Source organism: Aphelocoma coerulescens, chromosome 1, assembly GCF_041296385.1.
Source record: "Aphelocoma coerulescens isolate FSJ_1873_10779 chromosome 1, UR_Acoe_1.0, whole genome shotgun sequence".
Taxonomy (NCBI): Eukaryota; Metazoa; Chordata; class Aves; order Passeriformes; family Corvidae; genus Aphelocoma; species Aphelocoma coerulescens.
In genome coordinates, this window is record NC_091013.1 from 47,752,099 (window position 1) to 47,824,187 (window position 72,089).

The window sequence follows — 72,089 nt, forward strand, 5'->3', positions numbered from 1 at the left end:
CTCTTCTCTGCTTAGAAGAAATAGTTTAAAAGTTAGGGCTCAAATAACAGTATTATGGCATACATTGCAGAGGGAAATGTCATATACAAGCTTTGTGACATGCAGTGAAGAAAAAAAACATTTATTCTAGCTCACTAATTAAATTTGGATCATTAGTTCAATAAAACTGGAGAGACTGCATCAGAGAATAGACTGAGAATCTATGAATTTCATTAGGCTTTTTTGCTTGAATGTACAGGGCTGAAGGAGGGATTTGTCGGTTTTTCTTTTTTCAGTAAAAGTAGATCTAATGATTCAAGAATAACAGTAAAGGACAATAGAACCAGATTTCTAAACTGTATCAAAAAGAAGGGCAAAACCATGAAAAAACTAAGTGTTTTATTTTTTGTAATCATCATTTTGATTCCTAAGAATTCTGTTTCCAAAAACAGAAAAAAGAAGTAAACTTTCAGAAAGAATACTGTGTTATAACACTGACCAGCACCACTTTTTCAGATTAAGCCTGAGGTATTTGGATCAAAATAACATTTATCAGAAGCTAGAAAGTCTGGCCTGACTGACTTTCATTTACATTCAGATGTAAATCTAAAGAGTATTTTGAAATCCTCAATATTAACATTTTATATTACTGTTTTACTATACCAACAATTTTGGTTTTAACAATGGCAATGCTAAAAGCATTTCTCTAAGAAACTATGGCAAGAAGGGGATAAAGCTACACTATAGCTAAGAAAGAAGGGATTGTGGATGATATTGCAGGCTGCAGATCAGGGAAATACAAACAGCAACAACATGAGACAGTTCAGAATTTAGACCTTAATTGATAAATTCATTCAAATAAGTGAGGATAAAGTGTTGATATTTGTGGAGTTTTTGATATGGATGTTATATCAAGTATCAAGTTCAATATTTTATCTGGAAAAATATATTTTATCAGCAGATTTCTGCAAAATTGTCAAAGCGGTGTTAAATGCTATATGGGTAGATTCTTAATGAAAAACTATTCAACATCTAAATAACTATTCCACGGTGTTAATTAGAACAAATATTGAACTTTTATGACACTTCTGTCAGCTTTCAATGCTTTGATTTCAGATCAGCATATTTTTTTTCCCACTTTAAGCCAGTATCTTTCATGTTTATGTGGTAAAATTCTGAGAACAGATATGACACTTCAGTAAATTAATTAAATGGCTTAACTGGTTTTCAGGTCACAGGTGAAAATTAATTTCATCTTTACTATACTTGTTGGAGAGGATGAAAGTTTGGTAAGAAAGTTTCACAGATATGTAGGCTTGGCAGAAAGATCTCTGAATGTAGAAACTGAGGATGAGATAGAAATGAAAGCAAGTTTTGATACAGAGTAAAAGATGTTTTGCTGAAACACTGATCGCTGAGTAACTGAGAACGCAAAGGTTGGAGATGAGTTGGAAGGAGATTTTTATGAATAGGACAAAGGTATGTGACTACAAACAAAGACATGTTTTTCACCAAGTAAATAAGTCTCAAGAAGAGCATAAGTAAATAGAAAACATGTCTTTACCAAAAAGAGAGATATGGCAGGCAAACAAGAAATGTCAATGTAGCAAGAAGAAAAGAAGTCTGAGAATTTTCCATTGTAAGCTTAAATTGTAACTTACTTACTCTTGTGATTGGATAATAATGACTATAATATGGTGATGGTAGTAATTATGATAGGCTATAGGCAAATGTAAAGGTATTGTGTATGGTGCTTATTGGTTGTTATATATTAAGATACTCTGCAAAGAAAAGTATAAAATGCTTTGTAACTTGAACAGAAGGCAGCTTCAGGTACGCCTACAGCTGGAGCTGGCAGCTGTAGGGCTGGCTCTGGAGACCCACTCCCTGAAATGCTGTAACTTCACCTATGCAATAATCAGCTTTCAAGAGAGCCGCCTGAAGTCCAGACATCCTTCGTGAAACCTTCTCCTATATATACTATTTCCTCTTTTCACAAAAAACTGCACCGTCAGAAATCTGTTCAAGGACGGACATAATTTGTTGTTCAGGAAATACATAGAAATGGACTGTCAGAGACATAGTAAGTCATGCTGTGAAGTTGTTCTGGGAAGACACTTACAGTCTTTATGTCTGATCCTCTTCAAACTTTGTTGGTATGCACTTTCAGAAGCAGTTCATTCAAGTATCAAAACATATATCCGTGTAGATTCCTAAAGATAATTAGAGCTAAGTGAAGATAAAGAGATTTCAGTAGTTCTATGTTATGGAATGTCACAGAGAATTAAAAAGGGAACCAACTAAACAAAAAAAACCCAACAAAACAAAAACAAAAAACAAAAACAAACAAAAAACAAAACAAAACAAAAAAACCAAACACAACAAAGCCGACAGAAATCTGACTGATTTTGGTATATAACAAACAGTATGGAAAAATCACTACTGGAATTATATTCAAGCAACTGAACTCGGCACACTCAGAAATAATCCTTATTTAAAAGGCAATGAAAAATATTTTACTTAAATAATTTTTGTAGGCCAAATAAACAATTTTGCACTTAAAAATATTAGAAAAAGTATGCAGTGGGGGATCACAAAGTACGAAGAAGGGTGAGAAATCAGATTTCCCCCCCCAGATCAGACTTACTCTGGTAGAAAAAGTAATATCAGTTTCAAAAGTGACTGGAAAAAAAACAAAAATGTGTGTACAATCAGGTAGCAAATAGCTCCTACAAAAAGTTGATTTCACTCACTGATTCATTTGCAATGCTGACCTCTTTTTATTTTTTTGGTTTGGGTTTTTTCAGTAGTTTAGTCATTAACCGGATTTCAGCACTTGGTGCTGTTAGCTAGAAACAGTATAACTTGGCTAATTTTCTGGGGTTTGTGATTTTTCTGCAGGCTTGAAACTCTTCAGCAGACTGCCTAATGCACAGAAACCTTTCAAGAAACAAAATGGGTCTATTATGGAATTGTATCAAATAGCTGCTTGCAGTTTCACTTGGTGTGGACATGAAGGCTTAAGCAACACCACTGGATTGATTGAATCTTGCTTTGAAGTAAGAAGTTCATTTGAACCTAAAGCTCAAAAAAAACATCATGGAGTACAAGACCAAGGTGAACAAAACAAATGAGTAGGAATTATATAAAAATTCTTCATATCAAACTGGAATTTATGTCTCTGTTTATAACTTATTTTCAATCATCTTCTCAGTAAATTATTATTTATTTTCAATTATTGTAAAACAATCATAAATTCATAATTATTTTCTATCATTCCTCAGGTGTACTGAAAATATTTTAAAGGAAATTTTTGCAATGATGCACCACAAATAAGGGATTACCTGGAAGTTAGAGGTATCTTATTCAATTATCAGATGGAAATTGTTAGAGGAAAATATGGATATTGTTAGAGGAAAATATACTCTGGCCAAGATGAGGCTGCCACAGCTCTGGGTTTAACCAGCAAGAAGACTGACACAAGCACAAGCCCACAGAGCACATATATCACAGAATGAGAGATGCACAGAGTATGCTGAGTCAGCAGGGACCCACAAGCATCGAATCCAACTCCTTGCCCTGCACAAGCCCATCTTTAAAACATATACACCACATGCCAGGTACATGGATAACAGGTAGACCCTCAGAGCACTCACACGAACCCCTCGCTGTTCCCAACAGGCAAACCCCCCTCTGCTCTCACCCTTAGAGGTACCCAGAATGGTTTGTCTGGGACTCCCACGGGGATGGAGCTGAGAGTACCCTGGCAGAACATTATTTGGTGCATCACTCAGGGCATTGTCTCTCTGAACTCCTCTGTGGGTGTCTACATGACCATGTAGCATATAACCTAAAATGTTGATTCAAAGGTGACTCGACTAATCTTCCTTGCAGAAGAATAAGAATCTCACAAATCAATGTGAAAGGTCAAATTTAGGAGAGTGTATTAGGATTCCGTGTTAAATTTTCTTTAGATAAACACACATTTATTTTCATGAGAGTCTTTGGTCTAAGAGGTTAATCAAATGTGATGGAAAATTACTCATATGATGACATAAAATTCTTCAGGTCTATCCTGAGCTAAGTATCACTTGAAGAGATCAGAATTAAAAAAAGGATTGAATTTTTCTCACAACACTTCTTTTTCATGAGGCTTTATTCTGACTAAATACTGCTTATTTTTCTATACTTATCTCCTTATATATATATTTAGTTTCATTTTGATGAAATAAAATTTAACACTGACAAAATCCTTCATTAAAAATTGTAGTCTATACAATATCAAAACTTTTCACTGAACAGTTATGAGATTCTGTTACTAATGGTATTGCAATAGAAATTTCATTTTAAATGAAGAAAGAGATACATTTCATTGAAGGAATCTTTCCTACAAATCAGTTACTACAGGGTTTCTGTTTTTACAGCTCATTAAAATTTGCTGAAATCATTTCCCGGACTTTTGCCTAAACAGTTTCTTAGGAATTACACACCTGGAAATTTCTTTTTTCTTATAACATATACAAACCAATGAAAAGCCATTAGCATTGAAAATTTTTATTATAATGTGTTATCTTCTACTGCATGTCACCTACAGTTCAATAGACGCCTAACATTTAATTGTTATATTTGAAACATATTTGCACCTGTTTATATTCTCCACATGAGTATTTCACACTCTTTATGTGAATGGGCAAGATATTACAGCTTTATGCCTTTAAAATTTGTGGAGTTTGGGGGCTTCCAATATTTTAATTGAAGCATTTTCCTTGGAGAATGTACAAACTCAGAAATAAAACATTTTGCTGAGAGTTTGTAAGAATCCCTAAAGTTTAAGATTATCCATATCACTTCATTTGTACATTTACACAGCAAACCTTTTAATTTATAAAACCAATAACATCTATCAGAGGAGTTATTTACATAATGGTTATTTCACAAACTTGCTTATTAATGATAAATTATTTTCATTCTCTTTTTGCAATGAAACACTGATTGGCTTTTACTTCCAGGACATACACCCAAGTTTGTTTCTATATGTCTGATTTATCTTTATACTGTGTAGCTCCTTCTCTGTTCTATACCTTTTTTTGTCATCTGTGCTCTCTGTCCTGGTTTTGGCTGGGATAGTTAGTTTTATTCTTGGTAGATGGTACAGTCCTGTGTTTTAGATTTATTGTAAGAATAGTGCTGATAGCACAACAATGTTTTAGCTATTGCTAAGTAGTGCTTACTCTAAGTCAAGGACTTTCCAGGTTCCCATGCTCTGCCAGTGAGCAGGTGCACAAGAAGCCAGGGGGAAGCACTTGAAGTGACAAGAAGTCAGTTCTTGGTGAGCAATTTTAAGGTGCATCACTTAATGTTCCCGGTTTTATTCCTCTCTCTCTCTCTCTCTCTCTCTCTCTCGCATGATTATTATTATTGATGTTTTTATGATTATTGCATTTTACTTTATTTCAGCTATTAAGCTGTTCTTATCTCCAAACACAAGTTTTTACTTTTTTTCTGGTTCTCTTTCCCATCCCACAGGAGGAGTCAGGGAGTGAGTGAGCAGGACTGTGGTATTTAGTTGCTGTCCGGGCTTAAACCACAACACTTACAAGTCAAATAACAAGCTAAACATAACCTATTAGTGGCAGCACATATATTTAATTTTGAAAGAAGATTTTTCTGTTTCTTGTATAGAAAAAAATTTATCTATGGAAAACTCAACTTTTTGTTAAATAAAATTGGTCTAATAAAGCTATTGCCTCTCTGTGAGAACTTAATCTGGTAAGTCAAACCTGCAGCAATGTTATTTTATCAAGAAAAGAAACTTGCAGTATGAAAGTCACAAAACTATAGAGGTCATATGTAAGAAGCCTAAAAATTCATAGACATAAGATGATTTAGCTACATCTATGCATCACGACTGTTTGCAGATTTGCAAGTACAATACTTTGCATCATTTACCAGTCTGTTATAAACCCCTGACATTATATCAATTTCTCTATCTTGAAGAAAATTCCTCTCAGTACAGCTTTGGGTTTTGCAGACTTTTTAGACCCTAAAACATCCTGTAAACATGATTGGGATAGAATACTGCATAGAGAAGGTAGACGATCAATTTGGGTTTGGATTGACTTTTCTAAATAACATGAAACTACAAAAAATTCAATATTATAAGAAGAATGTATGTCATAAAACAACTATGCAGATTACTCAGTCTGCATTTTCTAAAGCCACTTTTACATAAGTACATCTTCAAAACCAGTCAAAATATTACCCATTTTGTGAAAATCAGACACATTTGGGGAACCAGGTGCTCAATTAAAGGTCTCTCTCTTCATTAAAATAGCATTTCAGCATAGTTAGCTAAGGCTGGCAGAAGTCACATGGGAGAACACATTTCCATGTGGAAGAAACTCTGAAATAACTCTGAAATTAGCATGTTCTGACAATCCAATTTAAAAAGTTGCAGGTTGTAATCATGACATTAGACATAAGGAATCTTAGATTAAAAAAGAACAGATTTTAAAAGTCAAATCTGAAGTATTAAATAATTTAATTATGCTAAGTATCCAAAATCTAAAAAGACAGAAAAAAAAAGATAGTTTTTTTAACCCATAGGGTGGCAGAATATAAAACCTGTCTGCCAAAAGAGATGTTGAACTAGAAATGCTGCATAGGAGCACACAAAAGGCAAGACTAGGGAAGTTTCTGTCCCTTTGTTCTTGGCCCTGGTGAGGTTTCCTCTTGAATACTGTATTTAGTTTTGGGCCCCTCGCTACAAGACATAGACATATTGGAGCAAGTCCAGAGAAGGGCAACAGAGCTGGTGAAGGGTCTGGAGAACAAGTCTGATGAGAAGCAGCTGAGGGAGCTGGGGGTATGTGCCAGTTTGGACAAATTTGGAGGAAAATATCCTCTGATAGAAGGCAGGTTACAAACAACCTTCCCCCACCAGATTCGGGAAAAAAAGAAATTTTTCTCAGAGGAAAGTGAAAGAGATCAAAACTATTTATTTAACAAACACAGAGGAGAAGGATAATAATGCTAAATAAGAAAACCTCTCGCTGTGGAGAGAAACCTGGGAAAATTTCAGAGTCCTTCCGTAGTCTCTTTCCCCCTACTTGGAGCTGGGTCGTGGTGGGCCCATCTCCAGGGCCTTGATGGAGAGCTCTCCCAATGTGTTCTGATGTTGACACAGTCCAGAAGAGAAGGAAAAAAACCCCAAAGTTCCAGGAAAACAAAGTTCAACTCTCCATCTCTCTCTGGAGAAAAAGAGCCAAAAAACTGTCTGAAAAGCAAGAAGGGTACTTCCCCTGCTCCTCTCACTGCCGCAGGATGCAGAGGAGTGTGTATCTGTGTCCTTTGAGAAGTTTGCTAAGTTTTTTTCTCCTCTCCCCCCCTCTCAGGCTCACTTTAAAGGCACAGAAAGGCACAAAAATAATTTCTGGGCATGGAGCAGCAATAGGGGATACACATCATAAAGACAGGGTGTTTAGCCTGGAGAAAAGGAGGCTCAGGGGAGACCTTATTCCCCCTACAGCTGCCTGAAATGAGGTTGTAATGAGGTGAGGGTTGGTCTCTTTTCCAAGGTAGCAACTGACGGAACAAGAAGAAATGGCCTCAAGTTGCACCAGGGGAGGTTTAGATTGATATTAGGAAAAAAAATTCTTCACTAAAAACATAGTCAAGCATTGACCAGGCTGACCAGGGAAGTGGTAGACTCAGTGTACCTGGAGTTGTTTGAAACGTGTAGCTGCAGCACTCAGGGACATGATTTTTTGGTGGATATGGCAGTGTTGGGTTAGCAGTTGGACTTGATGATCTTATACGTCTTTTCCAACCTAAATTATTCTATGGTCCTATGAAGAGAAAACAATGTTCCATGAATTGAGATACATGAAAATAAATCAAGAGCTGCAAGAGTTTTTTTTTAGTAAGAGTTTGATAAAGTGCAGTCATGGTAATTTTCTTTCAATGCTACAAGCAGTCAATGCATTCTTAGATGAAGTTGAGAATTGTCTTCCTTAACTATAATAGTATTAAATTCTTTCCGAATAATACATGGGTTTATAGTGTCTAGAGATAAAGCTAAAAATAATCTATGATTTATGATTGTAGTTTAATCCAGCAGGCACCTAAACACCACACAGATGTTTGCTTACACCCCTCCCCTTGTGGGATGGGAGAGAGAATTGGACAAAAAGTAAAATTCACGGATTGAAATAAAGGTGGTTTAATGGGATAGAAAAGGAAAAACCATAGTAATAATAATAGAATAAGAGTATTAAAAGCTACTGAAAAATACATTTAGTGCTGGTAGCTCAGTGTGCAGCTGCTGTGCAAGCTGCAGGTTGAGCTCTGGGTGCTGGAGTCTGAGATGAGACCATGAGCTGGCGCCAACACTTTGCACTATAAAGAGCATGAGGACTTGTGGAGGTGAGCACTCAGAGGCAGACACAGCAGAAGCCGAGGACTCAGTTGGAAGACCCCAGACTTTTCTACACACAGACTGTGAGGGTATAAAAGCCCAGGGAGTCCTTTGTTTGGGGTCTCTCCTCCAAGGCACCAGCTCAAGCTCTTATTCTGTCTTTGAATGATGGTTAAATTATTTTAAGGATCCAGATGTCTGAGATTCTGTTCTGTGAAACCTGGGTTCGAGCTGGTAAGAAGAACCCAGAAACTGCATGTGGTACATATAGGGAGTTAAGTAGGGCACCTCTCAGCTCACTGAATCCATTCCCTGTGAAGGATCTTCGACCCTAGCTCAGGTGGTGCCAGTGTGATCGCTGCAATGACTCCTGTAGGGTCAGACAGGAAAGTTTCCCTAACAGGGATATACAACACAATTGCTCACCACCAGCTGACTGATGCCCAGACAGTGTCTGAGCAACATCCCCTAGCCAATCTTGCCCCCAGTCTATATTCTGAGCATGATGCCTTATAGTGCATGGCCAGATTGAGCCTTCTGTCTGTGTCCCCTCCCAACTTCTTGTGCACCTCTTTTCCCTCCAGTATCCTCACTGACTAGGAGAGCACAAGAGACAGAAGAGACACTTAGTGGAAGCATTGCTCAGCAACCACTAAACATCAGTGTATGTTCCACATTATTCTCATCCTCAATCAAAAATACAGCACTATTCCTGCTACTCAGTAGAAAATTAACTCTATCCCAGCTGATACCAGGAAAACAGTATATTTCATCTCTATTAAACTATCTATGATCTCAACCCATGAAATTTCTCACTTTTTACTGTTACAATTCTCTCCCTGATCCCACTGTGGGACAGTAAGCCATGTGGGGCTGAACTACCTACCAGGGTTAAATCATAGTGACTGTGTACCCCACTCTGGTTCACAGTACTCTATGAGACATCCTGAAAATTTACAGGCTCCATGCTCTCAGGTACTCCCACCCCTCTGCACTGACTAGTGAAGAACTTTTGAAAGGACAGCACTGCTACTCCCAACCAGGTACCAAACTGCTTGATGATATCTGCTCTCTTCCTGTGCTGAATGGATAAGAAGAGGCAGCACCTTTCAGAAATCGTAAGAGGTTTCAGACTTTCACACCAGAAGATCTTGTCCAGATTAGCAAACTGTGAATGACATGACTACATCTCCAAAAGTGGAAGAAAATTTTCCTCAAGGGCTGTTGACAAATTACAAATAATGGTGGTGATTTGAATGGATCTATTTATTATTTTTGTCATCTACAAAATTAATTTTAGTATCAGACTCTGTGACCTTGACCCACAGATGACTCCAGTGGAAGTGAAATAATCAGGTTAATTTATTTTTGTCTTAGTTCATGTCCTAAGTACATATTTTAAATTACAATCTGCTAGATGAGTCAGTAAAGTAAAAGTTAATTAATTTCTTACAATATCTAATCAAAATCCCCCTAGAGCAAAAATGCAAACACCTAAGATCTTTCCTCAAATTACAGCAAATCCAGTATGTATCAGATCAACATGTAAAGATTCCCTAGAAACCTTCTGCTTCCAATCTGCACATTTTCCTCTTTTTAGTTTTCCTTTTTTTTCTGCACCAAAATGAGCATAAATTATGCTAACAGGGATTACTGTGTGTAGAACATGTAATGTAAAATACTTGAAGGCTTTCTAGACCTGCCAGTATAAATACTACCATTATAAATTTATTTCCCTTTTTGGTTTCAGGTCTTAAAGTGAAATGTTACCTGAGGATGTCCATGTAGGAAAACCTGTACATTCTTTCATCTCCCATATGTCTGGGGAAACAAAAATAATGTGAAAAGAGATCTGCTGAAAGAAATATAGTCACATATGTTTGATACTGGCATCCTTTGAGGGAACTTGTATAAAAAGGTTTTCAGAAACTGATGTAGTCATAGTTATTGGCTACATTAATATGTTAATTAGTAAATCTGTAGAGGTTTTCCTGAAAAGGCAGTTTTCTTTGGTAAAATCTGTTAGAATACAATATTTCTTAAAATACATCAAGATCATTAATAAAACCAAAAATACATCTATGAAACACTGTCTTTGTACTAGGAAAACCAGGAGTTGTATGCTACTTCCTCTGAGGCTGGGTAACTCTTTGACTCTTATGCCATAATTTCTATCCTGTGAATCCTGATACAATTTTTGTGATTAACATATTGGAGAATGAGATCGAATCTCTAAACTGAAAAGCTGATGCAGAACTACTGAAAAGTGCTGGAAGTTTGAGATTGCACATAAATAAACCTAGCTAAATTACAGAACAGGACTCCACTTGAAGTACCTGTGTCTATAGACAGGAGTCATTGTCCTGACAGAACTTTATTTAAACTTCATTGCAAAACATTCAGCTGACCAAAGAATCACAGTAAGCACTATTTAGTACTCAATCTATATTCCAAAAGACTTCCTATGTCTTGTATTTTTTAAAAGCATACAGACAAATACTGGCATATTATATAAGACTAGAAAGCAGAAGAACAGAGCAGCTTTTTTCCTCCATTCTTCTTCACATTTCTCCTATATCTTTGATACTTCAGAACTGGTATGTTCAAAAATATTTTGCCTACAAAGGAAAATAAACTGTGAGATTTCTAAACTGCTCTCAGTGGGGGACATTTCAAGCTTCTTTTTCTTCTTATTTGGAATAAAAATAAATTTTTCAATCACAAAACTTCCTAAGAAATTATTTTATCACAAATATTTTTGATGTGGGGAGGGGGAGGATAAGAATATTACTTGTAGAAACACATAAATATTGTACAGAAGAGAAAGGAAACAGTTCCCAGTATAATGCATACTTTAAAGACAGCCTGCTGCAGAGAGGATATAATAAAATAACACATTGTTTCTTCCATGTTTGTTCGGTCCATTTTTTTCACTCACTGCATATAACAAAAGTCTATTTTCCTTTCTTCATCCATGAATTTACATAAAAATACTTTTCTCCCGTTTTTCTTTTCACTGGTCCTTCCAATTTTTTTTTTTCTTTCCAATTCTCAAACTCCTTATCCATAGCAAGAGCTGATTATAGACATTCTTATATTATTAAGTATATACATATATATATATATAAAACAAGAGAGAGAGTGAGAGATTTGTATGTATGCATCTATTCAGATACAATTGCAGAATTTTAAAAACCTTTATTAGTCTGACAGATTTAAAGCCTTAACAGTAAGCTAAAAATCCCTAAAATAGTTTTATAGAATCATAAACATTTTCATTTATTTGTATTTTATTAGCCTAAAAGTTATTTTACAGTCTTTGCTGAAGAACCAGAATCATAAACCAGAATCATAATATTCTTCCTAATTTCAGTCTGTACCCTACACGTTCTTACTCCCAATTTTAAGATATCAAGAGCTTTCAGGATCACAATGTAAATATTCATCAGGATGAGCGAGAAGAACCTGGAGTTCATTCCTACTACTTAAGGTTTCACCTTTTAAGGATGACATAGATTGTTTATCTCTAAGAACTAACTGAAAAAACACATTGATTTATATGACAGAACAATTATGGTATTTATAAATCCGAATCTCTAACCAGAATTTATAAGTATTTATACAGTTTACATTTATTAATTGATAGAACTGAAGAAATATTTATAACATATGTAACACAGAGGTGTAATGACCTGAGGTAGTTCCTGTGACTGGCAAAGTCTTACAATAACTGATATTAGAAAGGAAAGAAAGTAAAGTAAGATTTTATGTTGCATTTTACTGGATTTGGTGTGTAAATACAAAAGGAGAAAGATAATTGCCTACAATCAAAAAAACCTGATTAAATTGTAGTTTTAATTCTGGCCACAGGAAGATTAGTATGTATTTCAGGTATCCTTGCAGGATCTGGGTCTTGGGGCTGGAAAGTCATGGTCAAATCTTAATGTGTCTTGAAAGAAAATCCAAGGCAACATGACATCCCATCAAATACAATGTGTAGTAAGCCATACTCACGCAAAACCTTGTAATTAGCCCACCTATACCACTTCTGCATTTTTGATATTTTTGATGTACCTGACTTGCATGATTTGCATAGAATTTTTGACCCAGCTGGAAACATATTGTCAAAGCTGCTGCAACATCAGTACCAACACTGACCACAAGACTTGCACCTGGACGTCCCAATGAGCATTAGTTGGGAAAAGAAATTATGTGCAACCATTGTGAAGGTAGCAGAAAAAATGGAGAAAAAAGCAACATCACTGCAGAATTTGTATAAAAGCAAAAAATAAATCATCATTACATTTCAAAATGCTGATTTTTTTGCTCAGTATAACTTACACCTAAACACTACAGAGCGTATCACATAAATTAGACTATCACCTTGGATATGCACCACTGTATATCTGGTACATTTATTTGCAAGATCATTCAGATGTTTTATGTTTATTAGCAGTCATCAAGCCATATCAGTCCCCCACACTAAAAGCCCCATCTTCTCTCAGTGATGTCTACTGGTCATGCAGGGAAATTTAAAGCTAGAGGGTTCACTTTCTGGAGACAACTAAAAATACTCTGAAACCTCAGAAAGCATTTCTGTTCAGACAAACCAAGGTAGAACTAAAGCAGAGTGCTCAAAAAAAAAAAAAAATCAGTTAAGAAGCAAACAACTGTCTCTGCTTTTGCCTTAAAAGGTGCAAAGAGGGAAAGAGAACAGGAGCCTACATAACTCTGTGCCCACAAGATGGAGAGCTTAATTACCAAGCAGCTTTTTAAATTACCTTTAAATAATAGCAAGTAAAGTAAGAACAGCAAACCTCACATACAGGAAGATATAGTTCCAAATTACTAATATTAATATAATGATGAACTGAATATTATGTTTTAAAAGCCTGATCCTGTCTTTTCTGCCTTTTGATACCCTTAGCAGGTACTTCTTTTCCTACATAGCTGTTCAGGAGCTACATCTTTAGTGGGCTTGCTGCTAGGGATGCCATTCAGCGCCTGCCTTATGCAGGAATGCAGTGTCATACACTGGCTCTTTTTGTGGTGCCAGTGATAACATTAGTCAGTGAAACAGACTGTGGGATAATTTTCCTGATGTTAAGAGAAACAGGCTTATGAAAATTTCCTGAATATATGCCGTATCTCTTGACTGTCTATTGAAACAACAATTGTTTTACAAAATTCTTACTATTAAGATTTTTCTTCATTACCTTAGTTGACTGTGAAAAAAATAACCACCCATTCAAGTCCACTGTCATATGATTCATGCCCTAGAGAGTTCATGACTATTGACTGTTTGTAAGCTGCCTCCAGTTGCTTTCCAGATATCCTTTGTAACCATCATCTCCTCTTTTTTAGCATTTTTGGTATGCTGCAAGGTACTGAAGTTGCTGTATCTCAGTTGGTGTACATATAATTACTCAGAAGAATGGAGGTGGGGAGAGAGAGGTAATATGGCAATGGACAAAGAGACAAATCAGAGTTGGTCACTCATTTGGAGAAAGGTCTGTAACCACCTTACTCTTCCTTTTGTGTATGTTTTTGTGCATGAACAGAAGCAGATTTGCAGTTCATGAAGGTCAAAGTTGCTTGCTATCTCAATATCTCCTCATTGGAAACAAAAGAGGACACCCACCTATGCTTGCAATGACTGAGTTTTTCTAGAGAAGTTACTGTGATCCAGCAGCTACTTAGATATTGTATTGTAATTCTGTTTGTATTCTCACAGGCTGGAGAAATTAGAGACTCAAAAAACCATATTTATTAGACTTGGAGAGACTGCAGACTCCTCATTCATTCCAACTATATGAGTTGCAATTTTGTGCCATGAGAATTTCTGCCTCAGTAGAGCAAGAAGTGCAAAAGTTCTAACATCAGGCTGGCTTCTCCTTTCATGAGAAGTATCCTAGAGATATTCCATTTGCCCTTTTAAGAATTCCACAGCCTGCCCTCTCTTCCAAGTAGGTTAGTCACCACTTTCCCTCTATAATAAAACTGTAATGACACGTATTTCACATCAGTGTTGTGATACTGCTTCATTTTACGAAGACACAGACTTATGCAAACACTCTTGTTACCATAAATTATGTCACCTCTGTTGTCTTCTAGATACTCTATGCATCAACATCTGTTCTATTGTCACACATTTCATTTGCAGTAGTGTCTTGTGTAGTAGTGTCCTGCAGTAGTGTCCTTCCTCCTTTAGTGACTACCTGTATTTACTTGCATTTTATGTGCGTTCATTTCAGAGCTGTAAGTTGTTCTTTTCACAGGAACAAAAGCTGTAAAGTACCCCATGAGTCAGCACAAAGAGGCTTAACTAGGCTGCTGTTCTCTGAAATTTTTCTTGGTATTCCACAGTGAATCATCCATATAGTCATTAAAATACTTTTCTTCTGTTTTACAGAGAAATTCATTTCAAAGAACAGTATTTTTTTTCAGCTTTCCAGAATGTAGCCTTCTTATGCGTCATCTTTCTTTTGATGGTCTTGTCTAGACAATATGGTCTAATTAAGAGTGCAAAATAAACTGAGCTTCCCCAACACAATTTTTGCAAAAACTGATGTCTGATAACTTGTACCAGTTCAAAGCAATTTTTTTTAACTTCAGTATTAACCTGTAATTCCCTAAAAGTCACATTAATTTTTTTGCAATAATTGCACATAACAGCAACTCTCTGTTTTAATGCTGCCTAAATTAATGTCCTCATTAATTTGAAATATAGCATGACATTGTTTATTTAAGTGTCCGTAAAGTTCAAACTTATCCAATAAGATACATTCTTTGTCCTAGAAAAAATTAAATGCTATTTTAACTGCATCAAAACTTTGACATGTCATTTATAACTAATATTGTTAATATAAAAGACAAGAAAGAGGAAGATTTGTGGCTAGAAAAAGAAATTCAAGAAAAAGGCTTGGTTATGCAATAAAAAGGTTGTCTCCCTGCACACAGAGAAGTGCAGTGGTACAGGGCAGGCAAGGAAAGCCAAATAACATAGCTGGACAGACCAACACTGCCCTGGCCCAGAGGTGAACTGAGTTGAACTTGTGTGTCTGTGTGTCTGTCCATCTGTGCCTGATGCAACCGTGGAAGAGCAAAGATCCAGAAGCAGTGCATGGATGGACTGTGTGTGAGATCCCAGTTCTGGAGGGATCCAAGATGTGTGTGTCTGTGTCTGTTTGTGTGTTAGTGCATGGGTACAAGGGGGCCTGTACCAGAAACTGGAGTGGGGCTGCAGCACGGGGGCACAGTGCACATTCCAGCAACTGGGGAGACTGGGAAGCAGGAGCAACTACTGGGCAGAACAAGTGTCTGAGCTAGAGGGATCCATGTTGCACAGTCTATATATGCATATTTTCCACTCATAGGGAAGAAGTAAGAGGTTTTTTGTGCTGTGTTCATGTGAACTATCTGCATGCCTGTCTGTGATTGGTGTGATCAGCTGTGTACTTTTGTAGGTCTGTGTTGTATATGCTATTTCTTCTTATGTCCCTTGGGAATTCATGATCAGCCTTCTTCCTTGTTTGATATGGGCATGTGGAGTTGAAGTAATCTTTTCTTCACTGGGCTCCTGATTTGAGAGATCCTTAGTGAAAAAAAGTAGAAATTAAGATCCCAAATAATACAGGTTAAGTCTAGAGGTTTCATTTTAATATCTGTTTTATTTTTGGTGTTCTCAAAATGTTTCATTTCTAATTCTAAACGTTTTAGTTTGTTTTTCTTACAATTCCATTGAAGTTTGAAATTGTAATCAATGTAATTATTTTATTATTTTGTTTTATAAATTCAGAGATGTTTATTTTAAAGGAATCAAAACAGAGCTGCCAGAACAGTGTATGCAGAATACATAGCAGAAAACTATTCCAGGATAAGATGTACAGCCTTCTGTGCTGTAATATTTCACCAACTGCAAAAAGAAATTACTCAATGGCTCTAAAAAAATGCTGTTAAATTTTCATTTTTCCACTGGATGCCTTTTTGTTTCATTTCCTCTACAGAACTGAGAAAAATATCAGAGTTCAAGAATATCCTATGCAATGTTTTTAACACTTTTATGCACAAGACTTTTAAAAATGTAGCGTAAAGATGTTTACTCTGCTAAATGAAAAAAGGGGGAGAAGGGCATTTGAGTGATGAACTCCTTGCTTACTACTCGCTTCCTGCTCACTGCCTGCCTCTGCCTTGTGCTTTTTCAAAAATCATCTGTCCAAGACAATGGCCAAATGTGCTTCAGGGGCTTTTCACTGTAGGGATCACTTCTGAGAGATATTATAACTGAGGCTGTACCAAATGTGATTCTTTGCCTGTCCCAGGCACCTTAGCATTTTCAAACAATCTTTTATAAACTCAAGTCACACTCCAGTCTTGCAGGAGGTAACCTCAGTTTTGTTGTATGAGAATTGCCACTCTCATATATTGTAAAACAATCCCTCACTACCCTAGATACTTCAAAATGAGAGAATAAAAATCCCTACTCAAGAAACTTTGTGTCTTAGGTTTAGAAAGGCATTATATGGCTGTCAGCCAAGATTAAAGGCCAAGTGGGGGCATAACACTGTCCTATGATTTAAACTATGTCTGCTGTCCTATGATTTAAGCTGATTTCAGCATAAATGAGTTCTGCTTTTGTTTGGCACTCATGGACAATTTCCTGGAACAAATACATTTAACAATCCCGACCTAACTCTCCATGCTTATAAGGCTTCCACAAGTTTTATCTTCCATGATGTCATGATGGTACTGAGAGATAAGGGACAGAGAGTAAGCATGACACCTTTTGCAGGGGAAGTCTTGCTCTACAGCAGTTCATTATGCAAGAGGAACCTTACTGAGCTGCTACAATACTGTGCACCATCTATCTTCACTGAACAAACACCCCCAAGTAAAGTAACAAAAAGGATGCCACAGGTACAACTTCAGCATTTTTGCCCATATAGGTAATGAATCTCACATATTTAGGTGTGCACCCAAATATATTTTCCATGTTGGTTAGCTACTGTGACACTCCCTGAAGCTACATTAAATACCTAGCATTCCTCATACTCTTTTAACACTAATGAACCTTACAGAGTTGTTCCCAGACTGGTTTTGCTTATGACTATTTTTTCTTAATAAACTTTTATATTTGAATCCAACCAAAAACCTACTGAGTAGAATAATTTAATTTCTGCTGATTTAAAAGGAATATTAAAGTTCAGACAGGTATGCAATCAGGCGTTGAGGAAGTAATTTTTACTTAGGATGTTCCTCTCAGTCTGAAGCCCTCCTTCATCTTCTACTCCCTGTCTGGACCAAAATTTTTAATTGTACTATTAAGAAAAGCTGCTCTTTAATTTAGGTATTTTCCACTATGTTTGATTTTTTTTTTCTTTTTCATTTATGCTTATCATTTGGAAAACAGCCAAAAAATTAGAGTAGGCTGATTAAAAAATGGGTTTTGCACTCATTATCCTAGATGGATTCAAGACTAAAACAGATGATGTTTTATGGTATTACCCCATATCTCACTATGGCTTACATCCAAATAATACAATTTAAAAAAAATACAGAAATTGCAGAAGATATATTTTATCACATAGTACCCTAACAATGTAGTTTTCACTGGAAACAGAAAGATACAATCTTTAGCTCCCTTTCTCTTTTTTTTTTTTTTTTCCCTGGGTGTTGCACTTATAGAGAACATTTTAAAAGTTATGGATGTCAAATACACCTTATATGTATTTTAACACTTTAAATTCTGTCTTCTGTCTCCCTTCCACAATGTGATATTGGACTTAAGAATCAACCCATGTCAAGGTCAACCCAGAACACAGATACTGTGAAGAAAATTAACGCTACCTCAGACAAAGCCAATACAGGTAGGTTTTGATTAATGAGGATTCTTAATGTGGGAGGCTTAAATAATTGACAAATATGAGACTTAAGTCAGTTTTGCCTCCTTGGTATTTCCCTACAGGCCAGAGATGATACTCTTCGTTATGATTCCTGATTATACTGTCTGAACAGCAGGTAGCTGTTATCATACTCTGGTTAGGGAAATTAGGCACAAACACCTGTCATGTATAGTCCTTCTGAGCCTATATGGTTAGTTTTTGGTATGCCTTGATATGATATATAGTTATCTACCTACCTACCTACCTAAGAATATTTAATGAAAAATTTTGCAGATAATGTATTTCTTGTATTTTCTGGTTGAAGAAAAAGTCATTAATAAAAGTTTTGCAACAGTCTAAAATATATTTTTCTGAGACAGATGAAAATTATCTGAGAATATTTTGGGATCTACAAAATATTTCACTCAATCTGAAATGTAATAATTAATTTATTTACAGATAAGGAGCAGATTTTTTTTAGAATTCCTGAAGACTGGGAAGCTCAGGATGCAAAGCTTTTAACAGTTCTTTTGATGAGACCGTTTCAATATTTCCTCTTAATATATTTGTCCATTTTCAGTACTGAATTTGATCCAAACATGCATAGTTTCAGTTACCCTAATCTGCATTTAGAGGACAATATGCTGTTAATTTATTTGTAATCACTATCAGTATAGACTAGCCTATCAATAGAGATCAAATCAAGATAAGATAAAGAATCAGGTATCTTTATATAATCTTCAGAAAAAAAACCCCATTGAGGTTATTTATACCGAGGACTGAGATAACTAAAAAAGATCTAAAAAAATATTTTAACGAGAATGATTTCTATTTAACTTTCAAAGTTCAATGGATAAGCTACATAATATTTTCTCTAGATCTAATGTTGTTTTTTTATCTGATTCCATGAATATCTGCCAAAATGCAAGTGAGGTATTTTAGATTGCAGTTACACAAATGCAATTGTGATTGACTCATTAAACATAAAACTTTTAGTCTCATCTTAATATCTGATTGCACTTTAATATGGATCTTATGTAAATACCTCAACAGATCAGATTATTAAAAAGAAGTGTAGAATAACTTGATGTGTAAATGCATGAAGAGTTTTTAGAAGGTTATGAAGACCTTCACATGCAAAACTGCCCATTTTTGGTGAAAAACTTTTGTGGAATAAAGCTGACTACTGAAAATTTCTGTAAGGTCAGATTATATACACAGATATAATCTCTAGTGTGTGTAGTCCTTTCAAAAAGACATAAAGTCATTACAGACTTTGATTATCTCTTCCAGGCCTTTGCTAGTTGAAAATGGGATTTCTTTTCTTAGTTAGAGGCATCCAGAAAATTTAATGAGCAGTAGCCCAGGTGGGAATTTCCCCTTCCATTTTTTTTCTGTGTAAGTAAAACACATTTGTGCCTGCCATTTCTCTCCTGAAAAGCAGTCAGTTACAGGAGCCCAGAGTAGTCAAGTAGGCAGAACGACTTGACAGATTTTCCAATGGTTCCTTACAAAGATATTTAAATCTCTACCCTCCTATATTCATATCTTTCTTGCCCAAATCCCTCTTCTGTCTTTTGCTATTCATGACATCAATACTGATGAGTTTCTTCCTAAAGTTTGGTATTACAGAATCACTGAATGGGCAAGGTTGGAAGGTATCACAGTGGGTCATCTGGTCCAACCTCCCTGCTCAAGCAGGATCATCCTAGAGCACATTGAACAGGCTTCTGTTCAGACAGCTCTTGAACATCTTGCAGGAGTGAAACTCCGCAACGTCTCTGGGCAACCTGTTCCATTATGCAGTGACTCACAAAGAGAAAAAGATCTTCCTCAGATTCAGGTGGAACTTCCCATGTATCACTTTCTGTCCACTGCCTCTTGTCCTACTACTTGGAACCAGCAAGCAGATCTTTGCTTAATCATCTTGACACCCTTCCTTCAGATACTTTTAGACCTTGATGAGGTCCCCTCTCAGTCATCTCTACTTGAGACTGAACAGGTCCAGCTTCCTCAGCTGGGGATCTTTCGTAGCCCTCCACTGGACCTGCTCCAGGAGCTCCATATGTCTCTGGTACTGAGGAGCCCAAAAATGAACACAGAATTCCAGATGTGGCCTCACTAAGTCTGAGTCGAGGTGCAGGATCGGCTCCCTTGATGCACTGGCAATGTTTTTCCTAATGCAGCTCAGGATATCATCGTCCTTGAACACAAGGACAATGCTGGCTCATGGACAGCTTGTTACCCACCAGGACCTCCAGGTCCTTCCCCACAGAGCTCCTTTCCAGCATGCTGGCTCCCAGCCTGTGCTGGTGCATGGGGTTATTCCTCCCCAGGTTCAGGACCCTGCATTTGCCTCTGCTGAATTTCACACTGTTCTGTTTATCTCTCCAACTTGTTGAGGCCCTTCTGATGGGCTGCACACCCATCTGGGTATCAGCCACTCCTCCCAACTTCGTGTCATCAGTGAACTTGCTGAGAAGGCATTTAACCCCTTCATCCAAGTCATTGATTATTAAATTAAAAAATAATGGGCCCAGTATTGAACCTTGGGCGACGCCAGTAGTGACAGGCCTCCAACTACACACAGGGTCCTGTGCCACTGATTACAGCCCTTGGGATCTGCTGTTTAGCCGGTTATCAGTCTGCCTCACTATCCACTTATCAAGTCCACATTTCCTGAGTTTGCCTACGAGGAAGTTGTGAGAGATAGTGTCAAAAGAATTGCTGAAGTTGAGACCGACAATACCCACTGCTCTCCCTGCATCCATCCAGGTAGTTGTTTCATTATAGAAGGCAATCAGGTTGGTCAAGAAGGATTTACTTTAATTAAATCCATGCTGACTTCTCCTGATCACCTTCTTGACATCCTATTTATAGAGATGGCCTCCAAAATGAGGCCCTCTATCACCTTTCCAGGGATGGAGGTGAAGCTGACTTGCTGGTAGTGCCCTTTCTGAAGACCAGGGTGACATATGCTTTCTTCCTATCCTCAGGTATCTCTCCTAATTGCATTCCAGCACCTATGGATGAAAAAAACATTTCTGTCCTACCACCCACAGGTTTTTTTTTGTTGCCTACTGACAAACTGATGTTTTCTGCATTTTTTTTCAGTTTCATGTGTTAGAATTTCCATCAGTTAGATATACACACAGAGACACATATATATGTATTTATGTTTGTATATATACACACATATGAGATACTCCTTTGGCAGTCTTCAAAACAAACCTTTCATAATTTATCATTTTCTAGAAAAAAAAAAAAAATCAAACACCAAAACTTTGTTCTCTTGATAAAGATTGCAAACTTTGAATATTACTGTGGAACTGATTTTAGAGACAAATGTATGGAAATGAGATTTTTTGTGTGCGTTTGTTTTTTATGCTGTTTGTGTGTCATCCATTATCTTCCTTCTGAAGAACTGGAAGTAATTTATTCATAGAGCAAGAGGCAATTCTGAATATTGTTGGCTGGTGACATATGGTGATATAGAACATTTTCAAATGAAATGAGAGAGTCAGAAATCTGATGTTCATAAATAAAAATATTACATACAGAAAGCATATCCATAGAGTAGATATTGATGAAAAATAAGCAGCAGAATACATCTGTGAGGATAATTTGAGGGGGCAAAAATAATGATTCAACAAAATGGAACAATAATAGAAATACAATGACCAATAAAATTTTCTGAGTTGACAAACTGGAGAAAATCTTTGGGGAAGTCATAGAAAAAATAAAGAGGAAAAAGAGACATTAGAAAAAAACCAAAATTACAGCAATTTGTAAAGAGCTTAATCACTTGTAAGATTATCTATCTCTGTCCTCTGCTCCTACTCACCCTTGTTTTGAGCTCTCATCAACCAGCTTGATGCACCCTACTGTTTTTCTACTCATATATCAGAAACACTGCCCAATAATTCAATAACATAAAATTAACTGCTGTGTCTTTTTCATACTGTGATAACAGTGGACAAAACTCTTTCTTGTTTGAGTAGTTCTGAACATTTTCCAATCATAAAAGGCTTAAAACTTACTGAGATTAACTGCATGATCAATGTAAATGAAAAGTTAATTACAAGTCAGAAATCATGACCAAGTTTTATGCAGTGGAAACTGCTGGAAAAAAACAGGCACCAAATATTTGTTTAAATGTTAATGAAGTGTTTTGTTAAATAAAGTAATATCCCAAAACCCATGGCAGTAACTACTTTCTGACTTTTGGTAGGATCTTTCCCAAGGAAGAACTCTCCAGAATAGTTTTGATATGGTGCATTCTTCTTCTTATATTAATATTGATAAAATTTTCACTGCAAAAAGTGAGTAAAATTTCAGGAAGAAAAAGGAAGTTATAGGGGAATTTTGACATCTTCTGATTCCATACAGAAGTTACTGAACTGCACAGGACTGACTTCTAAAACACTACATCACTCTGGAGAGATCACCATTAAGATCTTCTTGAGAGCAGGAGGTGTAAGAGGACAGCTGGTAAGAAGTGTCCGGTCAGTGAAGACCCAACATGAAGGATGTTCTAGGAAACAGAAATCTGGACAAGCCCACACATCTTTATCCCAGATTTAGCCAGAAAGTTTCATTGAATAGCATGCTTTCATACAGCTTGACCAAGCACTTCAAACTTGATCAAGGATTTCAACTTCCAGCAGGACTGAAGAATTCTGTAGTTGCGGTTTGCCTATTCCAGAAAAAAATTCTACATCATGATCATGTAATCCCAGCTGTGGTGTTGGATGACACTGTGCAGGTCCCTGGAAGTTTGAGCACTTCCAAAAGATTCAGCTCAGTCCAAAAAGATTGGATATCAGTTGGCAAGTTCTTGAACTTGAAACATTTCTAAATTTACAGAAGAAGGCTCTGTGATGTTGCTGCAACCAGGTAGCTCCTCCTTACAGTTGGAGCATTTTTTCCCACTCACTGATCCCCTCCAGCCTTGTGTAGTTTTTTGGTGTGCAACCTGCCGCAGTTTCTTCCAGTTGTGGTCTATCCATCATAGGCAGTCATGGACTGCTTGCCAGGGTTCATAATGGAGAAGCAAGAAAGGATATTTTTACTCAGATCACGGTGCTTTCCACCACTGCTTGCCTTTCCCTTGACACCAAAAATCTGCCTTAAAACTCCAGCCTTAACATTACTGCTGTAAAAGCAGCAATGACAGCAATAACTGACAGCAATGCTAAGAAGAGTGGTTGAAATTCCCAGAAGAAAGTCACAGTCTTCCTGAGGCAGATGACAATTTAATAAAATCATGGAAAGATGAATGAGTAAGTATCTGTCTGGGTCAGCAGGACTGTGTGTGCTTCCAGTGTCTCTGATTAGATACTCTCTATACTTCCGTGTATAACGGAAGGATTACTAACAAGGCTAACAATTGCAGCTGGTTATTGATTTATTTAATAAAAGGCAGAGCTTTATCTGCTGTGTGACAAGGAGGGGAGCAGAGATTGAAGGTTTGTGTGCTTTGCTGCTTTCCTGGGCTAGGGACGATCATCAGGAAAGCAAGGGACTGTTTTTGTAATTACATCACTCATACAGACAGCAGAAAAGAAGCCCTTTAGTCCTCCAGACAGGGCTGGGACCCACATCGTCACTGAAGTGATGAATTTGAGCACTGGTAATTTATAAACCACATATACAGAGAGATGTTATTTTTTTTTTATCAATCTGTGGTTGAAGAAATAGAATCTTAATCTAAGCATTTTACTCTGCTTAGCCAGGTGTTTCAAAGTGTACTGAATAATGGACTTTATAGGGTTGACAGAAAATAAAAAACATAAAATGAAATGAAATGAATAAAATAATAAATAAAATAAATCTTTCTGTTAAATAATTTGTTCCATTTCTTCCCCTCCAGTTAATATTAGTCACTGCATGTTTAAGTAAAGACTAAAAATATATTGAATTGATTTAAAAAAAATTCATTTGGATTTTTTTTCATGAATTAATGAATGTATGCCACCAAGATGTTTTGCAATCAATTTAGAACTTTTGTTAAATCATTTTCTTTAGAAAAAATACAGAAAATGTATGTTACAAAGACATATATAAAATTGAATTTGATTATATAAAATCCTGTATGCTGTAATGTGCTAATTTGGTCAGAGAAAGGCAGAACAGACAGTAGAGTTTATCAAGGGAAAGATCATTTAGTCTACCAACACTTCTATTAATAGACAATTTGCTGTGCTTAAATAAGGAACAGAACCATTTTCAATTTCAAATTTTTCATTAAGAACATGGACTGAAATTTGCAAGTCAAGTTTATTTCTTTAATTGCTTCTCATAGAGCAAGCTTCTCACAATATGCAGGTGTAGTACAGACAGACTGTCGCTTGCTTAAATAGAATTTGTGATGTCATTCTGAGAAGGCTATGAATTTGTTCTGGAGGAGACTTACTCTACTAAATTCCCCAGTCAGAATACAAATTTAGAACAGTAATTTACAGATGACCACTTCAAGAATGAATATACATGAACAGAGTGGAAGTAATATTCTGGCATTGAATACAATTTTGTCTGATAATTGACTTTATTGTCTGTTTGAATAAAAAAGTTCAAACTCTCTTGTAAGGACAGAATAATCAATCCCATAACATTCTTGTTAATGATAATAAAACAGAATTCAAAATCTATGTCCATTAGTTTATCAGATTTTTTTTATCCCTTGCTGTTCTGTAAAATATTATAGATTCTCAGTGCCTATGATAAGATTATAGGTAGTGTTTTTCACTGACTTCTGTAGGATGCTTTCCATCCTGACAGGTTTGCTGTAAATCTTAAAAGGTATTGTTAAATAAGAAAAAAGAGAAAGAAGATTTTACTGTTTCTTTTTTTCTCTTCTCATTAAAGAGCTTTTATATCTATTGTGTATATTTCCACTTTTGCTGAGGGCCAATGGATATACAAAAACATATATATACTTTTCTAACATCTTGATCATGATTGGAAAATCAATATTTTACATTTGAAAATGTGATTTTTTTTCATATGAGGTGTATTTTTGAAAGCCTTATATACAGATATATAAAATATATCTAACCAAATATATATTTTTATTTAAAAATTGATTATTCTGTTTGTTTTCTGTCTTCCATAACCTTTGTTTTCGTTTTTTGCGTATCATTTAAACAGATAATGAAAGGAAAGCAATAGAATAATGGGGGATAAAAGCATAAAGAAAGGAAATTGTAACAAAAAATGTGCATGAGCTAAGGAAAATTAAGAGAAAGATAAATCTGACACAGGCTATAATCAAGTGAGAAAAAGAGAGACATGAAACAAAGGAGATGTATTCTTAGGTTTACATTCTGAGTCCTAGAAGAAAAAGAAAGCAAATCCATCGTTTAACTGAATAGTTCTAGAACTGGTTTTGTAATCTGATGGTTAATGGAAATCAGAATCAGTTTTTGAACTATATTACTGAAAAGAAAAGGTGGAAAGCGTAATGTCACTGCTCAATATTTACATAGATTGCCAGAAAGCATTTTTCTTTACTTGTCACATGCCACTGTGGGAGGTGATGCCTTTTGTAATTGGAAGAGTACAACATTTATGTGGCATTTTCTGCAGTCAATGACATGGTCTCCAGTAATGTATGCTGTACTTAATCATAAAAGACTGAATAAAACTTTCAGAGAGAAGATTTTCAGACATTATCAGATTTTAGGTAATGTGACTTTAATGGCAGCACAGTCAAAACAGCTAGGACACTTTCAATGAAAAGAGAAAATTATCTGTCCGTTATGAAATATTCCAAGACATCTGTGTTTTCCTTGTCTCACTTTGTTTCTGACAAAAGCAGACAGACACTTAAGCAGCATCTCACAATGCTGATCAGTGACTGGGTTCTTACCCACTTTGGATTTTATCAGTTTTCTATGGCTCTGTGGTACCCATATTGAGACAGGGGTGATGTTTTTCCAAAAAGAGCAGATGCAGACTCTTGCTGAGGCTTACCAAAGTGATCTAAGAAGAGCAAACACTTGCAATTTTCTTAAACAGCTGCTTGGAAATTTCCATCAGACAATTACTGTTTTGTGACTGTGGTGAGCTGACCACAACTGGCAGGTAATCCCTGACCCAATTGCTCAATCACTCTACCCCACTGGGATGGAAGACAGAACTGGAAGGGCAAAACTGAGAAAGTGCAAAGGTTGAGATAAAGACATTTTAATAAAGGGGAAAAACCATCCAGCACACCAACCCCTAACAAAAATCCCAAGTAGTGCTAATGCAATCACTCACCACCTCCCCCAAGCAGACTGACATCCAGCCAAGCCCTGAACAATGGCTATGTTGAAAAAACTCCCTTCTTGCAGTTTTTATTGCTGAGTATGATGCCATACGGTATGGAATATCCTTTTGGTCAGTTGGGATCAGCTGTCCCATCTGTGTCCCCTCACAGTCTTTTCTCACCCCAGGCCTACTCACTGGTGGGACAGACTGGGAAACAGTAAAGGTCTTGATGTTGCATAAGCACCACTCAGCAATAGCTAAAATATTGTGTTATCAATGATGTTTTGGTGACAAATCTAAAACACAGCCCCATATGAGCCACTATGAAGATAAATCCTGACCAACCCAGTGCAGTCATAAAATCCATAACCACAAAATGGAATACCTGAGGCCAAGGGTCAATGGTTGCACTTCTAACAAGAAGTTTACAATCAGCTAATTTAAAGCTGATCTAGTCAATAAATTTCCTCTAAAAAGGAATTTTCTGTTTGTTAAGTACACTCTTCAGGGGACTAAGCCAGCTACATTCTGACAGTTTGCACAGTGGAGAATGTCTAACAAAAAAGTGTAACTTAAGAAATTACACATATTAAAAATCATCAAACCATTGTAATGAAAATAGCTCAGTAAAATTATGGACAAATATATTTTGTAAAAAGAAATTAAACCCACCTTGTTTTAGGAATGTCTTTTTTATTCTAATGAATTTTCTTTTTCACTATTAGTGAAAAGGGTATTTTTTCCCCAAGTATTTAAGCTTATATTTCTTAACAAATAAAGGGAAATATTTATCAAAAAAATAAGGTGCATAACCTTATTTTTACATCTTATGCCTTATAAATTAATCACACACAAAAAAAATAATATTGGAAAGGACTGTATTTTCAACCCATGCTGATAATAAAGGAAAAAAAAAAAGTAAATACTCTGGCTATTAATGGAAAAACAACATTCCGAAATTGGAAAAATCTCCTTACCCAATGATTCTTTTGTTATAAATTTATGATGTTTATTTGGGTCACATCTTTAATACATGAAGTCTATGCTGTATTAGCTTTCTAATACACAGTTAGCTTTCTCACAGATATATTGGCATAAAATGGTAAAGTAGAACTCATCTAAAAAAAACCCAACAAAAACTTCACTCAGTGTAATTTGAAATTGGATTCTTTAACACTCTGTCCCATGGCCATAGAATTCTCTGCCCCATGGCCATAGAATCATAGCTACATGAAAGTTGGAAAAGGCCTCCGAGATCAAGTCCAACCACTAACCTACTACCACCATGTTCACCACTAAACTGTGTCCCTAAATGCTACATCCACATGGGTTTTTTTAACATTTCCAGGGATAGTGATACCACCACTTCCCTGGGAAAATTGTTCCAATGCCTGACCACCCTTTCAGTGAAGAATTTTTTCCTAATATCCAATCTAAACCTCCATGGGGAAAAGTTGAGACCATCTCCTCTTGTCCTGTCAGTTGTTACCTGACAGAAGAGATGGACTCCCACCTCACTACGACCTCTTTTCAGGTAGTTATTAGAGAGGGAAAAGGTCTCTCCTGAGCCTCCTTTTCTCCAGGCTAAACAACCCGAGCTCCTTCAGCCATTCCTCAAAAGAGCTGTGCTCCAGACCCTCTGACAGTCCACTCAACAAACTCACATCTATCCGATTAAACAGACATTGCTGAGGGAACCATTCCAACTCTTTTGTTTTATACTATGCTATTTTTTCTCTGGCTAGTACTTAGTCTGTGATTGTACTTACAACAGTGGTCATATAATCTCTCAATCTTTATGTTCCGAGGCTTTGCAAAAGAATAACTTTTACTTTCAAGACAGAAAATATTTTCCTTATTTTTCTAGTAACTTGATTTAATCCTATGGAGATAGTCCAGCTCATTAGCCAGGACTAAGCACATCAATATTTCTTTTTCTAATTTACAAGTTAAAAAATAGGCACATCTGTAATTTCTTAATAAATGCAGTCATTCATCAGAAATTTTGTTGGGTTTGAGCATATTTAAATCACCTTCATATTTCTATTTTTTTAATGCCTTGCTTCAAAATCCAAAAATATATACTTACCTGCTTTTAGACTGTATCTCCATCTTTTCTTTTGCAAAGAGGTTTGAAACTAAAGGTACAGATAAATGTGCTATCAAAACGTACCATCATTTGAAGGATCTCTTTGCACGTAGGTATAATTTGGAAAAGAATTATTGATTCAATACCAAATTTCTCTACCGCCACACCCCAAAATCCATTTCTCATTCCCATGTTCTTTTTATCAGTTAGCTTTTCTCCTGTCTCTAGCTTTCACAAATATATAGAGCTGAAGAGTTTTACATTTATACTAAAATGTTAGCCTAAGAGTGGTAAGCTGCACTGCCTGGGTGAACACCTCTATATTTAATTTTCCAGATGCTAAATTATTTTTTTGAGCAGTAACTCCTATAATCATTGCAGTCAATTTTTCTTATTTAGGATTTTCAGAACATCATAATAGCTGCTGGCTATAGGCAAACTGCACATACATGGAACAAGGACTCCTGTGCTTTAAGGCAAAGACTTCTGTCTAGTGCTCATGCAGAGCACAATACCCCAGAAGGCACATGGGAGGGAATTTGACTGCTGAAATGCAGTTTCAGAGAGTTTCCAGCTGTTGAGCTTCTGAGAACATACATTTTTGACATTCTTTCAGATGAGACAGCATGGTCTAATGGAGACAGACAGTTCTGTCTGTCTAATGCAGGGGGAGAAGATCCGGGATCATCTCTACATTTCCATCTCCTTTTGAAATGGCACATGACAATATGCAGTACACAATAGTTCACATTCACCTACAGACACACTGAGTTATGTTCCAGCAATCCTTATGCAATGCACACAAAGTCTTAAATACTCTCATAAGTATATGACCCTTAACAGGTATGATCAAAATGCTGTGTAATAAATAAATAAATAAATAATACCAATACCAATAATAATATCATATATATAAGATATCCTTCAGCATGAAAACTGAGCTCATTAGCATCCCCTGAGTTTCAGGAGTGATTAGTGCTTAAATTCAACACCCTGATCAACTCACAGCTTTTCCTTGATTTAGAGTATAAACAAAGCAGCTGGTTTTGGCTTTACAATAGCAAAATCAGATAGAGGGAGGGGGTTAATGTGCACTTTCCAGGTATTATGATAGGTAGCAAAATATTTGTTATAATGAAATCCATTATTCAGATAAAGATGTTCTTCAAAGAAGTGTATAATTGACCTTGGAAGTACAAGAATTTGATAAGAATTCCTGTGGTTTCAAGGCAAATATAGAAAAAGTTTTCTTAGAAGTATAAACAGAGGTTTTTAGAAACTGTTTGGACAATATCTGTACCTCCTTGTTGTCCTATAATATACTCTTTATTTTCATATGTGGTCTATGCTTTCTTTAGGTAGACAATGATCTCTGTGGGGTATCAGTGTACTGTGTACAATATGTCACAGATACTAACCATAAAAAGAGGGAAAAACTTATTTTCTTTATGATCCAAAAATTTAAAAAAGCTTCTATGTCTATACAGTAAATTAATTTTTTCATATAAATATTATCTGGTTTAATAAATGTAACTTTCTTTTTTGAGGGTCATCATAAGTTCCTGGACACTTCCTTCTTACTTGAAACAGGAACAGGTAATACTCTACCCTCAAAAGAAAATTTAGCTTCTGTTCCCAGTTCAGAAAGTTGTCAAAATAAATTCATATTTTTAAATTTAAGCTTCACTTTGATGTTTCCTGTACAGGCGCTACAGGAATTATGATGAAAGTCTTTTATTCTGGTGGTATTGGTACTCTTGAGTAGTAGATAGAGTGGAAAAAATAAGAGTTCATAAGATACTATTTCCAGTCCTTTGGAAGAAAGTTGGAAAAAAAACAAGCAAACAAAACAAATAAACAAACAAACAAACAAACAAAAACTCAGAAAAAATCCAACTCACAGCAACAATAAAATAGACAAACAAAACACCAAAAAACAACTAAAACAAAAATGGATTGTTGTTTAGGATGTCAATTTTGCTTAGAAATTAGGGGCGCTTTTAACTGCAATATTTCTGATATAAGCTTCCATAGAGTGAATATACTGAAATAAAAACCAGTCTTACCTTGGACAGCAGCTGTGGCACAGAATTTCCATTAGATCTTCACAAGGATAAAAAAATAATGAGACATAGTTATCAACGTCAACACTTTCATTCAAATATCATAGATTTTTTTTACAAAACAAAAATAAAAATCTAGCACACCATACTATTAGTTACTCTGATGTACTTTTCAGATTTTAATTTTAAAAGGGTTCTACAAAAAGCTGCTTCCTCATGCTAAGAAGCTACCCCTCACGATTTTCCTTTTTCGGAGGAATGAATCTCATGGTTTACACATGTGGCAATTTAACAGCAGTTAGTATTGCTGTATTTTATGTGTATTTTATAGCACAAATACAGAGATAATAATTTAACAAGATAATATAATAAAAAAGCAGTACTTGATCTTACTGTGAATATTTGAAATAGGATTTATAATTACAATTTCCTTTGGGAGATTAAAATATTAAAGCTATGCTAGTTGCACAGATTATTCTTATGACAGTACAATGCAAAAACATCTCAATGTTTATTTTATTTCCCAGCACATTTCATGTAAGATATCCAGAAGGGATGGGCAGATGCTGATGGCATCTGGCCCAAAACAGACAGAGACACTATCAGGATGTTCAGTCTTGGTGTTCTCCTGCTAGCTAGAGAAAGCACAGTGGATTACCCTGGCCCTGGAAGATGATTTGAAACATCTTGTATGGTCAGAGCCACAAGTTTGGGTTATTATTCTGATTTAGATTGCAGTGACCAGTTGTAAGACAGGAATGGTTAGCAGGGATCCCCAAGTATCCCTGGTCACCTGATTTGCATTATGTTGGTTTTGGCTAGGGTAGAGTTAATTTTCTTCACAGTGGCTGTACAGGGCTGTGTTTTGGATTTGTGCTGAACACAGGGCTGATAAAACAGGGATTTTTTTTTTTATTGCTGAGCAGGGCTTACACAGAGCCAAGGCCTTTTCTGCTTTTTGTGCTGCTATGCTGGCAATGAAGTGGGGGTACATGGGAGGTTGGGAGGTGACACAGCTGGGACAGGTGACTCAAAAGGGATATTCCATACCATATGACATCATGCTCAGAATATAAACTGGCATGAAAAAGGAAGATAAGGGGGATGTTTGGAGCGATGGTATTTGTCTTCCCAAGTTACCATTGCGTGTGATGGGGCCCTGCTGCTTTGCTTGTCTTTGCAGCTTTTGCATTCCCTACTAAATTGTCTCTATCTCAACACTTGAGTTTTCTATCTTTAATCCTTCTATTCTCTCCTCCACCTCACTGGTGGGAGATTGAGTGAGCAGCTGTTTTGTACTTGGTTACTGACTGGGGTTAAATCACACCAGTATCTTACCATTCCTTTTCCCATTTCTTGACCTTACCTTCTATTGCTTAATATATCTCTTTCTTTGCCCTTTTCTATTCCCAAATAAACAGTCCCATTGATTCCAACTTTGCTATGTCCATGTGCGAATTTGGTTTATCTAGTGCTGGCACCTGACCATCCCTTCCTTACACAGTATCACAAATAGGGTTACAGAGGCACTGCCTGCCTTGCTGCTCTCCAGAAGGTTCACAGTGCTCCCATTCAGCTGCCTGTGATGTTTGGCCATTTCTCTCAAACCTCCCCCTTCACCGTGCACTCAGTACCTTGGAGTGCTATCTATAACTCTTGTAAACTCCTCACTCTTTTATTTATGACTTGCAGCAATTTCTTATTTTATGTCTGGCAGTTTCTCCGGTCTTGTTTAGTTGGCTTAATCTCAGGTGTGTGCTGGGTCAGTGCCTCAGATATTTGCTTTTAAATCTAGCATAAATATCCACATTCAGGCACCATGGGGCAAAAACAAACAAACAAAAAAATGTGCAGAACTGTATTTTAAAATACATGAGTTTAAATTAAAAAACATCTTTAAGTTAAACCTAACAAATATTTACAAGATAAACTAAACTAAATAGTTGAGCAAGCAATTATTTAGAATTATTATTATTAATTATTAGAATTAATATTATTATGTATGGTATTGTAATTTATTATTGATAGGAAAAATAAGTTATTCTTATTTAATAAATTTATAAGTTTGAACATTTGGATTTCTTTTAATAAGTACAGAGATTTATTTTTGTCTCATTCAGTATCTACTCTGTCTTTTGACTTTCATTTTGCAAGGTAAAAATGGAGAGTCTTTTTCTTCATTTAGAACAGGCTGAGGATGAATCAAATCAGGAATGTTCCAAAGGCATACAGCTTTCATGCATTAGTCAAGTAAAATTCGAACCAGATTAAATTAACAAAATATAAATGTACAACTGTATCTTCAATTTTAAATTAAAATATTACAGGGAAAATAGAGAAATTATTAAGAAAAAAACCCCCGACTTATTTTTTACATGTTTACAGTTGAAGAAACCATCACTGTTTTGATACAGTTTGATTCTTTTGCAGAACATTATACATACTGAGATGAGATGCAGGGTTTGGTTTTTTTTCAGTAAAACAAGAAAGATTTGAAAATGAAGAACTATTTATGTTCTGTGGGACTGGCACTGCAAAGGTCTTAGACACTGTTTTACTGGAATGTTAAAAATCTAAAATCATTAGTGTTAATAAATTAGTCCTGGACTGTAAGTTTTACAATAATAAGTGAAAAAAATAAACAATCAAAATATAATACATACTTTAAATCAATATGATTTTGGATTATATTTATATTTTTCTATCATTTTGTTCTCATTTTATTCTTCTTTTGATTGTATTTCTATTTAATTTTTATCTCTAAACCTTCCTACATACTATTCTTTTGAATAGCTATTTTTCTTCTATCAGAATTTTAATCTGTTACTTTCTTTCATATACTATAATTCAATAGAAGTAAATGTTGAATTATTTTAATTACTAGTAGTTCTATATCTGGACTATATGACCTGTGTCTAATCTATTAGGAGATATCCTACTTGTCCTACTTTCTCCTTGTTCAATCCCAAAAGTGCAAAATTTCTTTTTTTTTTTTTTTTTTTTTCTTTTTGTGGGGTGGATTATTTCTTCCTACGTTTAATAAAAGAGCAAATTGTAGTACCTGAAAAATTCAGAGGTGAGGAAATTAAATTTTATGGCAAATGAGAAGTCTATTTAAGCAGATAAAAAGCCTACCAAACACTGAATGATCTATGAATTAACATTCAATTAGCTGTTGAACTATTATTTTTTTTCACTATTGAAAGGCCAACACAGTAAAGAAACAGTGCTGTAGGTGGGTAATTAAAGTGCTAACTGAGACATTTCTGTAAGTATATTTAATTACCTCACTAATGTTACAGAAAATGAATTAAATTGAAAGGATTAAAGTCTGAAAAAGACAAATGTCATCTATGATGTCTGAATCAAATAACTTTAGCTCAGACAATGTGTCCTTGGCAATCATTGCAGGCTTACAATATGTATCTGAAATGCACTTTCACAGTTATTTCAGGAACATGAACTTCACAAAGGATTATATAATTTCCTAACTAAGTTTTAGTTTAAAATATTGTAATACAAACATACTTTCACACTCTAATACAAATAAATAATTAAAGGGAAATGGTTGTAAGTAGCCAACAAGACTTTCCATGAAAAATCAGCTGATGTAATGAAAATCTAAAATACTGTTTTACAATGTAAGCTTAGTACCACTGCCAATAATGTTAACAACTCAGTTATAAAAAATCACATGTTCTAGGTACTTTTATTCTCTCTGTTATAAATGAACCATAACTGTGACTGGAATCAATTTTACTTTTCCACATGGAGATTTTGATTTTTCTCGGTCTCGGTGGAGGAAGTTCAGATAGCATTTAAGAAATACAGTTTCTTAAGATCAAAGACTTAAGAAAACAAAAAAGTCTGAAGTCTGTTTTAGTCCTCTCTTCTGTGGGGTTTTCTTTGATTTGTTTAATTTGCTTGTTTTTACCTATAACAGACAAGAGAACGCTCCTCTGCTATTATATTGCTTCCTGTACAAGTGATTAAATGACAATTATGTGTCAAAAATGCTAATGGTTCTTTATTTCATTCATATCTAGTAATAAGTACATATTATGAAATGTTTTTTCACTTATGGCTTTCGTTGTTAAAAGAGGTAGAAATTTTTCTATAATCTAAACTTAAAAAATTTGATTTTCATGTCATCTAGGACAGTGATATTAAAAGCATCCTGTTCCAACTAACCAAGACACTCCATTACCCCCTAATCCTTCTAATCCAAAGTAAGATAAAGAATATTCCCAAAATATTTTACAATAAAACCTATTTATTAATATTCAACACTGCTTCTTGTTCTTTTTTGAATCTGCTTCACATATTTTAATATATATTTCCAAGAATATGGATATGGGGCTGTAGCTTACTGCATGATATTTTTGACTAATTGTATGAACTATTGGAATTTGTGATGATGTGCTCTAAAAGATGAGGATGAAACATTGTATGGAAAGACATTCATTCATCTCTATATATAGCATAAAATGATTTTCTGTTCACAAAAAGCATAGCACAGCTGCCTAGATAAATTAGGAAAGTTGTTGGGTGAAGTGTTTTTGTGAATCATCATTCAGAAACATTGCCAAAGATAGGATATTGATGCTAATGAACCAGTAATGTGTGCAAGTGAGGTAAATTGCCTGAACTACTAATTTGCATCCTGGTTTAAATCAAAGACATCATAAATTCTTTGTATTGTCTTTCTCAATTGCATTGTTTTCTGTAAAGAATTACTAATAGCTATTTTTTTATCAATTAATTGTAAATATAATGGATAATTTATCCTAATTGACAATTTTAAATTTTCTTTTTTAAACAAATGATTTATTTAATTTTCTGATAAAACATACTTCGGTAAAATAGAAAAAAATCAAAACCAAAACTCCATTAATTCATAATTTTACTCTGTATGCAAAGCAAAATACTGCAAGTCAATTCCCACACTGCTACAAGTAGATCTCCTCACAGTTGCAGCAAAGGTGGCCAACAGTATTCTGGGCTGCATTAGTGAAAACATCATCAGTAGGTCAAGGATGATATCTTTCTCCTCTACCCAGCACTGTTGAGGCCACATGTGAACTGCTGGGTGCAGGTCTTGGCTCCCAGTAAAGGGAGACCTGGATATACTGCAGTGAGTCCAGCAAAGGGTCAGGAACATGATTTATGTCTTGGAGCATCTGTCATGTGAGGAGAAATTGAGAGAGTTTGTATCACTTATCACTGTGTTTAAATACATGGGGTAGGGAGTAACAAAAATGGAGTGAGACCCTTTTCAGTAGTGTCCAGCTAAAAGGGAATGGGAACAAACTGAAATGCAGGAAACACCACTTAAATGTGAGAAAATAATATTTTTACTATGAGGGTTACTAAGTGCTGGAGCATGTTGACCACAGAGGTTGAGGTGGAGCATCCATTCCACCAAATACTCAATCCCTCATGTGACACAGTTTGGGGCAACTCACCCTGGCTCACTATGCTTCTAGCAGAGGGGTTGGACTAGCCAATTTTCACAGTTTCCTCCCAACTTCAATGATTTTGTCATTCTCTGAAGCCCCTCTGCACTAAAGAGAATAACCTTTCAGAGCAGAAGACTAATTTTTTTTCTATCGATTGGGTAATTTATTGTTGCAACTCTAATGTAAAGTTGGAAATATGTGCATGTGAGCAGGTGTTCAAAAATCAGACCTTTTGAAAGATTTACAGAAAGTTAAAAAATGAAATATGATTCCAGTCCTTCATATCCCTTCCCATGCTTATTACCATTATTTCTGAAAGCTTTTGTTTTGTGCATCAGTGGTTCAATTAATATAATTGAGCTTCATTTACCTGAAAGGCCATTGTGAGCTAGCTTTTGAATCTAGAGTGCATTTGTCATTTGTTAGGAGTTGTAGGTACCTTCACAATGTAATTTATTCAGTCTAAATAAATACGTCTAAATTAGTGAAGATGTGCCTATCTTTTTCCATTAACAATAGAGAGACTATAAAGCCTAGGCAGTCAAAGAGTAATAGACCTGTAAGTTTTATGTGGATGATACAAAGTGAGATGAGCACAGAACAAGATATTGATATGTCAGTAAAGTGCCCTACTTAAATTTGTATGCAGATGTGGATATACTGTCAAAGGTAAAATATCTACAAAAACCAACAATGTTTTTACTGGGAGCAGATACTCTGGGCTCAATTTAATTGTGCCAACCAGATATTCAGTATTATTTGACATACTGAGGGGATCTGAGACATCCTCAAAGAATTTTCAGGCATTTTATGTTACATACACCGTTCAATAATCCATGCCATTCTGGAGGCCAAGCATCTCACATGGAGACACTGGGAGCGTGTATTACACCAGATACCTCTGTCTGCATGACTGAAATGAGTCTGTCAAAAGAATCAGAACTGTGTCACAGTATTGATGAACTTGGTTCAGAACATGCTTAAGAAGTTACTCTATCTATTTGTAAATGTATTTTAAAATACAAGTACATGTATATGACTGAAATTCTGAACAAGCTATTCATCAGAAACATCCTACTCTAGGGAGGAATGGAAAACTGAAAAAAGGCCACAGTGACATAATTTAGTGTCTTAAATGTTGGACATGAATATAACCTTTTGACACAGGATAATATCTTGAAGAACATTTAGAGAAGTGTTATTAATTATTTAAATATATTATGCACCTGTCACAGAAAATATTTCCATTAATAAAATAAATGAAAAAAAAATCCATCTAGATTGTCCATGTCAGCTTGCCAATGTAGCTTGTGGTTTATCAGGGGAGGGGAACAGATTTGCTTCTATCTTATTTATTATTGGGTTGGCTTGTTTTGTTGTTTTTCATAAATAGCAGAAACATAAAATATAATTATATATTTTATGTAATGTAATATATTGTATATATAATATTTTATAATAATTGCAAAATACAGTAAAGCACAATACAATTAGAGAAGGGATACTGTTATTTTAAAGTAAAGGTTTTTGGCATGTTTCCCACAAGTTTACTGTGGTGTCTATGACTAGGAATTTTGTCTCCGAAGACAGTGGGGAATCCTGCTTAAAAATGGAAAGCACAGTGTGTCTCTTAGCTGTGTAAAGATCATATAATTCTTATCCACTGTTATCTTTTTTCATTCATTCAGTTAGTGGTGGATACATTGTGATTTTGTCATTACTGAAGGAAAATTAGATGCACTATATTTTCTGTGATATAATGTAAGATATATTTCATATTATATTAAATTATTTTAATAAACAGTAAATAATTAGAATCAATTTTATTTTGAATTTTTTTACACTCCTGAAAATTTGGGGTTTCACATGAGCAAATATTGTACAGACATTTTGGATACATAGCATATAGTAAGTACTTTTTAATACACATATGCATATACCTATATATATCTTCCCCATTGTCCTTTTATATTTTTCTGTAAGTCTCAATCTGACAACTGGAAACACTCCCCTTCTTCCACAATTTCCACTATGCTGCAGGCCCCAGAAACACTATGATGAAAAAAGTCTGAGGACAAAACATGACTATACTTAGTCCTAAGTACAATGATCACTTTCAGTTTGGGGTTTGGTTTGGTTTGGAATTTTTTATTGGGATGAGAAAAAGGCTGAGTACTTACAGCAACTGTAGCAAAAAAAGAGATGGAATAGGTAAAAAAGGAGTGAGCACAACAGATGATGTTACCTTTCTAGACATTTATAGATTCCCTCACAGTACTTGGGAGACTGGCACAAATGCCTCCCATTCTTGTTTGCTAGAGACATATTTTCTTCACTAAAATAAATTCAATTAGTTACTAATGTGCACAATTAAAGAATCTGAAACTTCTGGAAGGAAAGGCAGAGGTAAAGCAACAGTCCCTCAAGCATGTTGGTATCAGAGAGAACATTATGTTGCTCAGGCTTCCTTCTCCTGACTGATGACATTTTGTGGTTGCAGACTGAAACTATAAGTTCTGCATGTAATTTTCTGAGGTGATTTATGACTAAAATCAATTATGAAAGATAACCTATATAGCTCCCAATACTGTATATGGACCACTTTCAAATTCTTAATGCATTTCTTCTCCTCCCTCTTTGTGAAACATCTATGTTTTATTGTATACCCTTGCAGGCAGCTAAACTGAGACCACAGCAGGGGAGGAGGTTGTTAGGGCTCAGATCTTTAGATAGCTTGCTGTCTAAAACAGTAAGTAAGCTGGTAGTATGAATACATTGGACATTTATGAAAATCCCACTCAGGTCTATCTGTGTCTTTTCATGCTCAATTAGCTTTGAAAAATTAGCCTTAGGTGTCTAGGCCTGTGTAATAGGAGGTGTTTACAGCAGAGTTGGGAGTCAAATCCAATTTTGCTAAATATTAGATTAAGTTCCTTAACCACTAGAAAATCCTTCACATTTGACCTAAAAATCTATTTAATTCTACACCTTGGCTTAAGAAAAACATCATTAGAGTAATTCCATGTAGATTTAGACGAATGTTTATCCTCAGCAGCAGGGAATCAGAAAGGATAATTCTTTTTTTTTTTTTTCATAAACTTGTAAACATTTAAAATAGACTATGAACACAATTTCTGTCCATGCATTCCAAAGATATAGTCATTTTATCCATTTAACAGAGTATTTTTTATAGACACTACTAGGAATATGTGACCAGTTTATATCTTCTCATCCCCCCTGAATGAGCATTCCTGCGCTCTGCCTTTTAACATTCCTTGTACTCTCTTTGCCAGCAGGCATTCAATGCTGCAAATTGAAACACATTGGCAATCCACTTCACTTGCACATTTGGCCGTTTCCTCTGCATGGAGCAGAGAATGAGCTGCTGGTCTAACTGAGAGTATCAATGGCTATGTAAGCAAAAGAAATTAATGCATTGAACATGCCTACAGTCTGTATTTGTGAGCATAGATTCTTGTGAGCAATTGTCAACTCTAGTTTAATTCTGGATATGCTAATCCATAAGAAAATACAGGCAAGGTCACTCAATGCTGTGTTCTTCAGCTTCTCTAAACAAGGTTGTCTGGGATAATAAATGCATATTTTAGTTTTGTTTCTGTCTTATGTTGTTTTCCTCTCATGGAGTTGGGGAAAAAACAAAGCATAAAAATATGATATTCAAAAGGGAAGAGACAAAAATAGAGCATGATGTTTCTCAGTATAGTTTCCTTACTGAATGAGGCTAGCTAGGAAAGGATCTGATGAGTTCTAAAAATCCCTATATGTTTTCCCATGGTTTCATTTTTGACAAAGCGCCAAACAAAAATTGACAGAGAAGTAAAGAAGTACTCCAATTCACAGCATACATAAGCAAGGCTTCAGGGAGTTTTTCCAGTACCTAGAGCTATGCATGGAACTTCTCCTCTCATTATTTCAACTGATTATTCCAAATCAACTAGTACAAATAAATTTGTTTAGATTTTTCTTAAATTTCAGTGCAGACAGATGAAATCAGATTTTTTTTACAGAGTAGTGTTTTTTGACAGATTTCACAAAATACATTGTCATGGGTTAGCAAAGCATAGTCTCAGGAGTGATGTTCTTGCAAAGGGGTGCTTACAGCTTCCTCTGTGACCTAACAGAACCTATTAGCTGCCCAGTTTGAATATGGACAATTTTTTAAACCACTTAAAATTGTGACCGCCTCTGTGATCCAAATTTAAGAATAGACAAACCCCAGGCAGAGCTCTCTCTCGTTTCCGGCGCTGGGACAGGTGGCTGCGGGCCCCGTGCGGGGGCCAGCGGGCCCGGCCCAGGCCCTGCTGGGGCCAGGCCGGGCCGGGCCACGGCCCTCCTGGAGCCGATGGGCCCTGTTCCACCCACGGAACCACACCCTCCCCCGCCTCCCAACAGCGCTGCTGTGGACAGCCAGAGCAGCTTGGCTCCCCCTCTCCAGTGTGGCCAAGATTCAGCAAAGCGGTGCACCGCTGTCCGGCAAAAGATCATGTGACCCACAGTGATAAGCGACATTCAAGCTGCAAGGCCTGGGTGAGATTAACCCTTTTAGTGCGATGAAAAGCTGAAAACCCGAGGGAAGAGAAAGAGGAGATGCTTAAAGCTGAAATTCTGTTGTGAAGCTATGATATATCAGAGTACCCATTGTAATTTCATGAAGGCACGGGGGAGTGGAGCGTTCAACTTGTGAGCAAAAGCACCTGCGCTGAGATAGGCAGATGCTGAAGCAGCTGTAACTTCATGAGAAGTTTGAACAGGTAGAGGTGGAAGCGATGAGGACTTTTGCTCCAAAAGGAAAAGGAGAAGACCTCAGTTCCTAGAGATGCTCCCAGAGATAGTCCTAAAGATGAAGATGAGGAAGACCCTTTGCTCCCAGGGAAGGAGGAGGGTCTCTATTCTTAGAGATGAAATGCTCCCAGAGATGGGTGAAGAGAACTTTTGTTTCTGGACAGCTCAACCTTAAATTGCACCCCAGTAGCCCAAGACTGGACCCTCGAAAGCAGTTGTGGGAAAAGCTGCAAGTCATGGGAGGGGGAGTCTCACATGATGCAAGTGGAGAACCAACCCAGGCAGCTGTCTCATTGTGATAGTTTCTCCATAGCATGAGCAAGAGAGACTTCTCTTCCTAAACGAACTGAACAAGGTTATTATGGAAGTGGTAAACAGACTGAACATCTCAAGGATTGTCTTTTTACATCGTCAGTGGGAGAAGGGAGGAAGGTGGGGGGAGGAGAAGAGTTCTGAAGGTATGGTATGATTTTATTTTTTTTCTTTTTCCCTCTTTTAGGTCTGTTAATAAATTTCTTTATATTCTTTCAAGTTTGGTACCTGCTTTACGTTTCTCCTAATTCTTTTCTCACAGAAGGTAAATAGTTATGAGTATTTTGGGCCAAATCACTACATACATCTTGTAACCTCAAATGTATACGATATGCAAATACAAATAAAGATACAAATGCTAGGTTGATCAAATCTGATAATAATCTATAGAGTTATTTCTGAGGAATTTACCTCAAATTTCCATGACATTGCAACAAATGTTCTTCCACTTGTTTACGCATCATTTTATCTGAATAATCTTTCTTCAGCATTCTTCAGTTCTTAGTTTTATTTTTATGTCAAAAGACCTAATTCAAGGTAGATAATCACTTTTTGGTTTTTGTCCCAGAGAATTACTTAAATAGCAAAAAGATGTTGCAGATATCTGAAATTTGTAAAAGACATAGTATGTAATAAACATTTTCCTTTGAGTATGATATATATTCAGGTTGTCTTTTTATTTTCAGTATTACCTTAGAGGCAATCTCAAAACTGCAAGACTGTGAAAAAGTTGACAGTCTATAACACAAACATATTAAACTACAGGTGTTTGGCTTGCCACAAATATTGGTTCTAGATTCTGACACTGACATTGATGAGTTCTGTATATTGACAGCTTAAGATGAAAGACTAAAACATAGACACAAATAATCCTCTAGCCTTGAGTCCCTTGGCAGCAGAATATTTGACAGCCCTAATTATCTTGACTGGAACATGGATGTCTACAAGTTTAGCTAGGTTGTGATATTTTACTTGTTTGTCAAAACTTGGGCTGGAAAGAATGTGAATCTGGTTTCTTAGGGAAAACATTGTCATTGCCTACATAGCATAACTTGAAAAACATTGAAAACATCTTACTTAATATAAACTTTACATTTTTTTTCTAAATAAATTTGAAAGCTAGAGTACTGCTTAATTTTGGATGGCCTTATGAGGGGGAGGTACTTATAAAATGGGTAGATATTAAGATTCTAATCTAACTTCGAGGACATAAATGTAGGTGCCAAAAATCATGTGGTTTTTAGCAGCTTGCCCAGGAACTGGTTCTTGAACAGGAAAGGAGCTCCATGTCTGAGCAATTATATTTATGTCCTTATTAATATTTTTGGAACTTTCCAACTAAAGTCTTCAAAAGCCCTAATTTAAGTATCTATCAAATAGTACTTATTCTTGTACTTCACCTAAGACTATGTAGTAAGACAGATGAGCACAGATGAAACCAAAAGATGACGAACACAAAGCATACATGAAAACCAGCTTCATTTCATGTTTATTATATTATTCTCTGAGAAAACTGGCACTCTGTTGTTTCTATGGCTTTAATATCACTACTATGTTCCTTGATCGTGGACAAGTGTGTAAGTTAACTGTGATTGATTTTTTTTACACATATGCTTACTCTGGTATTTAAGCAACATAGGTGTTACCATTTTTTCCATCTGGATTTTAAATAGTCAAGTAACTGTGTCAATGACACAGCACAGTTTTCATACAGTTTGCATATGATAATCAAAACAAAACATTGTAAATTTAAAGATCTAGGGTACTAGGAATTTTAATGTATTTGTCTTGCTGATAATGTTTTTGTGATTTTTTTTATGAATAACAATTTTTTCTTTTTTTTTTTTTTCTTTTCTTTTTAGCCCAAATGGATTTGTTGCTTTGTTTAGGACTCATGGCCAGACACAGATGTAAAGACACGACATTTTCAAGTCTCCTTTTTTTAAATGAAGCACTTGCAGAATGCAATTCATATGATCCTAAAATAAACATCTAACATTACATTAAAAATCCTAAAAATATCTTCTTTTCCCTCTAAATTATCAAAGGTATCTTAAGGTGACCAGTTCAGAGTTTCAATGTAACCTGTAACTATAGGCCAGTCATAGAATGATTGAGGTTGGAAAAGACCATAAAGATCAAGTCCAGCCATCAACCTATCACCACCACCATGTTCACCATTAAACCATGCCCTCAAGTACCATATCCCTATGTTTTTTGAACACTTCCAGGGATGTTAACTCCAACCTGGTCACTCTGTTCCAATTCTTTACAACTCCTTCTGTGATTTTTTTTTCCCCAAATATTTAATCTAAACCTCCCCTGGCACAACTTGAACCCCCATCTCACCACAATTTCCTTTCAGGGAGATGTAGAGAGTGATAAGGTCTATCCTCAGCATCCTTTTCTCCAGGCTAAACAGCCCCAGGTCCCTCAGCTGCTCCTCATAACACTTGGGCTCCAGACCCTTCACCAGCTTCATTGCCTTTCTCTGGACAGGCTCCAACACCTCAAAGTCCTTCCTGAATTGAGGGGCCCTGAACTGAACACAGGATTTGAAGTGAAGCCTTATCAGGGCTGAGTGCAGAGGGACAATCCTTTTCCATCTCCTGCTGGCCACATTATTCCTGATACAGGCCAAGACATCATCAGCCTTCTCAGCCACCTGGACACACGCTGGGTCATGTTCAGCTGGCTGTCAATAAATACTGCCAGGTCCTTTTTCCCTCTCGGCAGCTTTCCAGCTATTCATCCTCTAGCCTGTAGCATTGCACGGGGTTGTGATTCAAGTGTAGGACTCGACACTTTGCCAGTGTTGGGCTGCTTAATGCAAGACAGAGATTACCTGTGAAAGTCTTCAGTAATGTCTACATCATTGCATTCACTACACAGATAATTCTTGAGCCTTTTTAAATGATTAGTTCATCACTTTTCAAGTATCATGCATCCATGTTTGGGTACCTACAGCACAAAGTATTCAGTTTCTTGTATTTAGTTTTTAGTTGCCTGTGTTGGATATACTGTGCTGATTGTTTTTATTTTAAAAAATTTGATCTGATCCGCAAGCTGTTCTGCAGTCTAATCTGATCATAATATTTTTTTTTATAAATTAGTATTGTGGGGTTTTAAATATTTTTAATTCCTCTCTGCAGTCCAAATTAAACAAAAACTACCTGATTACAAATTTGAAGTTAACAAAATTTGGAACTTGCTGACAAAACGAATGCTAATATTAAACCAGCATTTTAAAATTTATTTTTGATATTTAGCTACAGCATCTAATTAAATTACTCCTTTCTCTCTTCAATATAATGGTTTGAACTTGAAGTAGATCTAAACACTCAAAATGAAGCAGCCAAGATTTCACATTGCACAGATTATTTAGGTTTGTAAAACAAGACCTTTGGATGCTACAAGCTTATACAGAAAAATATGATGCTTAACTGTCCCAATCATTTGAGGTTTTACAGTTCATAATCTAGAGGAAATAAAATTTGTGTTTGCCATAGTGTTGATTAGCAGTAACTAATGAGGTTGAGTTTCTAGAAATTAACCTTCATTCAGGACAATAACTAGTGAACATTATTTGCTTGCTTTACCATTAATTTTCATTGTTAAAACAGCTGTGTCTAAGGACAGCTTTTTTTTTACAGGCACATTTTATTTTCAGGCACATGGTGTGATTCTTGGGAATGTTCTCTGAAGGGTCAGGAGCTGAACTTCAATAATCTTTGTGGGTCCCTCACAACTCAGCATATTCTATGGTTCTACTATAATTTTTTTCAATTTTGTGAATGTTGAAAACAAAATATATGTTAACATAATGAAATGCAAAATACTGTCTTCAGTAATAGGCTGACCTTGACTGGCTGGCAGATAGACACCCTGATGCTCTCTCAATTCCTCTCCTCAACAGGACAGAGAGAAAATAGGATGAAAGATCTTGTGGGTCAAGATAAAGATAACAGTTGGGGGAGGCGATATCATGGAACATCCATATACTGAAGGACTATAGACTGTGAAGAGAACCCACACTGGAGCGGGAAAAAAATGCAAGGAGAAAGGAGTGGCAGAGAGCAAGTTTGTAGACCATGAACCCTTATACCCAGAGGATGCGTAGATGAGCTGGGTATAAAGGAGTGAACCTGAGCCTAGGGAACAAGGGGATTAAGGGATATGGGGAAGGTATATGGGATTTTGTCTCTTTTTTTTTTTTCTCTCTACCCAAACATTTATTTGTTGGCAATAAATTAAATTAATTTTCCCAAAGTCAAGTGTGTTCTGTCTGTCCAGCAGTTGGTAAGCAACCTGTGTCTTTATCTCAAATGAGAAGCTTTTTTATCTTATTTTCTTCCTGTGTACTATTGAGAAGGGGAATGAGAGACAATTTGGGTAGAGATCTAGCAGCTGGCAAAGGCCAACCCACCACACTTAGTTGTGAGTACAAATATACTTTTGTGGTGCTTAATGGGCTAAAACAACACGTACAAAGCACAGGTGAAAGCACTTGGTTAGAATTTTTCAGCCTGAAAAGTACAAATGTGTGCTGTGAGACGATTTCTAGAATTTTCTTACAACAAATATGCTCAGACAGACTGAGAACCTTTATCAATGGTTTATCTCAGTGTTAATTTCCGATATCCAAGCACTGCTTCTCAGTCTCAACAATCTCTGCAACATGTGCTTTCCCTTAAAACACTGAAGCTTATATATTTCCACTGAGATAAGTTAACTATTACAGATGTGAGGATAACAGCAGTTTCTAAATAACAAAAACAACAAGGAAGAAAAATAATGTACTTCTGAACATTTCTTTGTGTGTCTTTTCACTGAAAGAAAAAAAAATCTTAAACCAAATCCATCAACTCAGTTAAAAAGTAACACGCCCAGTACGTAAATAGTTACAGAACTCTTTCAAAAGTGGAAACAAATCAGAAAGCAAGCCAGAAAACCATGGTTTAAAAATTCAAATAAATAGATTTTCTTATTAATGTTACTGAAAAAAGAACACAAGCTTTTGCAAGGTTTGAAAGTCTTTTTAAGTAATTTTTTGGCATCTGTAACAGTGTTTCAATTACTGTGTGAAGATCTGGCAAGTTGCTTTTTAAAAGCTTAAAAACATCTCATATAACAGATAGATCCAAACCACTCTAATTTGCACAAACCCTAATGATTTTTGAGGTCCTAGCTAGCTTAAATTTATATCATATTTTTTCTCTTAGGACACCTTGAAAAGATATGCTTGTAATCATATTTTTATTGGCACTAAGCTCTGTCATGTAGAGGTGCATCAATTTTACACTATGTGACAACTACTAATATAGAGGTGATTATTTACAATACGGAATTCAAAGTGCATATTCAGTTTGAAATAAGTTTCTTAAACAAATATTGTTTTAACTGGACAAATGAAATAGTGGTAATTCTTGCAGTTCAATTAAAAGAAATAAAGTTTATTACAGTTATCCAAAGATAGTCAAGGATTAAGAACCTATCCTATGAAAAATGTTTTATGAATAATAAAAAGTGTTAGGAGATAGCAGAACAAGAAGGTTTTCACAAAGTGAAATGAGAACTGTGTCACAAATGACCGATATTTAGCTATTGACTGATACGCTAAGAGTAAGTAACAGGGCTAGGGAAACTAGTTTAGATAGTCCAAACTCCCTTGTATACACTATTCAAATTATATTAACTAGAATACATTTATTATTGCAGTACCGAGTCCTTATATGCCATTTATTGTGAGAGGTTACAACCCTGCTGTACTCTATTAAAACCCAGTTAATATATATACTGTGTTTATAGATGTTTATTTTACATATATATATACATATATATATATATGCATATATATATATATAATGTTCATAGATTAGATATATATGTGCGTGTGTACTAATGTCTGCTTGGATGTGTCTCTGTCAGACATGCTCAAATTTGCTTCCCCTTCTTTTTGGGTGGGTGTGGTGAAGGGCTGTTTTGAAACATGGAACAAAAAGAAATTTACCTACTGCAGAATCCATAACTCCCTGATCTCCATTCTGTGTATTAGCCACTTGACTACTTCCAACTTCCAAGCAAGACTAAGTATTTTGTTTCCAAAATAAGTTTAAACCAGGATCCATATTTTTCCTCATTGAGTGGAAAGTGGAGTGTTCTAGCACAATGACAGATGGCAAAATCAGTGTCTGTGTACTCCTACCATAATTTGCAAATGCAAAAGCGAAGAAAAAAATCAGAACCTATTATAAATTAGTCATTATTTCTTCAATTTTTTTTCTAGATGCTGGTTCAACTTGCAGGAGAATAAATTTAAAACCATCTATAAAAGGGCAGTTATGCAAAAAAGAATATTGTGTGATGAATTAGACTATTCCTATTGAGCATTGAGCTGATTGCAAAACAAGGATGCAATTTCATGCCTTTATAACTAACATTTCAAAAAAGGTGTAATTTGAATTTCACACTTGTCAGCAGTGATTATGATCTAGCTTAGCCTTTTGTTGGGTGAAAGTGTTTTGCCACTCAATTCCTAAGTTTATTAAAGATTCTCTCCTTCTGATGTTAACTTCAGTTTTGACAGTCACTTCTGATTAACTCAGGCCCATAAAACTGTATTAGACATAACCCCATTAGTTTACCAGAATGGTTATTTTCAGTTTATGTTCTCTTTTTCAAAGCAGAAATAATGCATTGATTTTCTTTTATAAGGAGGAAATCTTCGGTCTTTCCTTATAACACTCTTTGATTAACACCAACACCCCATGTTTTCTCATCCTGAGTCAAAGTATTAGAACACATATGACAACTACTGTTTTCTTGCATTTTAACTTTACATTTTTACTTTACATTTTTACTTTACTTTTTTTTTTTTTGCATTGTCCTGGTGTTTAAGCAACCATTATATTCCATATAAAATCAGTCAATACAATTAATATTGCCTTAAGAAACTGAGAAGGAACTAGTAACCTCAACAGAACCATGTAATGCTATTTAAAAACATGACAAATAAAAAGTATCTGTGATGGATTGGTAGACAAGACACAATAAATGGGCATCTCTTCTGAAGTTACAGATGAAATAGAGATGGGCTACCATGGGATGTAAAGTGACACTGTGAAGGTACATGAACCCAAATAGACAGCTGAATCCTGCTCTCCAGTATAACCATTTTAAGGTGACAATATCATACAGAGAATATATTTCCTTGATCCTGAAGATAAAGCCCTCCATAAGCAATATATGACCTATATTCAGCTTTTATTAAAGCATTATTTCCTTTGACTGCTTCAAAATAATACACAGCAAATCAGCCAATTATTTTCATGGGTTTTATTGTCTTTTTAAATTATGCATCACGTATAGACCCTGTCAATTATATTATTTCAGGGGTCTGAAAATTAAAAAAAAAAAGAGCGAGCCCCAAGAAGTCAAACCTAATTAGAATAAAATTGTAATTGTAAAATTGTAAGTTCAATTGAAATGTTCTGTTTTCAGCTGTATTTTCAGACTTCACAGTTTTAAGTCTACCAAATGTTTACCATTTGATTTTGCATCATGTAAGTCTCTTAACTGAAATATATTACAATATTGAGTAGAATGTGTAACAGCGATATAAATATATTATAGTAACATAGCTAAATTTATCAACCAGATATGTTGTTTTAAAGGAGTCAATTACTTCAGTACATCCACTTTCTTTAGTCTTATTTTGATTTTTATTAATTGTACTGTCCCACTGTACAATTTATTTTCTCTGTCCCTCTTCTTTTATTGTTTTAATCCACTTGCATATTAGATCTATATTTTTGCAGCTCATCTCCATATTGGTCAACACTCTGATTTTTTTTTCTTTTATTTCTAACACACATAAACCCTTTTTTGATATTACTTATTGTGAGAGAGTGGAATGATTGCTGGCTTGAAATATTCTGGGTGTGTGGGGAAAGGGCAGGTCAGGCCTTGCTCTGGTGAGGCAATGCCCTGCTCTGCACACCCCAACCCTGGGCCTGTATTCCAGCCCTGCAGTGGCCCAATCCCTTGCACACTGGAGGCAATGCTCCACACATGCCCCTGGAGCCTTTATCCCAGCTCCTGAGTCACCAAATGACCAGAAGTCCCACCTGGGGGCAGGGCCCAAGAAAGCCAAGAGGTACTTAAGCCAATGCATGAGGTGAGTACATGTCTTGACCCTACATCTTCTTGGAATTTCTGTCAGCTAAACACTGCTGGAAACAGGACTGCTACCAGCTATACTTGCTCTTTTCTATGTTTTTTCTCTCCTTCTCTCTTGTCTTTCTTCTTCTAATTTCCTCTTCTTGGAATTTTGAATAACTTAAAATTGAATGGGCTTGGAGTTTTGAATTGGCTAAGTTAGTGCTTTGTGAAATGCTTCACGTTGATTGAATGCTGCTCTAAACCTTTTGCCAAAGGTCTTTGATTTTCTGAAGTTGCCAGTAAAGTTTTTTGTTGTTCTGATCTCTTCATAGTGTCTTGATGTTATTTCTCCTGTGTGTCTAACTCAGAGTACATGAACGACTGTAAGCCCTGTTAAGAGTGTCATTGGGTGAGTTTTCTGGGGCCTTCCATTTGTATTGATTATGTTACTATATATATATATCTAGCAATGCAGTAATGTTAGGTATAGGATATTATTCCAGCTGTTATTTTTAAGAAATATTTCCCAGCAAATGCTACCTACTGCAGCTTTCCTTCTATGCTCCTTTCCTGTCTCTCCATTTTTTCCAAGCATTAAATCCTAACTTTCACGGCTGTAAACTCTTCTTTTTCCTCTTTTGTATTTGATACTTTTATTGATGTTTATTTACCATTTCTTAGTTTTTTAAGTTTTATACATTGAAATGTTCTGAGGAGTCAAGGTGAGAGAAACCAAAAAATTGAGGTCTTGTCAGTATAGAAGGACAGAAATGAAATCTCACTAATTATAAATAATTTTGGTCATTTACAAAGCATTTTTTGTACTTTGCCACAAAAATATTTTATATAAAATAAAATGTATATTCTTCCAAAAGTCAGTATTAATCTAATATTTTAAAAGTTACTTTCAACATAACTAGTCAGCTATGCCCCAAGGGTTGTAGAATGCAGACTCTGTACTCTGATAAGGAACTGAAAAAAATAAACACAGTTGGTCTTAGAAAGTCTTGCCTTTTCTTCTGTATAAAGAAGTTGTTTAAGAATCTCCAAGTAAAAGATGGGAATTAAATTGGCTGTGCCATTTAAATGCCAAATACTGTGAGAACTGGTCTACTTTTTGCTCCCTTATTTGTGACATCTCTTTAGATATTAAATGAGATATGGAATGTTTATTACCCCAAGAAGCAACCAAGTTTATTTCTTTATTAGTATAGCATTTGGTGTTGCAATATCCTGAAGGGCATTTTTCTACAAGTACAAAAGGAGACTACATTGACACTTGGCTTCTGTTTCTATTTAACCTACAGACCTGTGAGGAGTTCATCAGTTAAAAATAATTACTTTTGGTCATGCACAGAGACAAGGAGAAAAACCGTATTTGTTACAGGTTTCAAAATCAAGGTAGTATATCCAGCCCTGGGAGAAAATATAACCTATTTGCATAGGATAATTTCCTCAAAATTGCTTATTAGGATTGTCACTTCTAAGACTTAATAATATCACTTTTATTATTAAAGATTTTTTCTCCCAAAGCCACTGCTCTCTTCGCTTTTCTTTAAAGCAAATATTCAAGTCATTTTTGTTTTAATGGCAACTAGATGTCAATGTCAGCTTTAAAGTTCATGCCATTTTAAAAGTAGACGTGGTATGGTTCTCAGCTCTAAAGTTTATGCGATTTTTTAAAGTAGACACAATGTTTTTCCTTATTTTTGTTAATGACTTTTCTACAAAATCAGTTCTTCAGGTCACCTTTGGCTCTAGTGTTTGTAAATGTGATATAAATATATATATGTGACTATAAAAAACATTTCAAAATAGCATTTTTTAGTAGTAGATATAAATACCTGATAGGTATGGGAGCTCAAGCAGACACAGTAACATCATGGAATTTGACAATTTTCTCCTTTAAATTTTCAATCGTGCAATCTTATAATAAAACCAATTTTGTTACCCTCTTTTTAAAAATTATATAACTTAATAGGAAATCCACTTTTCCGGTTTTTTAGCTTCATTCTAGTCTAAAAATAATTTGCTCATACTGACAAATGCCTGTGTTATCAGTGTCCAATTTAATTCTAAGCTATTTGCAGTTTTTATATAATTTCAGTTTTGATGGTTTGGAAAGTGTAAAGGTGTCCAAGACTACATAGTGTCTGTAGAAGACTGTAATGATTGTTTACTTATTTACTAAACATTTATCAGTGAGATTAAACTGATTTTTTTATTGAAGTGAGAAGCTTACAGAGGAAGTGGAGAGAGTAAGACAAGGTGGGACTTTGTTCAGTTTAAAGAGGAATAGGAAGGAAAGTTGCAGCAAGGCATAAAATTCTGAGAAAAATGTTCCAGCTGGACTCAACAATTATTACTATTAATTTTATATAAAGCAATTTTCTTATCAGTAGAGTGGAAAATTATGCACAAACAAATTTAAAAATTCAGAAAACCATTAATTAATTTAAACTGGAAGAAATGATTAATTGAGTGATAGAATCTGAAAATAATGGAAAAATCACGAAATCACAGAATGGGTCAGGTTCAGGTTGGAAGGGACCACAGTGGGTCATTTGGTCCAAACTCCCTGCTCAAGCAGGGTCACCCTAGAGCACATTGCACAGGGTTGCATCCAGATGGTTCTTGAATATCTCCAGTGAAAAGGAATATTTAATTCTTATAGTATTTCTTATATATTGGCTGTGGCCTACAGTTGCTGATTTGATAACAGCAGATTTTCAAGAAACTAGATTTCTCTTTTGGCTTTTTTTTTTTTTTTTTTTTAACCATACAAATCTGGGATCCCAGCATCAGAAAAATAAGTGACTAGGGTGAACAACAGCTCTGAAATAGTCTGGCAACACTGTTAGTTTTTTCTGACATAAACAACGAACCTATCACTTTCAAAATTTGAAGTATCTCTGCAGTAAAGGCATTGAATTTTAGAGAGTTATTCAGGCAGTCTGGCCTTTCACAACATACCCAGAAAAAGGAGGATGTTGGCAGTTATCTTCAAGAGTTCACCTCGTACTTGCTTTCAAAGTTCTATTTTTCTGCTCTGCACGTAAAGCAGGGCTTCTGGCCAGAAAATACTTCTGATTTAATAATTCCCTAACAGGCAGTCAATGGTCCAGCTCAATCAAGAGATGTCAGAATGCAGCAGAGTAAACACAAAAGAAAGGCAAAGGACGAAGACTTCTCACACATCATCATTATTAAAATGAATTTAGAAGGTGTTTGGTTTGGGTTTCTTTTAGGTATTCTACAGTCAGAGCAACAGTTCTTACATTGGCGAATCTTATGAAGCTGTTTATACTTCCTTCACAATGTTCAGTAAAAATTTAGTATCTTTGCTGTCATGATTTTCATTTTCATGACATAATTGCCAAAAGCACAAATCAAATGTTGTGAAAACTACTTCTAACTATAAAATAGCATTTTGGCTCCAAGTGAAAGAACATAATGCTCTGACAGATACACATTTATGATCTAATAATATTTCTATTAATAGAAGAAAGCTCTTATTGCAATTAAATTCCAATCTGTTTGTAATACCATCATATAAAATTTATTTTACATTTCTTTGTCTTTTCCAAGGAAACATACAAGGATGAGAGGGATTAGTTATCTTGTTTGAACAATAAAGGTCATAGAACCATAGAATGGTTTGGGTTGGAAGGGGCCTTAAAGATCATCTAGTTCCACTCCTCTGCCATGGGCAGGGACACCTTCTACCAGACCAGGTTGTTCAAAGCCCCATCCAACCTGGTCTTGAGCCCCATGGTTCAAGGTCAGTAGATACCAAAAAGTCTCAACCAACATAATCTTAGAAGATCTTCACATTTGTAAAGATGTTTATCTTATACCTAATAGTTAAAAAAAATAATATTTTTAATAAAAAAAATTAAAATATTTTATTCTGTTTAACCCTTGACAAAGCAGTAAAGTGATACACTGAAATACATCCTAAATGAAAGACAATAATTGCTTCTCAGGTACTCTTTAGAGCAATGAATATACTGCAGTTAACCTCTCAGCATAGAAACTGCCTAATAAAAAGCTGATTTGGATTACATGCTTGGACATGTAAGGATCACTACCGGAAAATCAAAATAGTACTGAGACATCTGCGTTACATTATTTTCCTGGTAGATGAAGAACTAGAAGAACCAACTCTCAGTGTACATCTGTATCTCCCTATGTTCGCCATTATCATGGTTTAAGGAAAGGCAGCAACTAAGTTCCACTCCCTTTCACTCCACAATCCCTGGTGGGATGGGTACAAGGATAAAGAATAGGTAAAACCTGTTAAGGTAAGACCAGTTTAATAACTTAAATAAAGTAAAATAACACTAATAATTGTAATAGCAATTGTAAGAGTAGTGGTAATTATATAAAGTATCGGGAGGAGGAGTAATGAAAATAAGAGAGAGAAATAAATCTCCCAAGAGAAACAAGTTGTGCACAATACAGTGGCTCACCACCAGCTGACCAATGCCCAGTCAGTGTCTGAGCAGTGATTGGTGCCTCCAGGCCAGCTCCCCCCAATTTATATACTGGTCAAGGTGTTGTACACTATGGAATTTCTCTTTGGCTAGTTCACATCAGTTGTCCTGGCTGTATTCTCTCATGGCTTCTTGTACACCTGCTCACTGGCAGACCACGGGAACCCAGAAAGTCCTTGACTTACAGTAAGCACTACCCAGCAACAACAAAACATCACTGTGTTATCAATATTATTCTCATACAAAATCCAAACCATAGCACTATACCAGTAACTAGGAAGAAAATTGAATCTTTCTTAGCCAAAGTAAGGACACCCATGCTAAAGTACACCCTTTACAAGGTTCACGCAGTCAGTCTGGAAATATAGATCCTCATGAGATTATGGATAGCTCTTTAAAATGCATAATGGTCTAAACAATCAAAAGTTTAGTACAGCATTGGATATTTTACTAGTTATAATAATGCAAGCTGTTTATAGGCTATTTGTGAGACAAGCATGTGTGCTGATGATGAATGGATCAGCAACCTCATTGCTATGTGCTGCCTTAGCAAAGGTTGCATAGTAACCATAAATTTTCTCCCACTGACCATTACAGCACATAGTTAAAGAAAAAACAAAGGCTGATAGAGTTTGTTGCAGCTCAGTTTATAGATTTATACATCAGTTAGGGAACTGAAGATTGTGCTGAGGGCAGAGATTAAAGGGTTGATAAATCAAGCTGTTTCAAACTTGAAAGCAATCTTTTGCTGGACTGATAGTCATTAACAATACACATTAAGATTTGCTACTTAAACACTAACAAGTGTTATCAGAGGATAGAAAGAACAGTTATTATTTAGCAAGTTTGTCCTAAACTAGCCATAAATATATAGAACCATGGAACTCATTTTTTTGTTAACACAGATGGCTGTGATCATTCTTAGTCATCAAGATCAAGGTGATTGTGCTCTTGGACAGGGAAACTGGAAAAGAAGCTGGGATGTATCCTTTATTACCCGTCTTTCCTAGCTCGGTGCCAATGCTTCTGTTCCTACCCCCAAAGAGAAGGAAATTATCTCATCTTGGTATATTATTTTGAGGGTCATTACCTGCTCCTCAATATTTCTTTTTTTTTAACCATATTTTATTTCTTGCACATATCTTTATGAAGTTCTTTTGTCCACTCCTAGCTTTATGTCTGTGGTCATTAATGGTGCTAAGATATCATAAATATTATGAAATATTCATATACTGTCACCAGCTATGTCATGATTATATACTGATGTCTGGATTCACAGCAGTCAAATATGAAGCCTTGGTCTTGTAGAGAGCTCAATAGCTAAAAGATAGTATTTGAAGTTGAATGAGGAGTTGCATTTTGAGATGATAAAAGTCTGGATCCCTCACATGCTTAATATTTCAGATTTCATATAAAAATATAATGGCTATGTTTGTTCTACTGCATTACTGAATCCAAGACCCAAGTTTATAAAATCCTGTTCCCTGAATCAAGTAGAATTTTATTTGGTTGGCTTATATAAATGATACTCGCAACTAGACTCAGTCCTGCAAAATTTTTTCATGGAAACAGTTCAAAACAGAACCAGGGATTAAGCTACCATTTAATCTGCCCTGCAGTTAATCAGGAATGTTGGTCTCATTCCTTGGTCTCATTTTGATAGTGGTAAAAACATAATTGCCAGCTCCTATGCTGGATATTGTGAAAAGTTCAGAGAAGTGAAGTGCAGGAAAGATAAATGCTTATCCAGGGCTTATTCACTAATTCCGTCTGTTCTTTTAAGGCAACAAGCTCCCACAGCCAGGACTACTTAGTTTTACATTGTACTGGGGGTACTATTTTCACTGCTGCTTTATTTGTAGCAGAAAATCCATACCCACTTATTGCAACTCCCACCACAGCAACCCCCTTTTTGTTCTTCTGGGGTTTTTTTCTGCGTAGCATTTGCTTTCCTCTGTAGCAACTCCTCTTTGTAAATGAAATTACTGTTATTATTCAATGTTTTCTGAGACCAGTGCATCAGTAACTGTATGCTTTTCAGTGTCATTTCCCTTTGGTTGCCTTAGCTAAATGCTGAGAACTCCACTGAGGTTTCTCTGCATCTGCCTTATTCCCAGCACAGGTTGGGGATATTTCTTCCTACATTTATCTATAAACATGTGACTTTATTGAGAAGTATTTGCTATTCACAGAATGTGTTTTAGACCCAGATGAGATAAATTGTGAGCAAGAACAAAATGAGAAGAAGAAGCATCCAGCTTATTAGCAGCTCACTAATTAATTAATTAATTAGTTTTAAAAATAATTTATTATCATTATTAATTAAATAATTAGTCGTGGTTACTAATTATTTCTTACTTATAGTATGCAAAGGGGGAACACCTCAGAAACTATCTCTTCTGGGTATAAATTGTATTTTTGTGAGGATTATAGGTCAAAAGAATTAGCTTTTTTCCTTTTGCTTATTTTAGCATGACTGCCATAGCTATATTAATTTACCTAATTCAATTGAAATCATCCAATAAAAAATGGACATTTATAAGATAAACTAAAAAAGTTCCAGAGGGATCTTGAAAAGATTGAGAGATGAGCCAGTGTGAACCTCATTTCAACAGGGACAAGTGCAAGGTACTGCACCTGGGTTGGGGCAATCCCAAACACAAATACAGATTGGGCAGAGAATGGATTGAGAACAGCCCTGGGGAGAATTACCTGAAGGCATTAGTGGATGAGGAGCTGAATATGACTCAACAATGAACACAAGCAGCCCAGAAAGCCAGCCACATTCTGGGCTGCATCAAAAAGATGTGACCAGCAGGTGAAGGGAGATGGTTCTCCCTCTCTAATCTGGTTTTGTAAGACCCCACTTGGAGTATCGTGTCCAGATCTGGGGAGCCCAAAACAAGAAAAATGTGGACATGTTAGAATGAACTCACAGGAGAGTCACTAAGTTGATCATAGGGCTAGAGCACCTCTCCTATTAAGAAAGGCTGAGAGAGTTGGAGGTTGTTCAAGCTGGAGAAGAAAAAGCTTTAAAGTGACCTTATAGCAGGGTTCCGTTACCTAAAGTGGCCCACAAGAAGTCTGGAGAGGAAGATTTTTAAACAGCATGTTGTGTTGTATTTCCCACTGGTTCATTTATTAAATGCCTTTCACATTGTTCCCCCGCCACGTTCCCCTGCCCCTAGCCCTGGCCACTCCCTCGGGTCCTCCCTATTGGTTCCTGTACCCCAACTCCGCCCATGTACCACCCCTGTGATCTGACAAAAGCCCCCTGTTCCCTGATCACAAGGTCTCTCTGCCTCTGGGGGTCACCAGGACAAAATGTAATTGTTAAAAGTCCTCTGAAACCCTCATGGGGAGACCCTTCTCGCCTCCTTCGCCATTACTGGTTGTAAAGCCGAGAGCTTCCAGAGCAAGAGTGCGGAGCCGTCCGAAATGGACTGCGGGAGGGCGACAATGGTCACACTGCCCTGAGCAGCTCTGCTGAGCGCTCAGGGAAAGCTGCAGCTTGCTAAACTAAACCTAGCACTACAACAGCATGTGGTGACAGGACAAGGGGGAACGTTTTAAAACGGAGTGAAAATACGTTTAGATTAGATATCAGGAAGAAATTCTTTACTGTGAGGGTGGTGAGATGCTGGAGCAGGTTGCCCAAAGAGGTTGTGGATGCCCCAAGCCCAGAAGTGTTCAAAGCCAGGGTGGATAACGCATTGAGCAACCTAGTCTAGTGAGAGATGCCCCTGCCCATGTCAGGGTGTGTTGTGAATAGATGATCTTCAAGGTCCATTCGCACCCCATACCATTCTATGATTTTATGATTCTATGGAACTCCCCCTTAAAATGTGTCTAAGACATGGAGGGTTGTGAAAGGAAAGGTGGACTGAAGCCACATTTTTTATGGTCTAATTTGAACCATTTCCCATTGCCTGGCATTAGTTCTATGGCCAAGCTGGATCCAGGTAAATATTTTAGGCAAGATTTGACAGGCCCCAGATTTGACCTATGGTGGGTTCTCTTTTCCATAAAGGAAGTCCAGGGAGGTGATCTAGTTGGAGCAATGAGCTATGTCATGTGTCGAAATGTCACCTGCCCTGCCCCACCTGCTTCTTTTGGGGGTACAATAGGGAAGGGCAGCAGGTGTGCCCCTGTCACCCTGTGACACAAAGGGTTGTGGTTCCCCCTTCACTACAGGGTCTATCAGGCTGTTTCACGGTCTCTTTATCCTTTTGCCTTCTTAGTACACATTCTATATATTGCCACTTGTCTCTCTCACTTTGAAATCATACAAAATTTCTGAGTGTGACTTTTCTTCTCTGGAGTAGCTGTGAAGTCCCATTTCACGTATCTGTAATCCAGTTGTTTACCGCTTTTTGCAGAGAAGATTTAATAGAAGAAAGCTGCAGTGAAAGCTCATACTATTTGAAGTTTTGCTCTAGTAAGATACACATCCCTGATTTATTAGCACAATTTACAACTATATTGTAAGTAATTAAAGTAAAAACTCACTTGTCAAAATAAATGAGCACAGTATATTTTGTGTGGAGGGAACCTTGATGGCTAATTGGATTTGCATCCTTAGTCATTTGCAAAAAAAAAAGTTTGCAATGAGTCTTGTATTACTATGAATTAATTTTTTTTTCTTCTGCACTGCTTTGCTAAGTCAGAGCTTCATTTTACTATGTATGCCTTTCAAGATGCAATTAGCAAGTTCCAATTTGACACATTTTTTAATGAAACATTATGAAAATCTGAAATGTATTTTGAAAACATCTCTTGATTGCTTTGGATTTACATAGCACCAGCTTGCAGGAGAATATAAAAATCCAGTCTGATTGCCCTCAGGCACAAAAATAGTCAGTGTATAAATGGAGGGTTGGGAATGTCATTTTATCTTGACCTTAGTGAGCCTTTTTCCCCTGTTTCTTATATTTAAGTTGATACATTACAGTCTGGATAGGCAGACAACTAGACAGGTAAAAAGCCTGTTGTGGGTAATGAGACATGCTCTGCCTGGAGGCTGGTATCAAGAAGAGAACTGCAGGGAGCTGTACAGGGACATGTCCTGTTTAACATCTTGACCAGTGATCTGGAAGAGGTGACACTGAACTGTCATCAAGTTCATAGGTGGCACCAAAGTGTGAGGCATGCAGCAGCTATGCTGGAGTGCAGGGAAGTCATTCCAAATTACTTTAACTGGCTAGAGGAATGGGCCAGCTGGAATCTCATGAAATTCAAAAAAGACAAGTACAAAGTTCTGCCCCTGGGAAGGCAGGAAGCAACAAATTGAGAGGTGACCTCATTGCTTTCCATAGATTCCAGAGAAGGTGAAGTGAAGAGGGAGGTGCTGATCTCTTCTCACCAGGATCCTCTGATAGGATGTGGGAATGGCTCAAAGCTGCAACATGGAAGGTTCAGACAATATTAGGTAACATTTCTTTACTGAAACAATAACCAAACTCTGGAATATTCTTCCTAGAAGAGTTGGTTGATGCTCCATGCCTAACTGTGTTTAAGAAGCATTTGGATAATGCCCTTAATAATGCTTTTTAACTTTTGGTCATCCCTGAAGTGGTTAGTAGGAATAGAAAATCAGTGTAGGTAATTTCCAACTGGAACTATTTTGTTCTGGGTCTCTGGGACAGCAAGTTGGATGTGAGCCAGTTGCAGAGATAACTGACTGTATCTGAGGCTGCGTGATGAGAAGCACAGGCAGCAAGTCCTGGCAAGAGGTCATGCCCCCTACCTTTCACATGAAACTTCATGAGCCTTGCATGGGTCCATTTCTCAAGCCTGTCCCAAAGTATTTCTAGATGGCATCCTTTTCCTCAAGCACATGAAGTGCACCACTCAGCTTGGTGTCATCTACAGTATCTATTCCTCCATAATTGAAGTTTTGGTATCAGTCGCTGTGGTATTCATGTAGTGTAGTTGTACTTCCTGAGTTTTGCAAGGTTATCTTTAGATTTAACTAACACAATTGTTTATATTGATTCAAATTTTACAGAACCACAGACTTTTCACAGACACTGGGATCCTGTTAAAATTTCAGAATTATTATTATTCTTCTTCTGAATCAATAATACATTCCATAAATAAAAACAGCCAATCTACAGAATGCCATATGTGTGCTTGCTGTATTTTTGCCATCCTGCTTTGTGCTCCTTATTCTTTCTCCTATTTTACAATCAATGACAATACTTATATATGTTTTTATATTGTTTCCTTGTTTCTTTAAAACAAAACAAAAAAAAAAACAAAAAAAATCCAAACAACCTCCCCCCCCAAAAAAAAAAAACAAAGAAAAACCAAAACAACAGAATCCTGCAAGGACTTGTTAAAGGGTTTTAAATAGTTGGATGCATTTCATCATCTGTTTATTCTCCATCCAAATTACTTACCACACATACAAATAACTTTGGAGATTGAAAAGAAATATATGACAGCTTTCCATGGTTGTGCTAATTTATTTAATTCCATTTCAATTATTTCTCTAGCTCCCAAAGGCATGATTAAGATAATTTGTGTTGGAAACATATAGACTTGTCACTCAACACTATGGGGACAGATAAGTTCTTTTGGGGATCCTTGGCAGAATTATGACAGCACTAAGTTGCAGTTACAGTTAATTTTTTTAACAGATTTTTCTGATTAGCATTGCATGAAATCTTATGATCAGAAGAACACAGATTTTTATAAACAGAATCAATGCAGCCTAATTTTATAAGTAGCGTAGCTCAAAATTTTACAGTACAGTTTAGCTTACTGTTCCTGATCACCTGGACCCTCCATAGATCAGATCAAATCTTAATACTTGGCCTGCTGTGTCAGTATAACAATCTTTTAGTGGAGACTCAAACCACAAAATAGAACATGAGTCACTCAGAGGAAGGAAACAAGGGCTGAGGGGTCCTTGACCACTGGTGAAATCATGGGTTTTACCATCCAGCAGCAGTTCTGGTCCAGGTCCCATTTAGGGTGTGTAACTGCTTGATTTTATAGATAGTGCTCGGTGTGCTGTTACAATTCCCTCTCCTGTGATGGGGTCATCACCCCTTGATTGGTCAAATGCCTGAGACCTTCAAGGCCAGTCAGGAGGGAAGCATCAGTTCAGTTACCCCAATATTTTGTCCACAGGAATACCAAGGAGACAGGCCATGAAAAGAAGGTAGAAGAGCTTGGCTGTTTCCTTCAGACCCTTATCATCTCCCCAAATCCACTGTAGTTTTATCAGGATTCTAAGAGGATGCATCCCTTGCTGTTACCTCTGTTTTTGCTGACATCCTGTTGTTAATTAATGTGTTTAAACCCATTTGAACCTACTGGTATTTTCTCCTATGACAGCAGTCTCACAGAAGTCCATTACTTGTTCTGCAAAGAGATACTTACTTTTATATCTTTAAAATGTATTGTTAATTTATTTGCCACATTCATGAATTTTTAAAGCTTAACTAACTTCCTTGTCTGTTTCTTCTCTAAAGTGTATCCTAATTGTTTTCATGTTTCATTCTCAAAGTCGATGCTCCATCTCCTATATCATTCTGGCTTTTATTCTCTGTACCTTTTCTTACTCTACTGTATCCTCCCTCAGTCTCAAAGTGCAGAACTGTACAATTTTTAAGATGTCAACACAATAAGGTTTTATACAGCAGCAAGATGATGACCTCTATTGTATTCACATTGCGCTTCCTGAAGATCTGAAACATTTTCAGTTTCTTTTATGGCAGATGTTTCACATTGAGCCAATGATTTCAGAAGGCTGACAACGATTCTAAGCCCTACTTATAAGTGCTAGAATTTCTGCTACTCCGTGTGTGTGTGTGTGTATATATATATATATATATAATATTTATTTTTTAAGACCTTTATCTTGAGGTCATCTTTTATAACTTCCCAGGAATGTCTAGTTATGCTGATCTGAAAAAGTTTTTGAGTGAAAAAAAAAGCCCCAACAAATTTGTTATCTTTTTTCTTTTTTTACTAAGAATTTTACTAAGAATACTTTTGGAGTGTCTCTCCACAACGATTTAACACATTAATGGAAGGAATATTTTCAGATGTTTTGATTTTGGCTTGTTTTTGTTTTTTTTGTTTTTTTTTTGGTGGTTTTTTTTGGTGGTTTTTTTTTTGTGGGGTTTTTTGTTTTTTTTACTGGTGATAAACAGAATTATTCACTTTTATTAAACCATTTCACAGTTAGTGTCCAGGAAGCCTTATTACATTCCCAAATGGTTGCTCCAAAAGTAGGTCTTCCTAGGAAACATACTAAACCAGTCACTTTTCCTTTATTTCTCTATGCCTAAGAAACCTGTGATCTGTGGTTATTTACTAATTTTTTGTACTTCATGGTTCGTGTCCTGGAAAACAATTCTCAGTTATGTAATCTGACTTTGAGTTCAAGCAGTTGCTATCCAAGAGATAATGCTGAGAAAGAATATTGAATCTTGCTACTTCTGTAGACTGTAATTTAACCTGGAACTCCGCCAAGATGAAAGGAACAAAAATCAAAAGCTAGTCACTTGAATCCAATAAGACTGCTAGCCTTACTTGTCTTTGCAATTATTTTTTTCTTTTTATCCAATAAGCAGGTTATATAGCACAGCATCCTTTTATGCATTATGCATTTAGTTCTATTACTAAAGTCTCAAATATTTTTTCATCCTCCATTTCTGTATATACCTATGTAAACGCTTGCACATTTCTATTTCTTGACTTTTAATATGCCAGCATATGTTTTTAGCAGTGCTTTTTCCCATACGTTGTCTTGCTTATTACTTCATCTTTTGTGATTTTTATTGGTTTCAGATTTTTAAATGTGCAGTACTGCTAAACTTCTTTATATATCTCATATACCTGCTACTGTATACTTGCAAGAAAGAAATTTTCTTTATTAAGTAGCAATTTGCAAAGTGGTACATACTCTAGAGGTTTATATACTGTGTTTCTCTACAAAGTTATCCTACCTTTGTAGTTTTTCAGGGAAGCCTTCTACCAGACTAATTTCAGGAAATCTAGGGATAGTAAGGGTATAGTTCCACCTGGTACCAAATCAAGAAGGGGCTGCATAAGGTACCTAAGTACTATAAATAGAAGTAGCCTGGATGAAACCAGTGACCACTTCTGTAGATGGCTATGTATTTCAGCAGATAAGATGAGCAATGAAAGACTAGGTACCCCTGATACCAAATGGCAACAATTTCCTCTCGTCCATATTGTTAACGCTCAGCTCCCTCTGCAGACAGATTTTGAAAGGAGGCAGCTGAAGCAGTCCAAAACAGAAATGGGGGGAGAGTTAGAAATCAAGTCTGTCCAAGACTAGTTCATGAGGCTGTCTTGTTTATGCTGTAGTTTTTCATGTTTAAATACTAGTATATTCCTGGGTATAGGCATTCTCTGAGGCAGAGCTCACACTGATGTTAGCAAAGGTGCAGGACTGTTCCAGAAGACAGAATCAATGTAACCCTGGAGAAGGAAACAAAAGGAATATATTCATGTGGATGGGAGCTGTACTGTGCTGCCTCCTCTCTGGGCTAAAGATTAGATCATTAAGTATTTTATTTAATAGTGCTCATATGAAGTTCATAATCACCTACATTTCTGACAGGGAAAATCCACATAGCATACAAAATCCCTATATTCTGCAATCTAATATGAATAAGAAAAAATCAAGAAACATGGTACAGCTACTTTTCCCTACCTTGGCTATCTTCTAGTAATGAGTTCAGGAGAATAAAAATAATAATTTAGGAAAAATACATAATTTATGTCAGAGAATCTTTGCCTACTTTTTCTAATTGCTGCCTGTAATTAGAATGAGGAATAATTTTTCTTCACCTTTACTTTGGTATGTGTCAACACATTCTTAATATCATTATATACTGACGTAAGCTTAAACCACCTATGTTCATGTCTTTAACTAATAGGAACTTTAAATCATTACAATATATTCTAAGAGAGAAAAATTTTGTATGATACAATTTTGTACAGTATTTATACAGGTATTTTATTAGAGGTACCTATGGTATTGAAAGGTGTTATTTAAACTGCCGGCAGCTGAGAGCATTCTACACAAACCACTCTTTGTAAGTAATTTTAATTCTTTTTTTCTTGCTGGGCTCTAGAACTGAAAGTCTGTTTTTATCTTCTGCTATGGCATTGATACTGATGTGCTTATCATGTTTGGTTTTATTGTTGAGTTGACCTATGTAAAATCACATGTGAACTTTGTCATTCTACTTACTATTTTTAAATCTTTGCATGTGGAAGACAGAATGAAAGAAAAAAAGTTTATTAGACTTCTGGTTTAAAAACACTCTTCCTGATAGTATCCCATATACTGTAGTCGAATTTGAATATTGACTTTTACAACACATTTATTCAAGTTCCAGGGTAAGGCATGCATTCTCTAATATTGTAAAAGATTTTTCTTGGCAGATAAAGGAACATATGAATTCCAGCTTCAATTTTAGTATGACCTTTTTTTTCCATTAATTTGTTCTACTATTCTCTGTGTTAGTGTTTTAGTCATCAATGCCATTTCCCTTTTATCTTAGATTTTAGACAGATTTTAGTTTATTGCTTTACTTCTTTAGCCTTAAACCAAAGCTCTTCTTTTGAGAGCTATTTGATCTTGTGGACACATCTCCCCTTCCCCTGCCTTTCTTATACCTTAATGGAAAGTTTACTTTATCCCTTTTTTATCCTTTATCCTTTTGGTATGTAAGGAGAGATTGCTTGTTTTTTATTTCCTTCTCCTATCTGCTAAAAATGTCAGTAAATCTGTCCTCTGTTGAATCTCTTACCTGATCAAAGGCTTCAAAAATGATAACGCTAGTCTGCTCCTCAAGTCACTTCTCCCTTTGCAAAAAAGGGGTTATACTTGTAGAATTAACTATTGGGTAAATGAACTTTTGGAGTGCTAAGTTTTGTTTAAGAGTTTTCTTCATGCCTCAGAGACATTAGAAAATTCTTTTTGATTTTTTTTTTCCTAGCTACTGCAATTAGTGCATCTTTTTTCACATCTAGCCAATTAGTGAATTCTGTTGATGACACGAAATTCTTGACAAATTTTTATGCCTATTATGATTTCGGTTTTTTGCTTTTATTCTTGTGGTATTTTTGTAAACTCTGTGCTTTTCAATATTTCATTTCACTATGAAATTTCTTCACAAACTCCCTGATTTTTTCATTACTTTTAGTCACAAGTTCATCTATTTTGCCTTTGTTATCTGTGTAGCATTTCATCCATTCTTTGCATATGCGCTTCTTCTATTGCAGTGTCTCATTTATCTATGTCCAACTTTTAAGGGAGTATATGCCCTTTATCTTTTTACATCTATTGCTGCATTTTATAGTGATGTTTATCTTCTATGGTTTAACTATATAGTTTTACTCCTATTTTTTCCCATTAAATATATCTCCAAAAATAAATAAAATACATAACTTGATGGATGACATGGAACAGCCCAAAGCTGTAGCAATACAAACACTTTTACTCTCTAAATCAGGTGGGCAAATTTAAACTGTCTGCTGGGAATGATGCCTGGCCATGATCACAATTCATGGACCATGCCTAGGAATTTTTGGGGAGACTGTCATCAAAGTCCAAAAGCATACTTGAAACCATTTTAACAACTAGCAGGGGAGCTGATTGCCCTCCCAGTGCCTGGGAATATTTTATTTCATGATGTAATGGAATAACATTAAAATGGCCACTCTACACATTGTATTGGCATTATAACACACTGGTTATTTTCGTCTTCTTTTTTTTATTATTTTTTTTCTTTTTCTTTTTGTGTGGGTTTGTGGGTTTTTGGCATTTTGGAGTTGTGGGCTTGTTGGTTTTTTTTTGGTTTTTGTTTCATTTTGTTTTGAGCTGTGGGTCTATTGGGTTTTTAAAATTATTATTAAGATAGGTTAAGAAATATCTGCTTTCCTGGTAGCCCCAGTAAATATAGCTTCACAATTTTTTTGATTGATTAGTCTGTGAAGTGTCAATTTTAGTTATGCACTGCCTGTTTAACCTGCACATTGCTTGATCTAAATATTGGCAATTTTAGTTGTCTATTATGTCCAGAACTTCAATATGCTGTTATCTTTCATCGGATGAATGAGTTAGAGTACTTCCCTTCCGTATACTTTCCAAGTTCTGGTTTCAGCTTCCTTAGCTATAGGTGGCTAAATGAAATCTAATCTAATTAAGAGCCTGAAATCCCGTAATATCCTATTGATATTAAACTCTGGAGGATGATACAGTAGCAGTGCTTAAGGCTAATAAATTCAGAGGATTATAGATAAAATTCCTATCATGTAAAATAGAAACTTGAATTTTAAGTAAATGTTAGGAATAAACCTGTCTTTGAGATTGTACTTGTAAATCTATTGAAACTCCTGTACAGATATATATACAATGAGGGGGGAAAAGAAGCTGATCTGTTTAAAGAGTAGGCTCTACAACAGGCCTGTGACATAAGATTTTTTCTTCAAGAGCTGTTCCATTTGGCAGCATCACCTATTCTGCTTTAAGCCAGCCTCTGTGGGGTACATTGCCATCAAAGCAAAAAATTAGATTCATGACTATCCTTGCCAATCCATTAGATTATTCTCATTGCTATCATCTCACATCTTTAAGAAAGTATGTAAATTGTTATCTTTATCTTCAAAAATAGCAAGTCTGATGCCCTTACATGACTCTGCTAGGAAGAAAGAATGACCAATTTCCTCACTTCTGCTCATGTACTGCAAAACTTAGAATACAGTAGTCCAACTAGGAGAGGGGCCAGTGCAGGAGCTTCATGGTGATGTTAGGCAAACTCCTCTGCCCAGAATTTGTCTGGATTATATACCAAGCACTTGGTTGTCTTAAAAGAACAGAAAAAACACATGACTAGGGAGTTGGGTTGTTTTCATCTACTTAATATTCACATAATTTAAAAGAAGTAAGGTGCAACTAATTAAATCAAATCATCTGTTACAGACAATATCCTTGGGAATTCAGCAATCAAGACCACTTTTAAATTACTGCTGAAATTATCAGTGCTAGTAATTTCATTATACATACCTAATCAATGCTTCGTAAAAAGTGAGTAAGAATGCTAAGAGAACTTTTAGGTACATAAGATAATATCTTGCTGGTGAGAGCATATGCATATGAAAAGTAGTTTTAGTCTAACATGTCGATATTTCTATATAGTCAACTGAAACATATGACACAGCAAAGAAGGAACTGGAAGATATATACAGAAGAACTTAAGGTTTCTATCAAGTTAAATAAATTTTGCTCCATATATATATATATATATATATATATATATATGCATGTACATAGTTTGTACCACATAAATATTCATATTACTTGATTTGATGAGTAGAAAAGACTGCCAACTGTGTTCCAGTGACACTACCTTCTGGCCAACTGCTTAAAGTAATAGCTTAACAGACCATCTGTAGGAATGAGTGCACCATGTCCATCATTCATGCTTAGAAAATATTAGATTAACTAAAAAACCAACAGAAACTCCATTTGCATCCCTGAAAGGGATAAATATCTCCTTCTTAGGTGTGGTATTTTTTGGATGTGCCAACAAATATCAGAGAACAACTACAAAATTACATGGAAAAAATAATATTAGGACTTACTATTGCCTTCCTTTATTTTATGCTTAAAAAAAATGTCATAGCAGCATTTAATGAAATGTAGGTAAAAGAAAAAAAATTCTGAAATTGTGCAAGACATGGAGCTTCATGACAGCACTTGCTGTAACAAAGGATTGCAACTAATAATAATAGCTGTGCTATGTTGTTCTTCTGTGAGTACAGAAGTGTCAGAAAGCTTGAAAGAGTGAAAAGCTTGAAAGTGTTGACATTTTAGTAATTTTTTTTTAAAAATTGACAGTAACAAGTAAATCTTTGTGTTATCGTTGGTTTGTGCTTGCTGCTAAACACAACATACCAAGGGGTACAAGGGCACTGTAAATAACATGGAGGAGAACAGAAGCTCTCAATCACAGCATCCAGCTACATTTTAAGTATTGTAACTGGTTCTGAAAGACAGAAGTGTGACATCTTAAGGTGATGGTACTCTTCCAAGAGCTGTGAAAGTGGAATAAACAAGAAGAAACAACAGAAAAAGAGGTGCTTCTTACCTACTGCTTTATTACTGTGGACAGAATTTCTACACAGAGTTTTGGGAATCAAACAAAAGTGAGTTTGGAAATGAAAAAAGCTGAGTTTTAATACTATGGATAGAATTAAATTCCGACAGAAAAGGAAGGAAACTATTTTTATGCATTTATACACATCTAAATGTGTATGTGAATGTATTTACAAATGTGTTATGAATATAAGCCATATGCTAAATGCATATATTAATTTATTACCCTATAGGCCTTTTGTAGTAGCTGCAATAGTGGTATATACCATGGAACTATGATTTTATTTATATTAAATAATACCATTATATCAAAGGTACTTTAAGAAGTAAATTATGTCTAACTGACTTGTCAAATTTGTGTTAAATGTCACCAGTATAAGTAAGAATCAGGCATAATAGCACCCGAAGTTTCCATACAAATTTGTAGAGAAGATCAAGCTGGATTATTAATAGGGAAGAAACTACACACACACACACACAAAAAAAAGTCTATCTTGAAAATGAACCTATTGTCTGATGACTCTGAAGTTTGAATGGTGGTTACAGGAGAGTGAGATTGTTCAAATACTTCCCTCAAGGCCTTTAGATGAGGAAGGATTTTGCTTAGAAATCCCTTAGAAATCTTACAGCAGGCCCCAATATGTTTTGATATAGGCAGCTGGAAAAAATCGCTATTAGGAATAGACACTAAGTACTGGCAATATATTATTATTAAATTAACTTTATTAATTTGTCCACACTGGTAAGCTATTAAATTTTGTGCTCTGTGATCTTCACAGCTCTACACACCCCAGCAAATGTAAGATCTTGAATCTGTGACAACTGACTGTGTGAGAGGAAAGGTCACCATGATGCCAAATCCAGAATAATTTCTTTTAAAAAATGTCTAAAGCAGCAAGTTTTGCAATTTTGCTGAAAGCTTCTTATACAAAGTAAACAAATTAAATAAATTTCAAAAAATTACAAAAATGTAACAACAACAACAAAAAACAAAACACCAAAACCTTTAAGGTTCACTTTGTATACTGGCCTATATCTTCTAATTTTCACAGGTACTGCACTGTCCAAAGAAACACCTCTGAACACTGGCTTGCTATGCTATCGAAAAAAAAATTGGTTGTTGATCAGGTTTTTTATGAACATAAAACTTTATCATAATCACAGATGACTCAACAATTCTTAGAGTTTGGCAGGGAGTACATAAAAAAAACCAGCACAGGATTTGCCCAACTCACTGGTCTGTCGTGTCTGATTTATTGCCTCTGGCAACTGAAAGTTCTTGATTCCTAAAAGTTAGAGTAAAAAATAAATTAGTATTTATATATACCTACATATATACCTACACAAATCAGCAACTATTGCCCCCTTGGATGAGTGGTTTTATATAAGGAACGGGAATTTATTACTGCATTTGAACATGCTGTTACTATCAGCTGCCAAAGTACCAGCAGATTACAGCTCCTTCTTTTGTGTCCTCTGGGAGATCAGCAGGGCTGTTGCACAGATGCAGAGCCAGCAGTAAAGTGGGGATAATCTAGCTCGGCATGTGAAACATGTATGAAATATTTGTAAAGACCTATGCTTGTCCTGTTGGCTGCATTTTTAAAGTAACAAGCTGGTTGTAGCAGATATATGTAGATCAGTGCATTATCTTCTTTCTGCTAACTGTTCAGGAGTGTGGCTTCTGTGATTTCAGGCAGAAGTGGCTTCTGCACTTTATTCTTTCTCCCCACGTGGCTCTTACAAGTCTAATTCCTCACCATCATGAGGATGCTGCTTTGGATCCAGTACATTTCTTGGATTAAGAGCATTGAAGCAGAAAGGAACATTTCATACCAGAGAAAACCTGAAATGTAGCATTAAAATGAATTTTAGGATTTCAAATAACAGTTGTTAAAGCTGCAGCAATTTTGGAACGTATGACTGATGGTAGCTACATCACTTACAGTCATTGTGGTAATAAGTGATGGTTTCCTGCACTGCGAATATAAACAGCAGAAAATTGTCTTATCATGTGAACCAACAAAATAAGTTTCTTTTAGCAGCTGCTGTTTACTGGGAAAAAAAATAGAGTATACCATTAATTTAATTATGCTTTGGTGAGAATCACAAAAATTGACATATTTTGCTGCCCAGAGAGCTGCAATTGCAGAGGGCCAGTGCTCCCTTGCATGCATCTAGAATGAGTTTTAGGAATCTTGAGTGGCACTAGCTGTTGAAATTATAAAAGGGACTATTTCTAGCGTGCACAAAAATTTGATCTCACAACATGACTTTTGAGGATTACAAATTAAATATTTCACAGGAATACTCATTTTTAAGTTTTTGATGAATTCAGAGAGCTGGTGACAGCAGCAGGGGCAGAGAGCTATATCCCTGCCATGCACAGCTCCTGTTGCCCACCCAGCCTCTCACCTCACCTCACCTCACCTCACCTCACCTCACCTCACCTCACCTCACCTCACCTCACCTCACCTCACCAGCTGGAATCCCATGCCCTCAGGAGCAAAGAAACAGCCCTCCTGCTTTAGGGCAGGGACTCCAGGCTCTGCACAGGCTGTCCCAGTGACCTACATGGTGGGACAGCTGCCGGTGTCAGGCCAGTTCCCTGACATGGCAGCTGGCCAGGGGGTGGCGTATCACCCTGAGAGAGTGACCCAGGGTGGCTTTTTCATGCACACATTAATAAAAGCTGCTGATTTTCCTGCTTTACTCACCTGTCCCTGGTCCACTCGGGAGCAAGTTGGGTGCAGGCAAGGCACCAGAGATTTGAAACTTGATGACTGTGTGGTCGCTGTCCACCAGCTACCACTTCACCCATGAGATCCTCTCTGGGAACAAGCCACAGATTACAGAGTACATGCCTCTGAGTTGGCTCCCTGAATACCTGTACTAAATTTTTTTTCTCAAGTGTTTTAGGAATCTCCTGGATCTGTTTGTACCAACTGTGTAGTTAACACCTGTCAAGGTGAATTCCCCTATAAGGGCAAGGGTGGTTGATTCAGAGGTGTCCCTTGGTTCCTTAAAGACTAATTTGTTGTCATCCCAGCTGGGTGGCCAATAGCAAACTCCCACGATGACACTCACTTCATTTGTTTGTCTCTCTGTCCTTGACCAGAGGCTCTCATCTGTGATACACCAACTGCGGCTCTGGACATTCCAGACCCTCCATACATCCAAAACTCACTACAGTGTTCCCTCCCCTCCCCTTCTCTTCCCTTCCCTTTACTTGGACAGGTTCAGAAAACCTGCTATGAAGAATCTTTATAGAAAAGAAATACTGTCAATCTAATCACACTGATCACAACAAATCACCATTTCCCCCCACAGTTTCACATAACTCAGAACTGGGATGCAGTCCATGATTTTTGTGCTTGTAAAGCAGAAGTATCTAATTAAAAACCAATAGAAGGTAGCTTTCAGTTAAATATAGTAAGCCTTGCAAGTGCATTTCAGTATTTTCAGAAAATTAAGATGCTTGATTAATCCCTAAGTTGTTGGGGGAAAAATGCAGGTTTATATGATGACTGGTCTTAAAGTGAATTTTTTTCATAATATTTTCTTTATATTACTCATTGAAATGGTAAATCCTTGGGGAGAATTGACAAATACTGCAGATATATACTGTGATGTGCTCAAGTAATACTGAAAGCTCTACAAGGTATTTAAAGCACTAAAATATGAAAAGTTGTTAAATGTCTGAATGGAGAGGGATAAAGGAAGTATGAAACATAAATTCAGCTGTTTAAATCCCATTGCTACTTAGAATAAAAGTAATGACATTCAGAAAAATTACATTTCTTATAAAAACACAGCAATGTTTCTCAAACACTGATCAACATAAGTAGAATTTTTAACACCTGACTATCTGCCCCATAAATATTAAAAAAAATCCAAATAAATTAAAAGACTCTCAACTGCCTAATTGAAGGTGAGACATATGACTCTTTCCTAGAGTTGTCCTAGTAAAAATGATAAAAATTAAGATCAAGTTTTAAATCGATCTCTCTCTTTGGATTTTTTTGG